Here is a 72089-nt window from a genome sequence, read left to right as displayed (position 1 = left end):
AGAGAAAAACAAATACTACATGATTCCACTTATATGTGAAATCTAATAACCAAAAACAAATGAACAAACGAAACACAAACAGACTCATAGAGAGCAAACTAGACATTGCCAGAGGGAGAGATTGATAGGGGGATGGGTGAAATAGGTGAAGGGGATTAAGAGGTATGAACTTCTGGCTATAAAATACATAAGTCATGGGGATGTAATGGACACATAGGGAATAAAGTTAATAATATTTTATGCTGATAGATGGTAACTGATCTACTTATTTATTTGGCTGCATCAGGTCTTATGGAGAAGGCAATGGCAACCCACTCCCGTATTCTTGGCTGGGAAATCCCATGGACAGAGGAGCCTGGCAGGCTACAATCCATGGGGTTGCCAAGAGTCAGACACACCTGAGCGACTGAACAACAATAATTGAGTCTTAGCTGCGGTACGTGGGATCTTCCTTGCATTAGGCGGAATCGTTCATTGCCGCACACAGTCTGAGTTGCTCCATTGCATGCAGGATCTTGGTTTTACAACCAGGGATTGAACCCAAGTCCCCTGCATTGCAAGGCAGATTCTTAACCACTGGACCACCAGGGAAGTCTCATATAAAGTCATTTCTGAGAACATGAAACAAAATCTGCATGAATAGAAAGCCATGCTTTTGGATAAGGAGCTGCACAATTTTTAATGATATAATTTCTCCTAGAACTTAAAAGTTTAACGTGGTGCTAGTTAAAATCCCCAAAGGACTTTTTTCCCCCCAAAGGAATTTTTGAGTAAAATACTCATATAGCTTGCATGGAAGAATAATGTCTCATAAAAAGCAAGAAAATTATGAACATAGAGAAAATTGAGAAGAGGTTAATCTTATCAGATGTTTGAACTCACCATAAAGCCGTTGAGATAAAAATCGTGTAGGGCTGCCATATGACTAGGCAGATATATCGGGAATGTTAGAAATAGAGCCTGGAAAAAATATATAATTTTATCACATGTACAGGTGGTATTTGAATTTGGTAGGAGAATGGCTTATTTTTTAAAATGGTGCTGCCACTGCTATATTTAAAATAGATAACCAACAAGGACCTACTGTATAGCTCATGGGACTCTGCTCAATGCTGGTGGCAGCCTGAATGGCAGAGAGGTTCTGGGGAGAATGGACACAGGTGTATGTATGGCTGAGTCCCTCCACTGTTCACCTGAAACTATCACAACATTGTATGTTAGTCAGCTAAATCCCAATACAAAATAAAAAAAAACTTAAAAAAAAAAAAAAAGACAGGAACAGACTCACAGACATAGAGAACAGACTTGTGGTCTGAAGGAAGGACCAGGAGTGTGGCATTAGCGGATGCCACACAAGCTGTACAAACTATGTATACAAACTATATATATAGGGCGGATACACAGCAAGGCCCTGCTGTGCAGCACAGAGAACTATAGTCAATGTCCTGTGATAAACTATAATGGACAAGAATATTTTTTATAGAAGAATGTCTATATATGTATAACTGAGTCACTTTTCTGCACAGCAGAGATTGGCACAACATTGTAAATCAACTATACTTCAATAAGAAATAAAATTAAAAAAATAAAAATGGTGCTGGTGTAACTGGAAAAAAATAAAGTATGATTCCTGCATCATGCCATGTGTGCGTGTGCTAAGTCGCTTCAGTTGTGTCCTACTCTTTGGGACCCTATGGACTGTAGCCCACCAGGCTTCTCTGTCCATGAGGTTTTCCAGGTAAGAATGCTGGAGGGATCGAACCAGTATCTCTTACGTCTCTTGCATTTGCAGGCGGGTTCTTTACCACTAGTACCGCCTGGGAAGCCCATATCATGCCATTCAGGAGACAAATTCCAATGAACAAAATACTTATAGATTAAAAAAATCAGTAAAGATATTGGAAGAAAACTGAAGAAATTTTGTGTACAGTTTTGTGATGGACAGGTACCTTTATGATAAGGACTCTCAAGTCCGTATAATAAAATATCAATAAAAATCCTAGGCAGATGATGACTGTAAACAAAGCAATGGGCAGGATTGTAGCATGCAAGGCAAATGAAAGACAGCTGTATGAATAAAAGAATAATAACCAAGAAGATTGGGCAAAAAATATAAATAGACAAATTATAGAATGAAAAAATCCAAGAGGCCAATAAAACTTATGAAAAGATGCTCTGCCTTTATTATCCAGGGAAATGGCGGTTAAAGCAAAAATAAGACATCATTTTCTAGCCATTAATTGGCAAAACAGAAGATGACTTACGAAGTCAGCGCTGCTTGGAACGCTAAGAAAAGGGTCCTCTCACATATTGCTGGTGGCAGTGTGCTGCTGCTGCTGCTAAGTCGCTTCAGTCGTGTCCGACTCTGTGCGACCCCATAGATGGCAGCCCACCAGGCTCCCCCGTCCATGGGATTCTCCAGGCAAGAGTACTGGAGTGGGTTGCCATATTTGTTACAAAAACAAATCAGTAATTTATTTGGCTGCACCAGGTCTTATTTGCTTCGCTCAGGATCTCCGGTCTTCATTACTGCATCGAACTCTTAGTTAGGGCATGTGGATCTAGTTCCCTGACCAAGGATCGAACCTGAGCCCCCTACATTGGGAGTTCAGAGTCTTAGAACTTCCTCTTATTTACACTTGTGAAGGTTATGACAGATCTTTGAGTTGGAGGAGTTAGATTTGATATAAGAAACTATAGTGTAGTTTTCATATTTAGTTACTTATAAATAAGCTTAGTAAATTCTTTAGTCTTCTCATAAACATAAAATCTCATGGCCAACATATCAAAAAATGTTTCAAGATGAAAATATAGTGAAATAAAAAGAATTGAAAATTTAACACTTTTTCTTGATTTAAAAAATTTTAATTGGAGGATAATTGCTTTACAATATTGTATTGATTTCTGCCGTATATCAACATGAGTCAGCCATAAGTATACATATGGGTTGTTTGTTTTAAAGTCACTGTTGAATTTGTTCCAATATTGTTTCTGTTTTCTGTTTTGGTTTTTTGGCCAGTGAGGCATGTGGGATCTTAGCTCCTGCCTCTGCATTTAGGAGTGAAGTCTTAACCAGTGGACTGCTAGAGAAGTCCCTTTGAGAAAAAATTTAATATAAGCATAACAAACAGGAGAATGCATGATTGGTAAATGAATTTTAATTTTAATGAATTTTCTAAAGTGAATATACCATCACCCAATCAAGGAACAGAACATTAACAGGATCCCAGAAATTTCCCCTCATGCCTCTTCTAGTACTACCTCTGACCTCTTCCTGAGAGGTAAACACTATCTTATCTTCTAATAACCCAGATGAATTTTTCTGGGGTTTTGACCTTCATTTAAGTGAAATCATTCAGTATGTACTCTTTTGTGGCTGGCATCTTTCGCTCAATGTTATATGTGGGATATTCATCCAAGTTGCTGAATATAGCAGCAGTTCATCCATTTTATTATTGTACAGTATATCACATGGGCTTCCCTTGTGGCTTAGCTGGTAAAGAATCTGCCTGCAATGCGGGACACCTGGGTTTGATCCCTGGGTTGGGAAGATCCCCTGGAGAAGGAAAAGCTACCCACTCCAGTATTCTGGCCTGGAGAATTCCATGGACTGTATAGTCCATGGGATCGCAAAGAGTTGGACACGACTGAGCAACTTTCACTTCACTTTCATATTACACAACTCTTTGGTGGAGGAATTATGTACCATTTGTGTAACTCTATTGGAGGAAGACTATCATAAGCTTCTCTGTAGTTTCCTTCAGACTTGGCTCATGTACCTTTTCCCCTTGCTGATTTTGCTTTATCTCTTCTGCATCCTTTCATAAGGATAACCAACAGCCACGAATATGACTAGAGGTTAATCCTATGAGTCCTCATAGTGAGTCATTGACTCTGGGGCTGGTTGTCTTGGAGACCTCTGATACAAATGGTGTCAGAAGTGGGATTCACTAGACCCACCTCTAACTCACTGAGCTTCAGCAATAGCATTGCTTCAGAAGAGGAAATGAAGATGAAGGGATGTGTTATGATGAAATTTTGTTCCTGGGTGATTGTGGAGTCATCCATGGTATGAAATAGCACTGAGTTGCCATCTGTTGTGAGAGGTAGAAGTTGTTGTTGTTTAGTTGATAAGTCGTATCCGACTCTTTGCGACTCAGTGGATTATAGCTTGCAGGCTCCTCTGTCCATGGTATTCTCCAGGCAAGAATACTGGAGTGGGTTGCCATTTCCTTCACCGAGGGATCTTCCTGACCCAGGGATCAAACCTGTGTCTCCTGTATTGGCAGCTGAATTCTTTTCCACTGAGCCATCAGGGAAGCCCTAGGTAAAAGTTACTTATGGAATATGAGTAATAGATCATTCCTAGGACAGCTGGCTCACTGGGTGCCCTGGCTGCTTTTGGCCATGCTGGCTAACGTGAGGAGGAAACATGCAGGCTGAGTGATGCTTCTAGTTTTTGTTTTCTCCTCCAGGAAGAGGAGAAAGGGCTCCTAAATTCCGTCTTCCCACTTGCATACCAGCCATGATTTTTCCTGAAAGCTATATTAATCTTGTAAGTGCTAAATTGACTTCTAGAAGTTTGAGTGAAATTTCAATGAGGAAAAAAAGAGTGGTATTTTAGTTGCTTTGTATCTTGTTACTCTTGCATATGGCTGTATGGTAAAATTGATATAAAATGTTAAGTGCTTTTAATTTCATAAATTCTAGAGGGATCATCCTTATAGGAAGAGCTGCAAAGTAGGGAGACTCAAATTCCTTGCTTTTTTTGCCACTGATGGATGGATTAAGATGAACTCTTTTGAGTATTGTAAACAGAACAAGTTTCCATGGGTGGTGATCTTTTCTTTTTTTTAGATTTTATTTTTTGACCTCTCATTTTGGCATTCAGGATCTTAGTTCCCTGACCAGGGATTGAACTCATGACCCTTGCAGTGGGAGTGCAGTGTCTTAACCACTGGACCACCAGGGAAGTCCCAATAAGAGATGATCTTTAACAATGATCATTGCCTATTGAAGTCCAAGGGAAAAAATGAGACAACATAAAAAGAGAGCCAATCTCCACATAAAGATGCACTTTTGGAGTTTTAAACAATTTTCAGTGAGTGTGTATATACTTGCTAGATGGGATGCTGCTGCTGCCGGATTCATGAATTGCTTAATAAAGCCACTCAAAGATTAAAAAAATTTTTTTCAGTTTTCTAAAGAAAGTAAAAATAAAAGTCACTCAGTCATGTCCAACTCTTTGGGACTCCATGGACTGTCCATGGAATTCTCCAGGCCAGAATACTGGAGTGGGTAGCCTTTGCCTTCTCCAGGGGATCTTCCCAACCCAGGGATTGAACCCAGGTCTCCCACACTGCAGGTGGATTCTTTACCAACTGAGCTATCAGGGAAGCCCATTTTTTAAGGAGCTCTTGTGAAATTGTATATCTGACAACTCTTATTTTTTTAAGTTTTATTTTATATTGGAGTATAGTTGATTAATGGGCTTCCCAGGTGGCACAGTGGTAAAGAACCCCCCTGCTGGTGCAGGAGATAAGAGTCGGGTTCGATCCTTGGCTTGGGAAGATCTCCTGGAGAAGGAAATACCTGCTCCAGTGTTTTTACCTGGGAAATTTCATGGACAGAGAAGCCTGGCAGGCTATAGTCCATAGGGTCATAAAGAGTCAGACACGACCGAACAAGCATACATATAACTGATTAATGATACTGTATTATTTTTAGGTATACAGCAAAGTGACTCAGTTATACATATACGTGTATCCATTCTTCAAGTTCTTTTCCCATTTAGATTCTTACAGAATATTGAGCAGAGTTGTCTGTGCTATACAGTCGGTCCTTGTCCTATGTCTGACAGCTCTCAGAGGCTGATGATTTTCTGGCCTGAGGTGCACATTTTGAGTGGATCAATTTGGACTCAAAGTTTGACAAGATAAAAAGAGCTTCGGAAAACCTTGCCTGTCACTTGGGCTTGGAACATGACTATCTGGCCCTGTAGTGTCTTTGCTGCTGCTGAAAAAAACATCTGCTGGTTTAAAAGAAATCCTGAATCAACAGATCCTAATTGCCTGGTCGTGTCTGTAAGTGAAAACCTGCTATGCGCTGTGCTGAAATGAAAGCAGGTATAGCTCAATAAATAGAACTCACACTCGAGGCCTGTTACAGATTTAGGGCAGCCCTCTGTGGGGGCCAGAGCTGTGACAACGCTGTGCATACTGGCTGGACCATCTGGGTCACTCACAGGTGCCCACAGGAAAGGGTTGATCCTCTAATAGGACTATCTATGTTTGAGCTCCCCACCAACTCTGTTTCTTTTCTTTCTTTTTCTTTGTAGATTTATTTTATTTGTTTTATTTTTTGGCTGCGATGGGTCTTTGTTTCTGTGCTTGGGATTTCTCCAGTTCCGGCAAGTGGGGACTGCTCTTCGTTGCGGTGCATGGGCTTCTCATTGCAGTGGCTTCTCTTGTCATAGAGCACAGTTCTTAGAGCACACTGGCTCTGGTAGTTGCAGTACACAACTCAGTAGTTGCAGCACAGAAGCTTAGTTGATCTGGAGCTTGGGGAATCTTCCCGGACCAGGGATCGAACAGATGTCCCTTGCATTGCAAGGTGGATTCTTCACTACTGGACCACCAGGCAAGCCCCTCAGCTCTGTGTTTCTAATGCTGAGTAACTGAATTCCTAACTTGGGTTTCCTGCCCCCAAACTGTGGGTTGGAAGAGGACATCACAAGGACTGTGACCCCTCCACCCACTCCTGACAGATCTGGCTCTTGACCCCTCTCTTGGGGATGTCTCATTTCTGTTGATTTGTGTTCAGTTTTCTGAATTAGATGCAGTTTGCAACAGTGGACCTGGAGAAGAAAGTGGCAGCCCACTCCAGTATTCTTGCCTGGAATATCCCATGGGCAGAGGAGCCTGGCAGGCTACAGTCCACGGGGTCGCAAAGAGTCAGACATGACTTACCAACAGAACAACAACAACTATTTGGATTTTCTTTTCTTTCTTTTTAAAGATTTTTTTTTGCCATACATTGACATGAGTCAGCCACAGGTGTACATGTATGGCAAAACCAACACAGTATTGTAAAGCAAAATAAAGTCAAAATAAAAATAAAAAAAAGATTTTTTTTTTTAATGTGGACCATTTCTAAAGTTTTTTTTGAATTTTGTTACAATATTGCCTCTGTTCCATGTTTTGCCTTCTGGCTGCGAAGCTTGTGGGATCCCAGCTCCCCATCCAGGGATTGGACCTGCACCCCTACATTGGAAGGTGTAGTGCTAACCACTGGACCACTAGGGAAGTCCCACTTGGATTTTGTTTTGAACTGTGGCAGCAGGCTTTTGTTCTGGGGCAAAAATCTGAGTTTGCAGTCCATTTCTGAGTCAGACTGGCAAATAACCCAAGGGAGAAAGTCGCTGTGGTTCATCAGCGGCAATTTACCACACTTGCAAGAACTTCCAGATCTTACCTGTTGTTCTCAAGGCCTTTCCCCCAGTAGGATTTTGTCTCCTATGTATTAAATATCTGGATACCATGGGAGTTGTAACTCTGGTTTTCTGAGATTTTGGTTTAGCTATTTAGTCTCCTACCCAGCCGAGTTTTGCAATTTAGCAAATGTCTTAAGTAGGAGGTCCGTTTCTTTTCTATTTTTGTATTTATTTATTTATTTGGCTGCAATGGGTCTTAGCTGCATCCTTCAGGATCTTTTGTTGCAGTGTGGGTATAGTTGCTCCACAGCATGTGGAATTTTAGTTCCCTGACCAGGGATGGAACCCACATCCTCTGCATTGCAAGGTGGATTCTTAACCCACTGGACCACCTGGGAAGTCCTCAGAAGTCAGTTTCTTGAAGCCCCTCAAATCTCTGGTTGATCCTTCCACCCTCAACACAACTTCTGAAAGTTCTGCTGGCTTCACTATGTCTCAGAAGTGGCCCCATGCCTGGACCAAGCCCAGATTCTTTGGACCATACCCAGGATTTGCAGAGGACTCTGGAGAGACACAAGGATCCTCAGCATTTGTTTGAAAATTCTTCCCTCTCTGGAATTTTATTTCCTTCAACCTTTTTGCTTTCACAGCTCTCTGATATCTTTAAGATAAGATTGTAGTAATTGATCTGGCTTTTCTACTTGTTCTGAGCAGAAGCACTGGGTTGCTTCATACTCAGTTCAGTTCAGTTCAGTCACTCAGTCGTGTCTGACTCTTTGCAACCCCATGGACTGCAGTGCGCCAGACCTCCCTGTCCATCAGCAACTCCCAGAGTTTACTCAAACTCATGTCCATTGAGTCAGTGATGCCATCCAACCATCTCATCCTCTGTCGTCCCCTTCTCCTCCTGCCTTTAATCTTTCCCAGCATCAGGGTCTTTTCAAATGAGTCCTTCACATCAGGTGGCCAAAGTTTTGGAGTTTCAGCTTCAGCATCAGTTCTTCCAATGAATATTCAGGACTGATTTCCTTTAGGATGGACTGGTTGGATCTCCTTGCTGTCCAAGGGACTCTGAAGAGTCTTCTCCAACACCACAGATCAAAATCACCACTTCTTTGGCACTCAGCTTTCTTGATAGCTTCATACTACCCCATCCTATCCAAACATCAATGTCTTCTGTTTTTTCCTGTTTAAATCAAGTTTCTTGTGTGACTTCTCTGGTGGTCCAGTGGTTAAGACTCCCAACACAGGGGGCCCAGGTTCAGTTCCTGGTCAGGGAACTAGATCCCACATGCTGCAAAGAAGATTGAAAATCCCACGTGCCACAACCAAGACCCAGTGCAGCCAAATAAATAAATATTTTAAAAGCATCAACTTCACTGTGGTATAATTTACATACAATAAAATGTACCACTCTAAGTGTACAGGTCAATGTGTTTTGACCAGTGTATGTCTGACCTATGCAACCATCATTACAATCAAGATATACATCTCCACCACCCCCAATATATTCTGTCGGGCTTTCCCAGTGGCTCAGAGACAAAGAATCCACCTGCACTGCAGGAGATGCAAGAGACTGGGGTTTGATCCTCAGGTTGGGGAGATCCTCGGGAGGAGAAAATGGCAACCCACTCCAGTATTATTGGAAAATCCCATGGACAGAGGAGCCTGCCAGGCTACAGTCCACAGAGTCACAAAGGGTCAGACAGGACTGAGCTAATGAGCATAATATGTTTTGTCACGTTCCTTTGTAGTCAATTCCACCTCCTTCCCCAGTCACAGGCAATTAGGCAACCATCGACCTGCTTTCTGTCCCTACAGAGTGACTTTTCTAGAATTTCACATAAATGGAATCATACAGTATGTACCCTCTTGTGCCTGGCTTATTTACTCAGCAAAATGTTTTTTGAGATACATCTTTGGTATTGTATCAGTTGTCCATTCTTGAGCAGAATTCTGTTAAATGATATCACTGTTCATTGCTGAACAGTGTTCCATTCTGTGAATATACCATAATTGGCTTATCTATTCACTGGGTTGTTTCTGACTTTTATTATGAATAAATCTGCTACGAACATCATGTATAAGTCTTTGTGGGGATGTACATTTTCACTTCACTTGGATAAATACTTAGACGTGAAACTGTTGAGTTGTATGGTAAGTATAGGTTTAACATTATAAAAAATTGTTGAATTGTCTTCCAAAGGAGTTTTAACATTTGACATTCCTGCCAGCAATATATGAGAGGTTCAGTTGCTCTTCATCATCAGTCTCTTAAATTTTAACAATTTGAGTGAGTATGTAGTGATATCTCACTGTGGTTTTGTGTTTCCCTAGTGACTAATCTTGTTGAACATTTTTTCAAGTGTTCACAGACCATTATTTTCTTTAAATTATTTATTCATTTATTTTTGGCTGTGTTAGGCCTTTGTTGCCGCATAGACTTTTTCTCTAGTTGTGGTGAATGGGGGCTAGTCTCTAGTTGTGGTGGGTGGGCTTCTCATTGCAGTGGCTTCTTTTGTTATGGAGCTTCTGCTCTAGGCACGCAGGCTTCAGCATTTGTGGCATGTAGCTCAGTAGTTGTGGTGCTCAATAGGTGTGGGCTTAGTTGCTCCACGGTACGTGGGATCTTCCTGGACCAGAGATGGAACCCGTGTCCCCTGCATTGGCAGGTGGATTCTTTACCTTTGGACCAGCGCCATCTAATTTATCGCAACTTTTGTAATAAGTTCTTTGTCAATACACGCTACCTCAGTTAGATGTCCCCACACTTTCTCCTTGAGAAAGGCTTCTTTCTTTCTGACCAAATCTTGAATAGGTGGAATTCATCAAGGTCTTAGCAATCTAAGACTTCTCTCCTAGGAAATATATTTTTCAGAGATTTTCAGAATATAGACAGCATCACAGTTTATTCTCTAAGGTCTCACTTTTTAGGACTCACAGTTATCTGACCTCATCCCTGTAGGGAATGCAGAAAAAAATGTTTACATCCAGTCACTTCTGACAGCATCTTGGGATAGACTATTTAAACACTCATAATTAATTTGGATAATTAGTATGCCAAGAAAAAGATGTTTAGAGAGTTTCTTGGAGGCACTGTCATTGCTGCTAGAAATAACATAATAATTACAGCTCCAGAGAGATGAGGTCAGGAAAACCAAACCTATAATAAAGGGGTTCAGATTTTCCCTCCCATGACAAGTCTAGTGATCATTGGATTCAGCATCCCAGAACTGAAGTTACTTAAGTGAGTGGAGTTTTTATTTTGGACTTAGAAACTGCCTGGAAAAAAAAAGAAGTGAGTATTTGGAGATGAGAATCTACCCAAGATCTGGATAATAATACCTTTTCATGAGAACATGCAAGAGTCCCTGAGAGAGTCTGTGTGAAGGGCTGCTTTCTGATTATTGCAGAGAATATTCCTCTTATTCACTACCTCCAAAGTCATCTCTCTTCTTTCCCTGCGTTCTGTCCAAGTTTTTACCTCTGTCTGCGTTAGTTCTGTCCTTTGATTAAAGTGTCTTAGTCTGAGGAAAGTTCCTGAGCACAGGAACAAGGTGAATTAAATGTATAAAACATGAAAGTATTAAATTATTATAGTGCACAAACTATTTTATTTTGGTTTTGATATTTATTTATTTGGTTGCAGCATGTGAACTCTTAGCTGTGGCCTGCCGGCTTTATTTCCCTGACTACGGGTTGAACCTAGGCCCCCTACACTGGGATCAGGTGGAGTCTTAGCCACTGGACCCCAGGGAAGTCCCCACACTATCTTAAATCAATGTTTAGGCCTTGTTTCCACTGGACCTTGTCTGGATGAGACTGAATTGGGGAAACTCATTTATACTGAAAAGTTCTTTGAGTGCCCTGTATGAAGATTTTAAGACCTTGTCTAAATCTTTACTACAACTGGTGCACTAGGAAATTACATTGTTGTAGATTTTGATCTTCAAATTGAAATAATACAGCTTGGAATTAATGCTGGATCCAATTACAGAAGGCATCTACCAGTGAATATCCTCAGAGTTGGGTCTTCATTCCTAATAGCAAACTTGGATCCAAGACTTGATTTCTGAGATGTGATATTAGTCCTACCTGATGTGAACCCTGCCTTCAGCTCTGTGTTCCAGGGGAACATAAGAATATTGAAAGTAAATATGACAGATCAGGGCAGCGGCTAGCGCAGGGTCAGTGTTCACAAGAGCTTAATGATTTACTAAAGTCCCTCTGAACCTCAGGGTAAATAAAACTGTAGGGAGACATCTTCACGCTTTTTGCTCAAATACAGAGCCCATTCAGGAGTTATAAATAGGAAACTACAATACTCTACAGCTACAACACTAACCAGCTACAATACTCTCTTGGTCAGTGACACCTTTGGTGTGTGTGTGTGTCTGTTTCCTGGTCTTTCTGATTTTTTTTTTTTTTTTTGCCCTGAAATTTGTTTGCCTGTAAGATTGGGCTTCCCTGGTGGCTCAGTGGTAAAGAATCCACCTGCCAGTGCAGGAGACAGGAGTTCAATCTATGCGTTGGAGAGATCCCCTGGAGAAGGCAATGACAACCCACTCCAGTATTCTTGCCTGGAGAACCCATGGACAGAGGAGCCTGGCAGGCTAAAGTCCATGGGCTGGAAAAAGAGTAGGACATGATTAGTGAGCACACGCTGAACTTACCTTGCTTGTTGAATTTCCTATTTATAATTTTTTTCCTGAAACTTCTTTCTGAAGCATTGATATGTTTAACTATTTTTCATTCGTACCACACAAGTTTTTAAAAACCGCGGTATGAGATTTAAATTTTTTTAAATTTCCATCTCTTTTCTTTATTGTTTTATTTTATTTTTTTAAATATAAATTTATTTATATTAATTACTTAATTAATTTATGTTAATTACTTTACAATATTGTATTGGTTTTGCCATACATCAACCTGAATCCGCCACAGGTATACACGTGTTCCCCATTCTGAACCCCCCTCCCTCCTCCCTCCCAGTACCATCCCTCTGGGTCATCCCAGTACACCAGCCCCAAGCATCCAGTATCATGCATTGAACCTGGGCTGGTGACTCGTTTCATATATGATATTATACATGTTTCAATGCCATTCTCCCAAATCATCCCACCGTCTCCCTCTCCCACAGAGTCCAAAAGACTGTTCTATACATCTGTGTCTCTTTTGCTGTTTCGCATACAGGGTTATTGTTACCATCTTTCTAAATTCCATATATATGCATTAGTATACTGTATTGGTGTTTTTCTTTCTGACAAGCAACTCCTACAGCTCAATTCCAGAAAAATTTTTTTATTTTTAAACTATTTATTTATTTGACTACGCTGGGTCTTAGTTGAGGTGCATGGGATCTTTGGTCTTTTAGTTGTGGCAGGCAGGACCTAGTTCCCTGATCCCTGACCACTGATTGAACCTGGGCTCCCTGCATTAGGAGCATGGCATTTTAATCACTAGACTACCGGAAGTTCTCGTACCACACACTGTAATTCCTGTGTTAGATTTTAAGAAATTGGGTAGGTCAATCCACTTCATCATCGTTATTTTTCTTTTGTTATTTTTAAAGAATGACTTAGTTTTGTATGTTTGTTTGTTTGTATGTTTAGTTGATTGATGTTGAATTGAGTCTACACCTTTGAGGAAGTTTCAAATCTTGATGACATGTTATATCATCCCATCTAAGAACATCGAATTTAGTTCTGCTAATTCAAGATTTCTCTTATGCTATTTAATTTTCTTTACTTTTATATTTCCAGTACATTATTGACATAGTTTACTCCTAAATTTTTAAAGTGCTTATTCAATGTATATTTTAAAAAGTTTTGCACATTTGTATAATATTTGGATAAATTACTAGTGTATTGCTTCTAAAATATTTCAGTTTTATAGCAGCAGTTTCCTCTCTGTGATCTATTTAAAGTCAGCCTTTGACACAGGGGTTTGTAAAGAAAAGAGAAAGAGAGAGAAAAGATAAAATTTAAACAAAGAAGAAAGAAATTAAGAAATTTCAGTTGAATGTAACACATAAAATAATCTGTCTTCTGAAGAAGAATAATTTTTTCCTGCAATTTTATTGAAAAAATTGGAAAAATATTGAATAGCTGTGTGCCTGGGGCTTCCTAGGTGGTGCAGTGGTAAAGAACTCATCTGCCAATGCAAAAGACACAGGTTCAATCCCTGTGTCAAGAAGATCCTCTTGAGTAGGAAATGGCAACCCACTCCAATATTCTTGCCTGGAAAATTCCATGGACAGAGGAGCCTGATGGGCTAGTCTATGGGGTCACAAAGAGTCAGACACGACTGAGCACACACATGCTGTGTACCTGTGCTCATGTTATTCTTGTTTCCTAATGAAATGAGATTGCTTCCAGTGTTCATTATCATATGAATCATATGTACTCTTGGAATACACCTTTGTTATGTTGTCTTAATATTATTAAGATATACTGCTTGGGAATTCCCTGGTGGTCAAGAGGTTAGGGGTCCATGCTTCCATTGAAAGGGGTATGAGTTTGATCCCTAGTTGGCAAACTAAGATCCCACAAGTCACAGGTGGGGCCCAAAAAAGAAAAAGATATATTGCTCAATTCAGCTTAGGTCCTTGATTCAAAAGTTTTCAAAAATTGAATTGGTATATAGAAAGATAATATTGGACAGAGAGTATTTGATCCAGTCGAGTGCAACATAAGACACCCAAACACCTGTTTCTTGAAAATGCTATACTTTTGCATAAACAAAACAAACAAAACCCCCCAAAATCAAGCAAGGATATGCAGTTTTGAATAATACAACCAGTGAGTTTAATGTACTTTTTTAAACTCTTAAGTAGAGAATGTGCATTTCATGTTAAGAAATCTATTAAAGGCCATGTTAAAATAACTTTTGAGATGAAAATAATGACACTATTCATTTGTTTATTCATTTATTCATGTAATAGTTATTATGGACCGCCTACTAGTGACAGATTGTTCTAGAGCCTAGATATGGGTGGAAAACAAGGGAGACAAATCCCTACTTTCATAGCTCTCATGTTTCCATTGGAGGAAATTGTCTTCCTTCAATAGACATTAGATAATCCAATGAAATAATTTCAGGTGTTATAAGTATTATGAGGGTCATACTGGGTAATTAAGAGAAACAAAGTTTAGGGATGGATTTTCTTTTTTCTTTTTTGGCCTCACGTGCTGCGAAGTTTTGGGGAACTTAGTCCCCTGACCGGTTTGAACCTGACCAGGGATTGAACCTGATCCCAAGCACTGGACTGCCAGGGAATTCCTCATGGATGGATTTTTATGCATGACATTAGAATAGGATTTCCAGAAAGGACATTTTAAAGAAATTCTGGTGGGAAATGTACTTCACTTGACTTGAAGAAATTCATACGTGTCTTCTGTTTCTCCCCAGGTTCCATGTATCTGAGCATAACCATCATACCCCAGCCAAGGAAGGAATGATTTCTGTTGATGGGGCAATAGGGACGGTGATCCTCGCTCAGGCTGGAATAGGGACTGCGGGGAATGTCTCACTCCTTTGTCATTATATCTGCTCTCTTTTTAAGAGGCATGGATTGAGACCAATTGAGCAAATAATCAACCATCTTGCTTTAGCCAATACTTTGACCTTAATCTGTGGAGCAATCCCTCCAACATTGGCAGCCTTTGAGATGAAGTATTTCCTAAGTGACATCGGATGTAAACTTGTCTTTTATTTTCACAGAGTGGCCTGGGGAACCTCTCTCAGCGTCACCTGCCTTTTGGGTGGCTTTCAGGCCTTAAGTATTAACCCCCCGAACTCCAAGTGGGCAGAACTCAAGTTCAAATCCCAGAAGTATATTACTACTCCATGTATCCTGAGCTGGATGTTTCACTTGCTGGTCAATGTCATAGTTCCCATGAGAATGACTGGACAGAAGAATGGCAGAAATGTCAGTGTGAAATCAAATCTTGGCCATTGCTCTTGTCTGTCCATTAACGCAATTACAGAATCAATCTGTTCAGTGATTTTCTCCTCTGTTGATGTTGTTTGTTTGGGATTCATGATATGGGTCAGTGGATCCATGATACTTTTCCTTCACAGGCACAAACAGCAAGTCCAACACATTCACAGCACTAGGCAACCCTCCCCAACATCCCCTGAGACCAGAGCCACAAAATCTATCATGTTACTTGTGAGCGCTTTTGTCATATTTTATTTTCTCTCTTCTGCCTTTGAGATGTATGCTTATCTTTTTGACAATCCACAGTTGTGGCTTGTGAACACCAGTGTGGTCCTAGCATCTAGTTTTCCAACCCTCAGCCCCTTTTTGCTCTTAAAGAGTAACACCCATGTCTCTAGCCTCTGCTCTTCCTGCTGAGGAAGTTGTAGAACTTAACTCAGTTGCTGACAGCATTATACTGTTTTCATTCATCCATTCGTTGCCTCGTTCTATGAAGTACCTTCTCTGTATCATTCATGTTTTAGACACAGTAGTGGGCTGCTGCTGCTGCTGCTGCTGCTGCTGCTGCGTTGCTTCAGTCGTGTCCGAATCTGTGCGACCTCACAGACGGCAGCCCACCAGGCTCCTCTATCCCTGGGATTCTCCAGGCAAGAATACTGGAGTGGGTTGCCATTTCCTTCTCCACAGTAGTGGGCAGCAAGGGTATATGTGCCAATAAAGTCTGTAGGCGAATCTTGACATCAAACAAGCAATTATATGAATACTTATGTAATTTCAGATATACAGGTTTCTGCCATGAGGAGCTTGCGGTAGTATGTTTCAGGATTTTGGAAGGCTTCCCTTTGCATCGGCAGTTTAGGCTACTTCCTGAATATTCTGGAGGATGTTCTAGGCAAATGGAAAATTATGTTGGAACACCATTTGCAAGAAGGAACACAGGACAAAGAATAAAGAATTCCCTGATGGTCCAGTGGTTAAGAATCCACTTTCCAATGCAGGAGATGCAGGCTGGATCCTGGTTAGGGAACTAAGATCCCATATGTTGTTGTTTGGTTACTAAGTCATGTCCCACTCTTTGCAACCCCATGGGCAGCAGCACGCCAGGCTTCCCTGTCCTTCCCAGAGTTTGCTCAGATTCATGTCCTTTGAGTCAGTGATACTATCTAACCATCTCATCCTCTACCATCCCCTTCTCCTTTTGCCTTCAATTTTTCCCAGCATCAGGGTCTTTTCCAGTGAGTTGGCTCTTCGCATCAGGTGGTCAGAGTATCGGAGCTTCAGCTTTGGCATCAGTCCTTCTGATGAATATTCAGGGTTTATTTCCTTTAGTATTGACTGGTTTGATCTTACAGTCCAAGGGACTCTCAAGAGTCTTCTCCAGGACTACAATTTAAAAGCATCCATTCTTCAGTGCTCAGCTTTCTTTATGGTCCAACTTTCACATCCATACATGACTACTGGAAAAACCACAGCTTTGACTATACAGACATATGTCCCATATGCTTCAGGGCGACTAAGCCCATGAGCCACAACTATAGAGAAGCCCACAAGCCACAGTGAAGACCTTGCTCTCCACAACAAAAGATCCTGTGTCCTGCAACTAATAACTGATGCAGCCAAAAATAGATAAATAAATTTGCTGTTGTTTACTGGCTGAGTAGTTTCTGTCTCTGCAACCCCATGGACTGTGGCCCGCCAGGCTCCTCTGTCCATTGGATTCTCCAGGCAAGAATACTGGAGTGGGTTGCGTTTTTCTCCTCCAGGGTATCTTTCTGATCCAGTGATCGAATCCGAGTCTCTTGTGTCTCCTGCATTGGCAGGCATTGGCAGGGGGTTCCTTTACTGCTGAGCCACCAGGGAAGCCCAAATAAATACATAAATATTTATTTATTTATTTTAAATTTTTATTTTTACTTTATTTTGCTTTACAATACTGTATTGGTTTTGCCATACTTTGACATGAATCAGCCACGGGTGTTTAAAAGAAGAACACGCAAAGAACTGAAAGAAATTCCAAGTGCCTCATGTGCAAAGAACAAGAGAATTTGACATGAGCTGAAGTTATTGAGTCGGGGTCAGATAATAATTTGCCAGGCTTATAGATTATGTTAAGAACACGTACCATGGATCCCAATAGTAGTTCTAGGCTTTAATCAAGAAGATAAAAAGATTAATTTTTTTTTCTCATCAAGGAGAAAGAAGGCATTTAAGGACTTCTCCAGTTTGCCTCACATAAGCATAACTTACTGAATGGAGCAGGAGTAAATTTGGGAAAAAGAATGAGGAGACTTTTGAGATAAACCGGATGAGAGAGGATGATGATTCCGATAAAGCTGATGAAAATCAACATGCAGAAGAACAGAGACTTGAGAACGTTACCTTAAAAGGAATGGAATTTGGTGACTGTGTCATAAGGGGTGGTTTAAGGCTGATGTGGGCATTGAAGCTCAATTCTCTTAAGACTCGAGCAACCAGATTGGCTGTGGTGGTGTTTCTTGATATTGAGAAACCGGGGAATTTGTACTCTGGGTGTAAAGATAGTGTGCATTCTTTTTTGTACATAGAATGTGTTATGTCTCTAAGGTGTCTGTATTATCACATGTCTAGTCATAGATCACATACATGTGCATATGAATAGGGCTGCCAACAACATATGTTGGTGATAGAAGTTTTTGTTATTGTTATTTAGTCACTAGTAGTGTCTGACTCTTTGCAACCTCATGGACTGTAGCCCACCAGGCTCGTCTGTCCATGGGATTTCCCAGGCAAGAATACTGGAGTGGGTTGCCATTTCCTCCTCCAGGGGATTTTCCCAGATCGGGGTTGAACTCACATCTCCTGCATTAGCAGGTGGATTCTTACCACTGAGCCACCTAGGAAGCCCAATAGGAGCTTCAGTAGTGTTGAAATAAGAGAAAAGAAAAATTGAGGGTGGAGAGAACAGGCCTGAGACCTAGTAACAAGTGGGGCTTCCCTGGCAGCTCAGAATCTGCCTACAAAGTGGGAAATCTGGGTTTGATGCCTGGGTCAGGAGAAGGGAATGACTACCCAACTCCAGTATTCTTGCCTGAGAATTCCTTGGACAGAGGAGCCTGGCAGGCTACAGTCCATGGGGTCGTGAAGTGGACAGGGCTGAGCAACTGACACACACACACACATGCTAGTAACAAGTAAGCGTCATCTGAAGATCAGGCACTTTCCGGTAGCCCAGGAGTTAAGACTCTGCCCACCAATGCAGGGAGCACAGATCCCATCCCTAGTCAGAGAACTGAGGTCCCAGAACTGAGGTCCCATGTGCTGCAGGGTGTAGCCAAAAATAAAGAAAAAAAAAGATCAGATAGAGAAGGTGGAGCTCACTTTCAGTTCCTTCTTTCATTTATTCATTCATTTTATCCAGAATATTCAATGATTCCTTACTGTATGTCAGTCACTTTTATAGGTGATATTGGATATAGTAATGCATATGACAAGAAAAAACAACAGTCCTTATGGAATGTACATTCTACTGGAATTGACTGAAAATGTTATATAAACAGGTAACTGAAAGACTGTAGTATTTCAGTTCGTGCTTAAGTGCTCTGTTGAAAAGTATTGGATAGGAGAGGGAGAAGGAACGCCCCGAGTGATTCAGCTTTTAAACAATATTTATTTGTTTACTTGCTGGGTCTTATTTCAGCACGAGGGATCTTCAGTCTTCATTACAGCATTCAAACTCTTAGTTGTGGCATGTGATCATAGTTCACTATTGGTCATAGAACTGCTACTGCTGCTGCTAAGTCGCTTCAGTCGCGTCCATCTCTGTGCGACCCCATAGACAGCAGCCCACCAGGCTCCTCTGTCCCTGGGATTCTCCAGGCAAGAACACTGGAGTGGGTTGCCATTTCCTTCTCCAGTGCAGGAAAGTGAAAAGTGAAAGTGAAGTCGCTCAGTCGTGTCTGACTCTTCGCGACCCCATGGACTGCAGCCTACCAGGCTCCTCTGCCTATGGAGTTTTCCAGGCAAGAGTACTGGAGTGAGTTTTGCCATTTCCTTCTCCATGATCATAGAACAATAGTTCTCTATTGTTGAGTTGCTCAGTTGTGTCCGACTCTTTTCACCAGGCTTTCCTGTCCTTCACTGTCTCCCAGAGTTTGCTCAAATTCACATCCATTGAGTCAGTGATGCCATCCAACCATCTCATCCTCTGTCCCTTCCTTCTTCTCTTGCCCTCAATCATTCCAAACATCAGAGTCTTTTCCAATGAGTCGGCTCTTCACATCAGGTGGTCAAAGTATTGGAGTCTCAGCTGCAGCATCAGTCCTTCCAATGAATATTCAAGGATCAAACCCAGGCTCCCTGCACTGGGAGTGCAGAGTCTTAGTCAGTGGACTACCAGGGAAGTCCTGGGGATTCAGTTCTAAATACTCTGGTCAGGAGGTCCCTCCCTGAAACTGTGGTTTTGAAGAGTGCGGAATGACTTGAGGAAGGAAGTAATGTGTATAATCCATGGCAAGGATGTAAAGGGTGGAGGGAAGAGGTAGAGGGGAGAGTGAAGAAGGACCATTATTGGTGTGTTGAAGGGCTAGCAAGGTGACCAGGGTGGCTGCAGGGAGACAAGAATGAGCAAGTGGCAGGAGTTAAAGGGCCAGCTAATGTGTAATGCTGTAGGTAGTGTAACTGTTTTGACTTTTATCCTAAAAGAGAAAGGAAACCATCAGAGGGTTTTGAGTAGAGGAATGTGATGATCTGATTTTTAAACAAATGATGATGGTGTTTTTTTCCCCGTATTCTTACAACTGCAGTTTTATTATAGTGAATGTAACTCTGGAACTGCCAAATGGAAGATACATGTGGTGTAAAGTATGTGCCTGTGAGGCATACCCAGAGCTCCCATGCTTCCATTATTTTATTTATTTTATTTTTGGCTGCTTGCTTCTCGTTGCAACGACTTCTCTTGTTGCAGAGCATGGGCTCAGTAGCTGCAGCTCCTGGGCTCTAGAGCATAGGCTCAATAGTTGTGGTGCCTGGGCATGTGGTGCACATGCTCCTGAGCATGTGTAATCTTCCCGGATCAGGGATTGAGTCCATGTCTCCTGCATTGGCAGGCGAATTCTTTACCATTGAGCCACCAGGGAAGCCACTATTTTTATTTTACTATTATTTAAAGTATATATATAGTTAATGGCTGCACCAGTCTTAGCTGCAGCACACAGGATCGTTGATAGTTGCGTTGCACAGGTGGGATCAATTTAGTTGCATTCAGACTCCTAGCTGTGGCATGTGGGATCTAATTCCTTGACCAGGGGTGGAACCCGGGGCCCCTGAATTGGGGGCTTGCAGTCTTAGCCACAGGACCACCAAGGGGAGTCCCAGTTGTGCTTGGTTTTATACCGTATCAATTTAGCTAAGTTAGACCATGGTTCCAAGAGCTCCCTTCCTGAATGGTTAGGCTTGGTCAGGGGCATGTTGTGGCATATTTACAAGCTGGAAGAGAAGCAGTGCCATATGTCCGGAAGGGCAGTGCTCCACGTTGCTGATCATCTGCTGGCTCGCCCTGCTGGCTCATGCCAGGTGCCCTCCTTCAGCTCCTGCTAATGCTAGGCCAGCTGTATGCTGTCCACGGCAGGGTGCCGACCTCCTCAGGTCACTCACGTTGTAGAACTTGGAGGTTGTGAGACCCGAGCCAGGTTCCACTTTGTCTTCACCCCTTCCTACTTGACATCCAGCGTTCACAACCTGATGGCCGTCCACCCGCCCTCCACTCCCTCCCCACAGTAACCTCAGCCCACCGCTAGAGGCAGCAGCATCCTGTTCTCACCAGCACCAGCTCTTGCAACTTCAAAAGGTGTGATTCTTTAAAAAAATTTTTTTTGTTACCATCTTTCTAAATTCCATATATATGCGTTAGTATACTGTATTGATGTTTTTCTTTCTGGCTTACTTCACTCTGTATAATCGGCTCTAGTTTCATCCACCTCATTAGAACTGATTCAAATGTATTCTTTTTAACGGCTGAGTAATACTCCATTGTGTATATGTACCACAGCTTTCTTATCCATTCATCTGCTGATGGACATCTAGGTTGCTTCCATGTCCTGGCTATTATAAACAGTGCTGTGATGAACATTGGTGGATTCATGTTGATGTGTGGCAAAACCAATACAGTATTGTAAAGTAAAAAAAAAGAATAAAAAAATTTTTTTTTTGCAGGAGGGCACCCTGAGGGGCATGTGGAATCTCACTTCCCTGGCCAGGGATCAAACCTGCACCTGCTTGCTATGGAGGCACAGAGTCCTAATTACCAGACCTCCTTCTTTTAAAAATTAATTAAATTGGAGGATAGTTGCTTTACAATGTTGTGTTAGTTTCTGCTGTAAAACAAAATCAATCAGCTCTAAGTATACATATATCCCCTCCCTTTTGAGTCTCCCTCCCACGTCTCCTGTGCTTCACAGCCCTCTCAGTCATCACAGAGCAACAAGCTGAGCTTTGTGCTATACAGCAGCTAACTGCTGGCTATCTGTTTTACACATGATCGTGTGTATGTGTCAAAGCTATTCTCTCAGTTCATCACACCTTCCCCTTTGCCCGCCGTGCCCACAAATCTGTTCTCTACATTCGTGTCTCTATTCCTGCCCTGCAAATAGGTTCATCTGTACCATTTCTTCTGGATTCTGCATATATGCGTTAATATATGATATTTGTTTTTCTCTTTCTGACTTCTCTCTGTATGACAGACTTGAGGTTCATCCACATTTTTACAAACAACCCAGTTTCGTTCCCTTTTATGGCTGAGTAATATTCCATAGTGTATACAGCTGCACCACATCTTCCTTGTCCATTCATCTGTCATTGGACATTTAACGTTGTTTCCATGCCTTGGCCACTGTAAACAGTTCTGAAATGAATATTGAGGTACACGTGCCCTTTTGGGTTTCCCAGGGTATGTGCCCAGCAGTGTAATTGCTGGGTCATATGGTAGTTCTATTTTTAGTTTTTTAAGGAACATCTACACTGTTCTCCACAGTAGCTGTATCAGTTTACATTCCCACCAACAGTGCAAGAGGGTTCCCTTTTCTCCATACCCTCTCCAGCATTTATTGTTTGTAGCTTTTTTTGATGATGGCCATTCCAATTGGTATGAGGTGATACCTCATTGTAGTTTTGATTTGCATTTATCTAATAATTTGTGATGCTGAGCATCTTTTCATGTGCCTTTTGGACATCTGTATGCCTTCTTTGGAGAGATGTCTATTTAGGTCTCCCACCCATTTTTTGATTGGGTTGTTTGTTTTTTTGATATTGAATTCCATGATCTGCCTGTACATTTTGGAGATTAATCCTTTGTCCGTTGCTTTGTTTGAAAATATTTTCTATCATTTTGAGGGTTGTCTTTTCATCTTGTTTATGGTTGCTTTTGCTGTGCAGAAGCTTTTAATTAGGTCCTGTTTGTGTTTTCATTTTCATTGTCCTAGGAGGTGGATCAGAAAAGATCTTGCTCTTGTTTATGTCAAAGAGTGTTTTCCCCTAAGAGTTTTATAGTGTCCAGTCTTACATTTAGGTTTTTGACCCTTTCTGAGTTTATTTTTGTATATGATGTTAAATGGTATTCTAATTTCATTCTTTTACATATAGCCATCCAGTTTTCCCAATACCACTTATTGAAGAGGCTTTTCTCCATTTATTAATATATTCCAATATATTCTTACCTCCTTTGTCATTTAGGTGACCATAGATGCATGGGTTTATCTCTGGGCTTTCTCTCCCATTCCACTGATTGATATGTCTATTTTTGTGCCAGTATCATACTCTTAATTACTGTAGCTTTGTAGTATAGTCTGAAGTCAGATAACCTGATTCCCCCAGCTCTGTTTTTTTGTTTCAAGATTGCTTTGACTAATCAAGGTTTTTTGTGTTTCCATACAAATTAAAAAAATTTTTTGTTCCAGTTCTGTGAAAAAAGCCATTGGTAATTTGATTGGGATTACATTGAATGTGTAGAGTATCTTGGGTAGTATAGTCAATTTTAACAATATTGATTCTTTCAATCCAAGAACATGGGATATCTTTCTATCTATTTTTGTCATCTTCCTAACCTGTGCAATAAGGCAAGTGAAGGATATAAAGGGAAATGAAAATGAAAAATGAACTTCATATATGTCTCAACTATGTTTATAGAAAACTCTAAGTAACTTATCCATCAGAGGGCAGACAGAATGAAAACCACAATCATGAAAACTAACCAAACTGATCACATGGACCACAACTTTGTCTAGCTCAATGAAACTATGAGCCATGCCGTGTAGGGCCACCTGAGATGGACAGGTCATGGCAGAGTTCTGACAAAATGTGGTCCACTGGAGAAGGGAATGGCAAACCACTTCAGTATTCTTGCCTTGAGAGCCCCATGAACAGTATGAAAAGGCAGAAAGGTATGATACTGAAAGATGAACTCCCCAGCTCAGTAGGTGCCCTATTGGGAAAAGAGTAGAGAAATAACTCCAGAAAGAATGAAGGAAGAGATGGAGCCAAAGCAAAAACAGCACCTAGTTGTGGATGTGATGGGTGATGGAAGTAAAGTCCAATGCTGTAAAGAGCAGTATTACATAGGAACCTGGAATGTTAGGTCCATGGATCAAGGCAGATTGGAAGTGGTCAAACAGGAGATGGTAAGAGTGAACATCGACATTTTAGAAATCAGTGAACTAAAATGGACTGGAATGGGTGAATTTAACTCAGATGACCATTATATATACTACTGTGGGCAAGAATCCCTTAGAATAAATGGTGTAGCCATCATAGTCAACAAAAGAATCCAAAATGCAGTACTTGGATACAATCTCAAAAATGACAGAATGATCTCTGTTTGTTTCCAAGGAAAACCATTCAATATCACAGTAATCCATGTCTATGCCCCAAACAGTAATGCTGAAGAAGCTGAAGTTGAACAGTTCTATGAAGACCTACAAGACCTTTAAGATTAATGCCCAAAAAAGATGTCCTCTTCATTATAGGGGACTGGAATGCAAAAGTAGGAAGTCAAGAGATACTTGGAGTTACAGGTAAATTTGGCCTTGAAGCACAAAATGAAGCAGGTCAAAGGCTAACAGAGTTTTGCCAAGAGAACACGCTGGTCATAGCAAATACCCTCTTTCAACTTCACAAGAGAAGACTCTACACATGGACATCACCAGATGGTCAATACTGAAATTAGACTGATTATATTCTTTGCAGCCAAAGATGGAGAAGCTCTATACAGTCAGCAAAAACAAGACTGGGAGCTGACTGTGGCTCAGATCATGAACTCCTTATTGCCAAATTCAGACTTAAATTGAAGGCAAGAGGGAAAACCACTAGACCATTCAGGTATGACCTAAATCAAATCCCTTATGATTATTCAGTGGAAGTGACAAATAGATTCAAGGGATTAGATCTGATAGACAGAGTGCCTGAAGAACTACAGATGGAGGTTCGTGACATTGTACAGGAGGCAGTGATCAAGATCATCCCCAAGAAAAAGAAATGCAAAAAGGCAAAATGGTTGTCTGATAAAGCCTTACAGATAGGTGAGAAAAGAAGAGAAGCAAAAGGCAAAGGAGAAAAGGAAAGATATACCCATTTGAACGCAGAGTTCCAAAGAATAGCAAGGAGAGATAAGAAAGCCTTCTTCAGTGATCAGTGCAAAGAAACAGAGGAAAATAATGGAATGGGAAAGACTAGAGATCTCTTCAAGAAAATTAGAGATACCAAAGGAACATTTCATGCAAAGATGAGCACAATAAAGGACAGAAATGGTATGGACCTAACAAAAGCAGAAGATATTAAGAAGAGGTGGCAAGAATACACAGAAGAACTATATGAAATATATCTTCATGATCCAGATAACCACAATGGTGTGATCACTCACCTAGAGCCAGACTTCCTGGAATGTGAAGCCAAGTGGGCCTTAGGAAGCATACTATGAACAAAGCTAGTGGAGGTGATGGAATTCCAGTTGAACTATTTCAAATCCTAAAAGATGATGCTGTGAAAGTGCTGCACTCAAAATGCCAGTAGAAAACTCAGCAGTGGCCACAGGACTGGAAAAGGTCCATTTTCATTCCAATCCCAAAGAAAGGCAATGCCAAAAAATGTTCAAACTACCACACAATTGCACTCATCTCACACACTAGCAAAGTAATGCTCAAAATTCTCCAAGCCAAGCTTCAACAGTATGTGAACTGTGAAATTCCAGATGTTCAAGCTGGATTTAGGAAAGGCAGAGGAACCAGAGATCAAATTGCTAACATACAGTGGATCATCAAAAAAGCCAGAGAGTTCCAGAAAAACATCTGCTTTTGCTTTATTGACTATGCCAAAGCCTTTGACTGTGTGGATCACAAGAAACTGTGGAAAATTCTTCAAGAGATGGGAATACCAGACCACCTGACCTGCCTCCTGAGAAATCTGTATGCAGGTCAAGAAGCAACAGTTAGAACTGGACATGGAACAACAGACTGGTTCCAAATCAGGAAAGGAGTACATCAAGGCTATATATTGTCACCCTGCTTATTTAACTTATATGCAGAGGACATCATGAGAAATGCCGGGCTGGATGAAGCACAAGCTGGAATCAAGATTGCCGGGAGAAATATCAATAATCTCAGATATGCAGATGACAACACCCTTATGGCAGAAATCAAAGAACTAAAGAGCCTCTTGATGAAAGTGAAAGAGGAGAGTGAAAAAGTTGGCTTAAAGCTCAACATTCAGAAAACTAAGATCATGGCATCCAGTCCCATCACTTCATGGCAAATAGATGGGGAAACAATGGAAACAGTGACAGACTTTATTTTTTGGGCTCCAAAATCACTGCAGATGGTGACTGCAGCAATGAAATTAAAAGACTCTTGCTCCTTGGAAGAAGAGCTATGACCAACCTAGAAAGCATATTAAAAAGCAGAGACATTACTTTACCAATAAAAGTCCATCTAGTCAAGGCTATGGTTTTTCCAGTAGTCATGTATGGATGTGAGAGTTGGACTATAAAGAAAGCTGAGGGCCAAAGAATTGATGCTTTAGAACTGTGGTGGTGAAGAAGACTCTTGAGAGTCCCTTGGACTGCAAGGAGATCCAACTGATTTCCTAAAGGAAATCAGTTCTGAATGTTCATTGGAAGGACTGATGCTGAAGCTGAAACTCCAATAGTTTGGTCACCTGAAGAAAGAAAGAAATCAGGAAAAGACCCTGAGTCACTGGAAAAGACTCTGATGCCCGGAAAGATTGAAGGTGGGAGGAGAGGGGGACGACAGGGGATGAGATGGTTGGATGGCATCACTGACACGACGGACATGAGTTTGAGTAGGCTCTGGGAGTTCGTGATGGACAGGGAGGCCTGGTGTGCTGCAGTCCATGGGGTCATGAAGAGTTAGACATGACTGAGCGACTGAACTGAACTGAACTGAATTTATTAAAACAAACAAACAAACAAACTTCTAGATCTAACTGAATTTATGGCAAGGATATCAAAGATGTAGTCAATATATAAAAGTTCATTATATTTTATAGGCAGATTGTTTACAGTTTTTAGAGAAGAGTTAATTACAAATCTAAAATCTTATCAAAGAAAAAGAAAACTATAATACTGCCTCATATATGATTATAGATGGAAAAATTCTAAATCATATATTACCAAATGAACTTCAGCAGTACGAAAAAAATCACAGTATATTACAAGAATTGTTTAAAATTTACTTTTAAATTAAAACAAATCAAGGCACCAATAAACTTACATCAAGAAACAAACAGAAACAAATCAATACATCAATAAATTTAAGGTGAAAAATATAAGATTTCATCAATAGATAATAAAATGGTCTTGGACAAAATTCAGCAACCACTAGCAATTGAAGGAAATTATTTAGAAACAACAAGGAGAATTTATCTCCAAATAGAGTGAACATTATAGTAAATGATTAAGTACTGGGACATTTCTAAATTCAGAGAAATTGATGGCTGCAGTCCATCCTAAAGGAGATCAGTCCTGGGTGTTCATTGGAAGGACTGATGCTAAAGCTGAAACTCCAATACTTTGGCCCCATCATGTGAAGAGTTGACTCATTGGAAAAGACTCTGATGCTGGGAGGGTTTGGGGGCAGGAGGAGAAGGGGACGACAGAGGATGAGATGGCTGGATGGCATCACTGACTCAATGGACGGGAGTCTGAGTGAACTCTGGGAGTTGGTGATGGACAGGGAGGCCTGGCGTGCTGCGATTCATGGGGTTGCAAAGAGTTGGACATGACTGAGCAACCGAACTGAACTGAACATAACTGAAAGAATATATAATGTATGAACAGTTCTACTTTTCCATGTGTACAATTAAAGAAATTCCAGTTCACACAAACCAGTGGTCACAGACAAGCATATATCTGAAACTGAAAAACTGTTAAACCTGAACACTAAAAATTAAGAGGTTTAAATACATCATGGTATGTTCTTAGAAAAAAACTAGATCAAATAAGTGTTTAATTTTGTAGAAAGTATCATTTAAAGCACAAGCAGTTGACTGCAGAGGAAGGTATGAGCAACAGAGAAATACACCATGCATTTCCTTTCTCAACATAGGTCAGCACTTGCCACGGTTATCTGGACTGTCCATCTTGAGGGTCACTCTTCTTCAGTTATGGCAGCATTTTCAGTGGGTTCACATCCTGAAGATATTAGGTGTTGTGAATGAGGCTTCCTTAGTAAAGGTTAAGCAACAATAGGATAAACAAAGCTAAGCAAATTTTCTTTATTGTAGGCCTCTCAAGTCCTTGTATGATACTGAGCATTTTTTTCTTAGAAGGGATTTATTATTTAGACGTTCATAAGTGACCACAGAACATTTTCCTAGTACCATTAAATCTACTCTTCCCAGAGACATTCTTTTAGATAAGTTGGGTTAAGGCACTGGTTATCTATCTGTAATATTACAGACATGGTACTATTGTTAATCTCCTTCAGTGTGAACTTACACAGTGATTGAGTAGGAGGCAGTCTTTTTTCTCAGGAGTTGCATGATACACAGAGAGGTGAAATGTTACGATGGCTATGCATGCATGCTTATTCACTCAGTCACGTTCAACTCTTTATGACCACATGGACTGTGACCCCCCAGGCTCCTCTGTCCATGGAATTCTCCTGGCAAGAATACTGGAGTGAATTGCAGTTCCCTTCTCCAGGGATCTTCCCAACCCAGAGAATGAATCTGGACCTCTTGCATTGCAGGAAGGTTCTTTACTGTCTGAGCCACCAGGGAAGCCCCATGATGTCTAATGTCTATATTTATACTCAGATACTACAGTAAAAAATGTCAAAAATTATACAAAGCAAATAAGAGAACATATTAACAATCATTGATTCTAGAGAGGCCATTATATTATTCATTGCATTTTTATTTTATTTTTCCAAATAGATAGTGGTCTTTTCATTGTTAGTTTCTAATTTATCATGAATTTGGAGCAAAAAAAGCAGACAGTAACATGTCTGCTTTATGGATTATAAAAGAAAAAGCATTACAGTGCTCCCAGATTCTTTAAAAGCTTTCTCTCATAATCTCCACACTTATCAACTCTAGAGATTTCTTTCTCACATCAGTTTCTGGAAATGACTGCTTAATTTTAGAAGTGAAAGTTTATTTTACTAGACTTTATCCATAATTAAGTAAACAAAATGAAAGATAGTGGACAGTTTTTAAAAATTCCTTATATTCACAGGGTCTTCCTCTCACATGAATTTACTAATATCACTGAAAGTAATATTATTGAACACATTCTCTTCTAAAGGTCTTTTAAAATTAAAATTTCATCCTTAGAAAAGTATTATTAGGTAGGTACTATAATCACCCTAGATAGCATATTCAAAAGCAGAGACATTACTTTGCTGACTAAGGTCCGTCTAGTCAAGGCTATGGTTTTTTCCTGTGGTCATGTATGGATGTGAGAGTTGGTCTGTGAAGAAGGCTGAGCGCCGAAGAATTGATGCTTTTGAACTGTGGTGTTGGAGAAGACTCTTGAGAGTCCCTTGGACTGGAAGGAGATCCAACCAGTCCATTCTGAAGGAGATCAAACCTGGGATTTCTTTGGAGGGAATGATGCTGAAGCTGAAACTCCAGTACTTTGGCCACCTCATGCGAAGAGTTGACTCACTGGAAAAGACTCTGATGCTGGGAGGGATTGGGGGCAGGAGGAGAAGGGGACGACCGAGGATGGGATGGCTGGATGGCATCACGGACTCGATGGACGTGAGTCTGAGTGAACTCCAGGAGATGGTGATGGACAGGGAGGCCTGGCGTGCTGTGATTCATGGGGTCGCAAAGAGTCAGACATGACTGAGCGACTGAACTGAACTGAACTGAACTGAACTATAACCACCACTTTAAAACTGAGGCACAGAGGGGAAGAGTGTCTTGCCAATATCACATAGGCAGTGGTGGAATTATGAGAACTCTAGTAAAAATTTTGCCATGGCTAAAGTCTTCTCCCACATCTGTCACATTAACAGAATTGTTTTCTGTTGAAATGCTGTATAAAGTGTGGTCCATGTACTGATGCTGGTCCACAGATTGTTTGCTTCTGGTCTGCAATGAGTTAAGGTACAGACACTGAGAGCAAATATTTGTAGAGTTATTCACAGAAAGATGACAGGGCCAATTTTTGTCTGTTAAATCCAATAACAAAAAATTGGGGGAACTTCCCTGGTGGTCTAGCAGTTAAGAATCCATAAGGCAATGCAGGGTACATGGGTTCAATCCTGGTCCAGGAAGATTCCACATGCTGTGGGATAACTAAGCCTATGCGCCCCAACTACTGAGCCTGTGCTTTAGAACCCATGCTCTGTAAGAAGAGAAGTCACTGCAATGAGAAGCCCAGGCACCAAAACTAGAAAGAGTAGCCCCCTCTTGCTGCAACTAGAGAAAGCCCTCATGCAACAATGAAGACCCAGCACAACCCAAAATAAATATTTTTTTTAAATAGTAAAATAAATTGGGGGCTTTTGTTTTGTATGTTTGTTTGTCTTTCAGTTTTATTTATCTGGTAATCCAATTTCATTGTGCCTTTTAAAAGTACTGGTCAACAACAATTTTTGTGGGGAGGTGGTATCTTTCATCTTGGTTTGAAATGCACTGCAGCAGTATCATCCTCTAAAGTTAACCAAGACTGGGTGATGCTTTAATTTTTTCAGCTCTTTAAATCAATATATGTAGTATAAAACTATCTCTGTTAACTTTTAAGCATGAAGCAAAGGGGATTACCACATGTTCCCTAACAAGTAAAATTTTTCTTAATTATGAATTCTCTGTTATAAAAAGCATTTTCTAAAGGCCACTTTATCCTCTGTAGGGGCTTCCCCGGTAGCTCAGATGGTAAAGAATCCACTTGCAATGCAGGAGTTGTGGGTCAGGAAGATCCCCTGGAAAGCAAATGGTAACCCACTCCAGTATTTTTCCCTGGGAAATCCCATGGACAGAGGAGCCTGGCAGGCTAGTCCATGGGGTCACAGAAGAGTCAGACACAAGTTAGCAACCAATCAATATCCTCTTTACATTATGCATAGCGATTCCTCACTAATGTGATTTCTCTGATGTAAAGTGAGTTGATCACTACAAATAAAAGCCTTCCCACATTCTTTACATTTATAGGGTTTCTCACCAGTATGAATTCTGTGATGTCGTGTAAGTTCTGATTTAACACTAAAGGCTTTCCCACATTCTTTACATTTATAGGGTTTTTCACCGGTATGAATTGTGTGATGTCGAGTAAGTTCTGCTTGAAGACGGAAGGCACCCCCACATTCTTTACACCCATAAGGTTTCTCACCAGTATGAAGTCTAAAATGTTGAGTAAGATGATACCAGCGACTAAAGGTCTTTCCACATTCCTTACATTCATATGGAATCTCACCAGTGCGAATTCTTTGATGTAAGGTAAGTTGATAACTACAAATAAAAGCATTCCCACATTTGTCACATATGTAGGGTTTCTCCCCAGTGTGGATTCTGTGATGTTGAGTAAGATGATAGTGCCGACTAAAGGTCTTCCCACATTCGTTACATTCATAAGGTTTCTCACCAGTATGAATTCTCTGATGTTGAATAAGATGATTGCTACAGATAAAGGCTTTCCCACATTCCTGACATTTATAGGGCTTTTCACCGGTATGAATTCTGTGATGCTGAGTGAGTTCTGTTTGAAAGCGAAAGGCCTTTCCACATTCTTTACATACATAGGGTTTTTCACCGGTATGAATTTTATAATGTTGAGTAAGATTGTAGCGACGACTGAAAATCTTTCCACATTCTTTGCACTCATAGGTGTTGTCATTGGTGTGAATTCGCTGGTGTGAAATAAGTTGACTGCTACGAACAAAGGCCTTCCCACATTCCTTGCATTCATAGGGTTTTTCACAAGTATGAATTCTGTGATGTCTGGTAAGTTCTGCTTGAAGGCGAAAGGCCTTCCCACATTCTTTACATCCATAGGGCTTCTCACCAGTATGAATTCTGTAATGTTGAGTAAGATGATAGCGACTACCGAAGGTTTTCCCACATTCCTTACATTCATAGGGAATCTCACCAGTATGAACCCTCAGATGTAAAGTTAGCTGATAGCCACAAATAAAGGCCTTCCCACAGTCCTTACATTCATAGGGCTTCTCTCCAGTATGAATTCTACAATGCCGAGTCAGTTCTGTTTGGAGACGAAAGGTTTTTCCACATTCTTTACATTCGTAGGGTTTCTCACCAGCATGAATTCTATGATGTCGAGTAAGTTCTGCGTGGAAACTAAAGGACTTATCACAATCTTTACATTCATAGGGTTTGTCACCAGTATGAATTTTCTGATGTTGAACAAGGTATGAGCCATGACTGGAGGCCTTCCCACAGTCATTACATTTATAAGGTTTTACACCAGTATGAATTTTCTGATGTTGACTAATATGTCGTTGTACCCTAAAGGTCTTTCCACAAATTTTACATTCATAAGGCCTCTCACCAGTATGAATTCTTTGATGTTCAGTAAGCTGATAATGAAGTCTAAAGGCCTTCCCACATTCCTTACATTCATAAGGTCTCTTCCCAGCATGAATTGTCTGATGTACTCTAAGGTCTCGAACACGACTAAAGGTCTTCCCACATTCTTTGCACTCATAGGGTTTCACACCAGAATGTATTCTCTGATGTTCAGTAAGGTGATAATGAAGCCTAAAGGTCTTCCCACAATTGTTACATTCATGGGGTCTCTCCCCAGCATGAATTGTCTGATGTACTCTAAGGTCCCCCACACGACAAAAGGCTTTCCCACATTCCTTGCATTTATAGGGTCTCTCACCAGTATGAATTCTTATATGCTGAATAAGGTATGACTGTTGTCTAAAAGCCTTCCTACATTCCTTACATTCATATGACTTCTCTATAGCATGAATTTTCTCATGTAGAGGAAGAACTACATGTTTTTGGATTATCATTTGACTAGCACATCTCATTTGATGTCCTTCTTGTCTCTCAAACTCATGTTTACGCTGCAAATCATTTCTGAAAATGGTGTCTTCATGGATAGAAGCTTGACTTCCGTCCACTGTCTGCAACTGAAACAAATATATTCCACAAATATCCTTTTCTGGAAATAACTTCTTGGTGAAATACTTAGATTCCAAATCTGGAGGAAAAAAAGGAAACAAATGCTGTGATGTGATTTCTCTATGTTGGGGGTAGAATAAGGGATTGCATCTTATAGTCAAAATAAAAGACAAACTAAGAATAACACAGATTAGAAGTTGAGTTTTAGAGCAGAGGTCGGCAAACTTTTTCTGTAAAGAGCCAGATAGTAAAAATTTTGCCTTTATAGGACATATGGTCTTTGTGACAATTACCCAGCTCGGCTGTTATAAGCTCGAAGGGAGCCTTAGACAGTATATAACTGAATAAGTGTAGCTATGTTGTAATACCATATATGGTATATGGACAAAGAAATTTGAATTTCGTAAAATTTTTGTTTCACAAAATATTCTTACTTTGATTTTTTTTCAACCACTAAAAATGTAAAAACCAGTTTTAGCCTGTGAGCCATTCAAAAGTAGATGATAAGCTGTTTGTCTTCTGGATCCTGATTTAGAGAACTCTAAATTTTCACACAATCTGAAAGAAGGCAAAAGGCTTCAGAAAATGATGTGATGCTAAAAGAGGGTAAAATAAGTGATTGGATGAACAAGTTGAGTCAGTGGTCCCCCTACTTAGGATGAATGCAGGGGAGTTCCTTACGTATACTGCTTTTTGGGCAACAACCCAAACAAAGGAATGAAAATCTATAGGAACAACTTCTGAATGTCTTTATTTTTAATCTTTTTCATCAGATGATTCTGACGCAGATCACTTTGAGAATGTGTACATAATTTTTTCCCCAAAGGTTTCTCTTTAATCTCTTAGAATAAAATTCAGACAAATTACCACAGATAAAAACGTACCACCATATTGCCTTGCTTCTCTGTACAGGTCATCTTCTTTACTACAACATGTAGGAATCTATATCAATAGTACTTAAACTTGGGCACAGTCTTGCTTTCAAGTAAGTTGGAAATGTGTATAAAATGATTTTATGGAATGGAGAAAAGAACAGAAGTGTAAATATAGACGAGGACTTGGAAACATAGATAAAATTGTTGTCAATGGGGAAAAGAGAACGCAGTTCACTCTTTGAAATGGGAGGGAAATAGAAGAGAAGTGAAATAAGCAGCATGACAAACTAGGGTAAAAATGAAGTGCTTTTGGGGGCTCATGTTGGGGGATTTTAATGTTTTCCCAGAAATCAGGCCTTTTCCCCTGGGTCTTGGGCCTTTGAAAGGAGCCTTCATCTCAGGGCCATGTGTCTACCTGACCCAGAGGGTGTGATGGGATTCCCCTTGGCTGATCTGCCTTCACTCACCTGTGAACCAACTTCCTGTTCCTTCTCTCATTATCATCCAGGGCTCTTTCTCTTGCTCCAATAAAGTAATCATGTCTGGCTTAGGAGTGGAACATCCTGCTCACAAGAAAGAAATGCCACATGACTTACAACAAACAAAAACCTTAAGTTCAAAATGACTTAATTTAGACTTGGTTACATTTATATTAAACTCTAGGTCAAAGTGTGTGTGTGTGTGTGTGTGTGTGTGTGTGTGTGTGTGTGTGTGTGTGTGTGTGTGTGTATGCACTCAGTCCTGTCTGACTCTTTGTGACTCTATGGACTGTAGCCCCCAGGCTCCTCTGTCCGTGGAATTTTCCAGGCAAGAATGCCAGAGTGGGTTGCCATTTCCTACTCAAAGGGATCTTCCCGACCCATGGATCAAATCTACATCTCTTATGCCTCCTGCACCAGCAGGTGGATTCTTTAGCACTGTGCCACCTGGAAAGTCCTATATAGATAAAATTGAAAAAGCCATTGAAGAATATTCACATTTAGATGGATTGATGGTCATAGGACTAAAGAGGCCAAATAGGGGAGGGAAAAGGTCTGTTCTGCTTTTAAAGGCAGTATAGAAAGGCATTGAGGACACAGACTCTGGAGCCCTATGGTCTGGGTTCAAATACTCTGTCACTCACCAGCTGTTATTCTTTCCATGTGTTATGCTTTTATCAGTGTAAATGGGGCTTTTATTACCTTAGAGGACTCTTGTGAGAATTAAATGAATTAATATATATAAGAGCTTGCAAGGATGCCTAGCATGCAGTATTATTTTTGTTGCTGTTCTTATTTTAGTAAAAGAAAAATTTCTTGTTATTGTTTAGTCATTAAGTCATGTCTGACTCTTTTTCGACACCATGGACTGTAGCCCGCCAGGCTCCTCTGTCCATAGGATTTTCCAGTCAAGAATATTAGAGTGGGTTGCCATTTCTTTCTCCAGGGGATCTGCCCCATTAGGGATCAAACCCATGTCCCCTGAAACAGCAGAAGGATTCTCTACCACTGAGTCACCTGGGAAGCCCAAAAGAAAAATATTGTCTTCAAAAATACTTCCACTACCTCAGAATTCTTTCAATAGAAAATGTAAGATTCACAGACTAGAATTTTCAACCACAAAGTAGGTTAGAGAGAATATGTCTCTTCTAGGATGGGATGTGTTTACTTCAATTTTGAATGAATACTATTGGGGACTTCCCTGATGATCCAGTGGTTAGGACTCTGTGCTTTCACTGCAGGGTGGGGGGTGTGTTTGATCCCTGGATGGGGAACTAAGATCCTGCATGCCAAGTGGCACAACTGAAAAAAAAAAAAAGGAAATGAATATTGTTAATCCATCCAACACTATATAAACTGTAGAAGCTCCTCTGATGATCACGAAAACACAAAACTCTGAGACTACCTAATCTCTCTGCAGGTAGGCCAGACCTGAACACAGAAGAGCTCCAGGAATTCTGAGCATGCACATTATATGACACCTGGCTTCTCTGAATACATTACAGGACTCAAACCTAGAAATAATGTAGAATAACGGGCAACTGTAGGAAGGGCCAGAGGAAAGAGTGAAGGTCACTGAAGGATGGAGAAGATGGCACTCAACCAAGTGCCCATTTCCAACCCAATAATACTCAAACCATTCTTTCAAAATAGGGGAAAGCCATTCAGCTGGTGTCTTAAAACAGCTCTGAAATTCAACAGTGGAGAAAACTGGTATTCCAGAAGGCAGATTGTCAATTATTTGTGCAGATATCCTTACCCAAGGAGACCAGGTTGCTGTAGTTCTCCAACATCACATCCCTGTACAAGGCCCTCTGAAAAGGGTCCAGGCACTCCCACTCTTCCTGGGAGAGGTCTATGGCCACATCCCTGAATGACAAGGACATCTGAAATGACAGACCCATGTATTATAAACAATGTTTTAACTGTCTTTTCAAAAGGGGGAGCCTGCTTTGTAGGAAAGAGGCAATATAACAAGCAGTTAACCTGGCATCAAGCCCGTAACATGTATGGAAGAAAAAGAAAATCAATAATTTGTAAAATGGAGTGCCTACATACTTTTGAAGAATACAGTTGTTACAAATAGAATGTCCTGTATATCATGTAATGAATCAATAAAGTTTTCCAGTGAAATAAAATCATATAAACAAGCACATTGCCTATCATGCGAATAGTTTAAGCTATGAATAAATGTGAGTTATGTTCTGTTTTCCTTTCAAAAAATTAAAAGAAAAAATAAGTATGAATTGTTTTTCCCCCAAATACTCCCAAATCTCTAAGAAAATAGGACTTTACCGACATTTGATTTGGCGCAGTTGGTAATGAATCCACATGTCAGTTCAGGAGACACAAGAGACACGAGTTTGATCCCTGGGTCAAGAAGAGCCTCTGGAGGAGGAAATGGCAACCTACTTGCAATATTCTTCCCTGGAAAATCCCATGGACAGAGGAACCTGGCACGCTACAGTCCATGGGGTTGCAAAGAGTCAGTCATGACTGAGCACAGCACAGCGGCAGACATTTGATTTAATCAATATTCAGGTTCATTATTATGCAAGATAATGTCATAAGCATTTTCCCTTGTCATAAAAGATGACAAATTCTTTTATTTACTGGCTGGCTATTCATCCATCTTGTGGATATATCGGACTAATCCTTCTGTCACTTTTAGGCATTTAGGTTGGACAAAATGTCTAAGGTCTCCCCCAGTCCCTTTAAAAGTGAAAAGTGAAAGTTGCTCAGTCGTGTCTGACTCTTTGTGACCCCATGGACTATACAGTCTATGGAATTCTCCAGGCCAAAATACTGGAATGGGTAGCCTTTCCCTTTTCCAGGGGACCTTTCCAACCCAGGAATCGAACCTAGGTCTCCCACATTACAGGCGGATTCTTTACCAGCTGAGCCACAAGGGAAGCCCTAGTGTTTCTTTCTAAAGCTCAGTCCCTTTAGCCTTTCTTCATTCCCTATTAGGGATCTGGGAGGGTCTTCCCACCTGCTACCACCACCATCCATCAGGAACACTTATTTGGATCCTAAGCTGAAGGATGGTGATGTAGGATGATCCACAATGACACTGATGTCACTAGAGACCCGCACACCCTCCTCAAGCACAAAACTGACTTCTGTCCTGTTATCTATCCTTCTGGGGGGATAGACCCTTGGAAAGACCCTTGAGATTCTGACATGCAGGCCTCAATCACACTCCAACCTAGTCTTATAAACCTCTTACAATATGAGATCTCATCATGTGCAAAAAAATCAACACTAAATTCCATCTTATCAACCGGAAACACTCAGGTCTGTGGAGTCTTAACGGACCATCATCTCTGTGTCATGGAATCATGACTCTAACGAGAGAAGTTCAAGGATTTCCCTCAAGCAACTTCACCCAATGGTCCTGAGAGAGACTCAGTCCTTGGAGAGGTGATGAAATAGGTGAACACCAGAGAGAGAAACGAGGGGCAAAGAAGAAGGCCACTAGGTTGTGTGGCTCCATCCTTCACTGAGATCAGAGTGATTGAGGGCAACCTGAGCAATAGTGCTGTCTCAGGAAGGAAGTTTCAGGATAATAAACATGATCACATGAATTCAAAAACCACAGCATCTCAAGGAGGAGAAACGTGAACTTACATGGGCCATGGTTGTAGAACTGCAAGAACGTGGTAGTCCTCTTTGGGCTTCCTCCACTCGAAAAGCACAGAATCCAGAGAAGCCAGGACTGGGGGAGGAATAAGAGACTCTGAGACCAGCCATGTCTCAAAGGAATCCCAAAATGACTTAGTTAATACGATCCTGTTTTGCCTTCTTTGTATTTCTATCCCCATAATATCCCACATACAAATCAGAAGAGAAAAGAGGGAGCCTAAATGAAGCCAAACCTTCACTATACCACAGGGAACAAGCTGCACAAGTCAGGATACAAAGCAGGGGCTTCCTGCATGAAGCCAGACCAGGCCCTCCAGCAGAAGGGTCTCCAGGGACTTCCCTGGTGGTCCAGTGGCTAAGACGCCGAGCTCCCAATGCAGGGGGCCAGGGTTCAATCTCTGGTCATTGAACTAGATTCCACATACTGCAAAGATCCCACAAGCCACAACAAAGATGGAAGATCCCACATGTAGCAACTAAGACCCAGCGCAGCTAAGGAAAGAAAGAAAAAAAGGGTCTTCAGTCCACCCAAATTTCTGATGATACTGATCTATATCTGTTCCATTAGTCTCACTTTGAATCTAACATCATTAGAAGCAAAACTGTAAGATATGAAGTTGTGCTATCCAATACAAGAGCCACATATGGCTATTTAAATCAAATCAAATTTAAGTAAAATTGAAAGTTCACTGCCTCAGCTGCACCAGCCACATTTCGAGTCCTTGAGAGCCTCATGTGGCTAGTAGCTACCATACTGGAGAATGTAAATATAGAACATATCGATCTTTGCAGAAAGTTCTACTGGACAGAGCTGGTATGAATCATACAGCCTAAATTTCATTTTTCACCACAGAGTTCCCCTAAACTCAGAATAAACTGGTCAAAAGCTGACAGAGGTTGCTAGAGAAATACTATCTCCTCTCTATGAACTCCCAAGAAATGTGACCTCTAGTGGCTTTATGACCTCCTGTTGTTGTCTAGTTGCTCAGTCGTGTCCAGCTCTTTTTCAACCCCATGGACTGTAGCCCACCAGGCTCCTCTGTTCATGGGATTTCCCAGGCAAGAATACTGGAATGAGTTGCCATTTCCTTCTCCTGGGGATCTTCTGCATTGCAGGCAGATTCCTTACCACTGAGTCACCAGGGAAGCCCTTATTACCCCTTATTACCTCCTATCTCATGCTTATTCTGTCTATTTTGACTTTATATTATTTGCTATATTATAAGAAACTTAAGGATAGTGACTATGTTTCAATACTGTATTCCTCTAACTACTATCATAAGATTCAGCATACTGTGAGCCCTAATGTCTGTTATTCAACCACAATTCCATTTTTAGGCAGTTTTTCTTAGCACACTAAGATATATGTGCAAGATGTTTATCATATAACAACTTAGAATAATCAACTGTTAGAAAAATAAATAGCTACAGGAGGCAACAGGTCGAATAAATTATGGTCAGTTTTTTACCCCCCTTTGAACTTTTTATTTTGTTTTGGGGTATAGCTGATTAACAATGTTATAATAGTTTCAGGTGAACAGTGAAGGGACTCAGCCATATATATACATATATCCCTTCTATCCCAAACCCCCTCCCATCCAGGCTGCCATGTAACATTGAGTAGAGCTCTATGTGCTATACAGTGGGTCCTTGTTTGTTATCCATTTTAAATACAAAATTATGGTCAGTTTTGATGGCACACTAAGGCCCCTATTAATACCGATTATACTGGTCCATATTTAATGTTGGAGAAGGATATTCCTGATGAATTACTGACTGATACAGGCAAATTAAACAAGTATGGGGAATTCTCTGAGTGTCCAGTGGTTAGGGCTCTGTGCTTTCACTGCTTAGGGCCTAGGTTCGATACCTGGTGGGGGAACTAAGATCTTGCAAACCGAGTGGTGCAGTCGGAAAAAAAAAAAAAAAGTATGTAAAATTAAGGGAAAGATTATAATGTCATTCATAACACAGACTCTGTTGTTGACTTTCAGAATGTAAGTCCTAATCTGACAGCTGCCAACTTCTCAGTTAGTTTATTGATAAACTAGGGATAAGAACAGTACCAATCTCCTACAGTTGTCACGAAGACTGGGATATTACATAGCATTTAGTGACAGGTAATTGCTAAATAAAAGTTAGATGGCATTGTTATGAACTTATTTTGTACTTGCTATTTTTATAGTAAAATTTGCGTCTCAAGCCCACTTTTTTTTATAATGGTATTTTACATATTTTAGAGGCAAGGCTTGAAAGTGCTAAGTAGATCTCTCCTCATCCTTGCTGCTACAAAAGAAGAGACACCATTGTTCAACATAAAGCTGATAAAGAGAACCTAATAAGGCATTAAATGGAGAATGTTAATAAGAGGTTCAATCTTACTCTCCTGCCCTATGTAAAGATTTACATTAATATTTATAGTTATTACCATTTTATTCTGCTTTCTACTATTATAAACCTGCCTTCCAAAATGTTGTTTGCATTTAAAGATACTTGGACTAGACAGGTTATCACTGTGTTCTGTTAAAGCAACTTAATTTTTTAAATATTTATTTATTTAGGCTGTGCTGGGTCTTAGTTGCGGCATGTGGGATCTAGTTCCCTGACCAGAGATCGAACCTGGGCTCCCTGCATTGAGAGCATGGAGTCTTGGCCACTGGACCACCAGCAAAGTCCCAAGAGCAACCTAAAAAAGTTTAATCCTGAAGGGCTATCTTATTTGATAAATTGTGCCAATAATTATTCATAGTTGATTTATATAATACAAATTTGGAGGTATAAATACTTGGCAGGTTTATGAAGCATCACTGACATGTTCCCCTTCTTTCTATATTCATGGAGATATAAGAAACCTCTGCTTTGGTAGAATTACTTTTTCCAAATAAGAGTTGTGGAATCTGTGTCCTTTGAATATTCAATTAGAACAGTTTCCATTCTGCACACACATGCATACACACACACATATACAGGTTCACAGAAAAAACTTTTGCTAAAATAAACCTCCCCCAAATATTAATCATAATGCCAGGGCTATTTTACTTTCTTTTTTACAAGTCCTTCATGTAATATAACTGAATAACTTCTTTAAAAAAATTAGCATCAATTCCATAATATTAAGTATACAACAAATCTATATCCAATTAAAAATATTTGAAAATCTTGGAAGCAAATCTGTTTGACATGTGTGGGAATAGTAAGGGAATCAGTATGACCATTATAAATAAAGACTAACAACTCGTGAACATTCTTCTTCAATATAATAAGACCTTTCCACAGATAAAATTCTCCTCTGAATGAACATATCAGGTGAGGGGCATTGCAGACTAAATAAGAAAATGTGGGCAAAGCAGACAGACAGTGTTTGATTCATTTCCCCTCTCTCCACTGAATAATCAATTGAAACATCACTTTGGATATAACCCTTGTAAAATATCTCTGAATCCCAATAATAGTAAATGAAATTCATATAACATTTAAAATTGGAGTATTATTGTTCATCACAATGAATCTTACTTCACTCATATGCACATTTTTTTCTTTTGACAAACTCTTCATAAGCAAATCTCAACCCATCAATTCCCTAGAAAAAACCTTACACATGATGACAGATTTCCGTGATTTCCAATCACATTCCTGCTCTAAACACCTTAAAAAGCAGATGCCCATGTTACTGACACCAATCAGACCACCTCTGCTCTTGCCTCACTTTTAAACTGAGGTTCTGCAGGACAGCAATGATGTGATTCCACTTAAATATTCATCTCATTTGCTTTATTAAGCAGAGTTGTAACTTTAGACTTCAGGATATATATTTACTATTACAAAAAGTGAATGAGAGGGTGACCCATCTGTATGGCCGCTCATTTATTGGGAAAGAAGAATAGGGCTAGAATAGGCCACTGATATTTCAGAAAAAGAAAAGCAAATGTTTCTAGGTACTAAAAATAAAAATGCATTTACAAACAAAGAGAAAGTAGAAGCTCACCTGATCTGCACTTTTAGATGGGGAAAATTTTTTCCTTTCTCTTCAGGATCCTTCTTGTGAAGACTGGCAGGACTGGGGAAGAAGGAAATCATGAGACACCAAGCCTTTCTTAGAGCACAGCCAGATAGGTAATGTCCCCTCCAGGGCCACATCAGCTCTGCCTCATGCCTGTGACCAGATGGGAGCCTGTCTTTGACATGATAGCCGACTCCTATCCTAACCACCTCAGAGTTAAGGGGATGCTGTGGTTCTGAAAAATGCAGCAGCACCCACATTGCCTCCAAGTAAGGACCCCTCTCACCATTTCCTCCCAGGAGTCTGTTTCGGAGACACTTTTAGCTCTAAAAGCCCCATCCCAAGGCCAGGATTGTGCTTTCTTGCTGGGAACTTTCATCCTGGGGTTCAGTCTTGGACTTTTCTCTTGGGGACATAGCTCTGTGCAGACACAGGGCTGAGGGGAGGGAGGGGAAGGCAGCAAGAGCGTGGGTCAGTCACACTCATCACTGAACCAAGTACCAGTATCAGACTGACAACCGCGCGCGCACACACACACACACACACACACACACACACACACACACACACACAGAGTTACACAATCCATTTCCTCCTCTCCTCCTGCCCGCACACGCCTGAGGCTGCAGGCAGAAAAGGCTCCCTGGGGTCCTCACTTTGGGCGGCATCTCCATCCCCACTCCGGACAAATCCTGCTCCTCCTCACCTAGGACCAACTTCTCCCCCGGCTTCTACAAGCTCACCTGCAGTGGCTGGGCAACCCAAAAAGCCCGGCGGGGAGCCCTCGGGGTGGAAGTTTACACCCTCCCCCTGGGGCTTCTGGGAAATGTAGTCCACGGCCGGTCCTGGTGGGCTTGGGCTCTGAGTGCGCAGGCGCAGGCGCAGGCACGCTCGGACCGGGGCGGCTCTGGTCCCGGACTCTGGTACCCGCGTACTCGCGCGGTGAGCTGACAGAGCTCAGCCGGGAGCAGTCCCGGCTATGCGATCCTCGACGCACCTCCAGACAATGGAGTCCAGAGTCTTGACAGCCGAGTGCGTCCGTAGTGCCGCCCTGAGGCCGAGCGCATGTGAGGCGGATTCTGTCAGATTCTTCCCTCGAGGTAGTCCCGGCGCGTGGTTCACAGGCGTGTGTCCCTATGTACCCGGCCTCGTGAGCGTGTGTACGTGTGTGTGTGTGTTTGCCGCTGTGAGGGTTGCGGGACCGACTGCGCCTTCGGCTGAGAATGAGTTGTGTTTCTGCGTGTGTGTAATTCTTTGGGTGCCAGACGGCGTGTGCTGAAGCAGCACCTAACTGGAAGGAGTCCACGGCCTGGAGTGTGATTCGTGACTGAGCTGTGAGGTGAGAGGCGCGGTGGAGACCGTGGCTGTGCTGGAGTGTGACTGGGGTGATGTGTGTGTGATGGGGTGGGTATGCGGGTTGCTCTGTGACGGGGGTGGTTGAGCGGCGGGTGCAAGTCAGGCTGTGTGGAGATAGGTCTGTGAATCTGAGTGTCTGCGTGTGGTACTTCACGGGTGCCAGTGGCCTTGTGACTGGTACACGTGTGTGATCATATGAGCCGCAGATCTGTTACAAAAAGAATACGTTGCATCTTCTTGCAGCATCAGCTGTTTCACGACTTGAGCTGAAGATTTGTCATTTATCTGTCAAAACAATTTTGCCTGTTTGTATAGAATGAATGGACTTCCCTAGTAGCTCAGAAGGTAAAGCATCCGCCTGCAATGCAGGAGACCCGGGTAGGATCCCTGGGTCAGGAAGATCCCCTGGAGAAGGGCATGGCAACCCACTCCAATATTCTTGCCAGGAGAACTCCATGGACAGAGGAGCCTGGCTGGCTACAGTCCATGGGGTCGCAGAGTCGGACCCAACTGAGTGACTAACACACACATAGAATTGAATGAATTTTTTCATAGAGAAAAATGGAAATCATAGTATTTTTTTTTTAATATGAAGGAATTCTTTCCACTCTTCTGTGATGTATGGGTCTGTGGCGGATACTTTTGAGAATCTTGGACTGAAAAAATATTTCACTTTATGCTCGAGAAGGCAGTGTGCCATAGAATAGTGAGCCCACAATTAGTCAGATGATAACACATTTTGTACTTCCCTGCCCTTTCTGAGCAATTCAGTCCTAAGGCTGTAAGATGGGCTTAGAGCCTGAGCAGGATGAGGAGGGTGATCCTGCAGGGAGTGGCTTGAGGCACTGGGACTGGGATTCTGATCAAATATAAGTAAATATATCAAGTGCAATGGGAGCAGCCAGGCTTCTCCCTATCAGTGGGAAACCTCAGACATGGAAAAGGAGATGACTAGAATGAACCCTGGGATGGTAGGTTGAAACTGGATGTAATGGTTTGAACTCACAATTATCTATATGGTTCTTGGCCTTCCCCAATCAATAGAAACTGCCTAAAGGCCAGACAAGAAATTTACACAAGGCTTTACCGGGGCTCCTGTGGGCTGCAGTAGGGAGCATAACAGGTTCCCTCTTTCGCTCCCCAAGGGGTGGGTGTGAGCTCGTTCCTTATATGGGGTGAGGGTCGGGGTGTGTCCAGGGGTCAGGCTGGAGGGGTAGCTTAGGTGGTTTGCCCACCCTCTGGTAGTGTTGAGTGCAGGGGGTGGGGGCATGTGCAGTAACCCTGCTTTTGCTTCCAGCTCTTCAGAAATGGCATTTGGGGTTTTGGGGGCGTTTTTGTGTGTGTGTGTCTTTTTGTATCTTTGGGTCCAGAATTTGCCTGTGTATGCACACAGTTATTTGTAGTCCCATGTAGTTTCTTGTATTTTGTAGCTCAAGGAGAGGTGTGTCCAAGTGCAAGCATCGCAGTACTGAAGCAGAGGGTCCCAGGTCTGTCTCAGATTGATATAAAAATTAATAGGTGCTGGACCACTGAGGGCACCAGGCTTACTTCTGGAGAGAACCCTGCTGTCCCTTGCAGGACTCTGGGGTCAGCATCTGCCTGACCTGATATATCCCCGCTTCAGCAGGAGTCACTGTGCTGAGCGTTCTGCTGGAGCCTTCTATCCTATGACATGACAGTACATATACCTTAAGAGGCAAGATGTCCAAGTCATGTTTTGGGATACTTTGTGAGGATAAGTAAAGGAAAAAAAGATGCAGTCTTTAGGATGTTGAGCACCATCTATTTCAGGCTCTTTCTTCTTATATATCCTCCTCTTCCTCTTCTCCCCATGAGGCTGACATGGAAGACTGTTTAAGTCACCTAGGATGGCTGTGGTGTGATCTGTGGCATCATGACATGGCTTCTGGTCTGTGCAGGCAGTGGTGATGTTTGTCATGTTGCTGCATTGGTACAGAGTCATTTTTGATCAATCAAGTCCTTTTTAACAACTTAGCAGTATATACACTGTAGTCTCACCTGAGGTATGCTTACTGATCCTGGCTGTACTCAAAGGAAATGTTACTAAAGAATACATGAGGGACTTCCCTGGTGGCCCAGTGATTAAGAATCCATCTTGCAATGCGGGATGTGGGTTCAATCCCCGGTCGGGGAACTTGGAGCCTTAGTCCTTGGAGCCTTTGTCCTGTGGAGCAACTAAGCCTGTGTGCCGCAACTAGAGTCCATGTACCAAAACGAAAGATCCCACGTGAGGCAGCAAAGATCTCGAGTGCTGCAGCGAAGACCTGATGCAGCCAAATAATTTAAAAAAAAAAGAATAGGTATATATGAAACCTGGGGAAATGATCAACATTTGTCTGAGCTGTTGTTCTTTCAAGCCAGGGTACGCTGTCCATTGTAGGAATTGCAGAGGTAGTCACAAAATGGATAATTACTGCTCCTGGGCAGAGTTTTATAGGAATTTTTCAGTGGGAACCTACCACCTGGTCCTTGGATGATGGTTACACCAGTGTTCTATTTATGATGTTGTTACATTATACATTTATATTTTGGGCTCCTTTATGTGTATTATTATAATTAAAACAATTAAAAACAAAACGGTTTACATATATTTGTTTTTTTCTTTCTCTTGTCTTTGCAGAGCAGAGAGAGAAAAGGGATCTGTTTCCCTTAGTAGGAAAACATTTGCTTTCAAGACTCCACTTCCAATGTGTTCACGTGTTGGACTGTTCAGCAAACTGGCCTTACTTTTTCCTTCTTAATGCAGTAGCATGTAGCTGAGAACAGAAAAAAGCAGTCCCCGACATCCAGGAACTGGCCTGACACTTAAACAGGTAGGCCTCAGTGGTATTGAAAGATAGCCTAGTGCTCACAGCTGAGCCATATTATCCTATTGGACATAAGCAGTCTCATGGAACATCAGCATTAGGGTCACTCAGACCATAATGAAGGGAGGCCACTTTATAATTTTGTCTAAGCATAGACAACAAGGTTGCTGGGCAACCCTCAAAATATACCAAATATCCCCTCTTCCAGCTAATGTGAGTGGCTACTACTTTTTTACCAATTAGAGCGTCACACTAGTCTGCTGTCATTTCTGGGGTACATGGCTTTGTTTTTTTCCCAGTCTCTCTGCCCTTTATCACTGATGTTTACAATGTGTTTTGTCCCTTTGTGGCAGGACCCAGGGGTCACTCCTGCATTTAAATTAGGACTTAAAAATAACAAAGCCATGCAAAAAAAAGAGGATTTTACAAGTCCTCTTGCAGGAGGGAGAGTAAAGGAGGGAAACTGCTGAAGTAGGGTTGGATCCCTGGGTAGGGAAGATCCCTTGGAGGAGGAAATGGCAACCCACTCCAGTATTCTTGCCTGGGAAATCCTCTGGACAGAGGAGCCTGGCGGGCTGCACTCCATGGGGTCCCAAGAGTTGGACACGACTTAGCAACTAAACAACAACAAACCTAATTCAAGTATAGCACTTCCCTGGTGGTCCAGTGGTTAACATACCACATTTCCAATGCAGGGGCAGAGGTTCAATCCCTGATTGGGGAACTAAGATCCTACATACTGTATGGCACAGCTGAAAAGAAAAGGTCAAGTATATATTGAATACAAAGTGTATTAGAAAAAAAAGCATTCTCATGGCACACTTGCCCTGTATTTCCCTGTCTACTTCCAAGAGGCAAAGACCTCTCATCCTTTTGTTTCTTTTGAAATTTACTTCCATTATTTCTAAACTATATGCTTTTGTAAACTCATCAGTTTTGATATTAGCTGCTACTGAATATGAACGGTGAAGACTTCAGGTGTCTTAACCATCCACTTTCCTCTTGATCATGCTGCTTGGTTTCCTCAGAAGGAATCCTTCAGTTGCCTGCCCAGGGCACTTAGTTAATCTCATCTTCAGCATGGCCCCTGTCTCATTCTTGCCCCAGGTACACCAGCCCAGAAACTGCTGGCCCAGCCTTTGCAGAGTAAATCTGAGGTCTTCAGCCAGGCTGGGGAAGGGTCACAGGGCCTGGAGTAACAACAGCTCATTTGTTTCCAGCACACTCTTGTGTATCAGTTCTGGTTTTTATGTAGCCTTTTAGGCAATCCTCCTGTTTCCTGCCCTCACCTTCAGAACCTGGCTCCTCTGGTTTCTGCAAATGGGAGTCTGTTTCTGGACTTCCCTTTACGTTCAGGTTCACGTTTCCTCAGATCTGCTACATCAACAAGCAGATCTCTGCCTCTTTTCAAAATTGTTTCATTGCCATCTCCTCCCTCCTTCTGTGTCCATGAGAATTTATAACCTACTTTTGTTTTCCTGAGGTGCCAGGAGGGAGGAAGAGTTAATCAACTTCTCTGCTCAACCTGCCATGCTTATCTACAGAGGAATCACCTATCTCTTCAAGGACCTGATTCGACTGTTTTTCCTTATACCTTCTTACCATCTCACTCCCAGCTCTACGGTGACATTCACACATTTGTCCAAGGAACATGAACTGAATGTCTGCCATGTGTGGGTGCTGAGACTTGAATTGTGATCAAGCTACAATCCCTGACTACAAGGGAGTCCAGTCTGGAGGAAGCAAATGTAAGAAGTCCCAAGCAGAGCACGTGCACGGTGCAAGGGCAGCATAGGGAAAGGGTTACTTCCCTTTGGGGTATCGGGGAAGGCTCCCCAGAGGGAGAGGGGTCTAAACAGAGACGTCAAGATAAAGTGGAAACTGATCCTACCAAACACATCTGTGCCCCAGTGAGATGGTAGGAAGAGCCAGAGACACTGACAGAACTCAGGCATCCAACTTCCCCCTTGCCCCCTCATCCCTGCTCCAGGGGACTCCACTGGTTGGTTCCTCTGCCCTTGATACATACTCTGAGTGTAAAGAAGGAAGGAATTGCCCAAAACTTGAATGGTCTTCTACCTGTAGGAAATGTGGATAGGGAGATTATAGAGGCTTTATTTTGTGGTCATGGGCTGTTCATTTTCCATCCTTTTCCCCAAATTTCTGAAGCCATTTAGTGTGAATTCTTTACTTCTCCCTCAAGCTGTAACCCAGGCCATGTACCTCAACTGTGTATCTGTCAGGAGAGCAGGAGGGGCACAGAGGATCCTATTCAAGGACCAGCTTCTCCAAAGGAGTTAAACTTATAATGAGAAATTAAACAGATTCAGTCATATTTGTTTAATGAATAAATCAATCCTGGGTAAAGAGGAAAGAGAACTGGGTTTGGGGAAAGAGGCTGGGGAGGTGAGAGAAGCCCCCAGCCCCTCTGGTTTGGGTAGAGGGGTCATTTGTAAAATTCATGCTCCTGTTCGTCCTTCTTGATGACTGTCTTATATGCTTTCTCGAAGTCCTTGGCCAAAACAATGTAGCGATTCTCTCGGACAGCCAACATCCCGCTCTGTAAAGGGATAAGAGTTAAAACCTACTCCTTGCACTCCCCACCTCCAGTGATGGTGCAGGAAGACACAGACGCAGCCCAAGACCCAGGGTGGCAATGAGGGACAGAAGGACCGTGGCAGAGTGGTTTCAAGAGGAAGGGTCTCCACACATACCCCTGACCAATCTAGACAGAAACCATCACTCACCTCCTGACAGATGGAGTTGATATCAGCGCCTGAAATCTTATCTGGTCTAGCCACATCTGTGGCAGATGTGTTAAGGAAACTATTCCCTGCATGACAGGGTTAACACCCAGAGCCAGAAGTTGTTCGTGGGCTGTCTCTGTTATCAGCCCCCTCCCCAAACCTTGGTCTCCCACCTGCTCAGTCTGGGTGGCGGTGAGGGCAGAGGTGGAGATACAACCCCCATTCCCAACAGTGACCTCCCCTTGCTTCTAGAGGAGGATACAATCTTCCAAGTCAACCTCCTCAGAGAGATTCATCTTGCTGGTGATAGTAGAGAAAATCAGTCTCTTCTGGCGGCGGTCAGGGAGTGGAAATTCAATTTTACGGTCAAGGCGTCCCGGCCGCAGCAGGGCAGGATCCAGGGTGTCTGCTCTGTTTGTGGCCATGATCACCTGGCATTGGGGACAGGCCAGCTCAGACCTCTGTCCCTTCTATACTCTCCCTCCCATTGCAATAGCTGTCCCCTCACAGGCCAGCCTCCATCTTTCCCTGCTTCCCACACCACAGGTGTCCCCTGCCCATCCTGAATCCCAAACCTTCACGTTGACGTTCTGGTCGAATCCATCCATTTGATTCAGTAGCTCCAGCAGGATTCTCTGAACCTCCCTGTCAGCTGGAGAGTATGTAACACGGTCAGCCCAGGGCATCCTGTAGGCAAGGCTGCCCAAGACCGCAGGCCCTGTGTGGGCATCACTCACCCCCTGTCTGGGCATCAAATCTCTTGGTGGCGATGGCATCAATCTCATCTATGAAGATGATGGCAGGTGCGTTCTCCTTGGCCAGGCGGAACACGTCCCGGACCATGCGAGGGCCCTCGCCCAGGTACTTCTGTACGAACTCTGAGCCCACGACGCGGATGAATGCAGCTGATGGCAGGATGACAGGGGTCAGATGGGAATGGGACTCCTGCCTGTAGGGCCCCATTCTACTTTAACTGAAACTGAGCAATCCTTGAGGACATCCGTTTCTTTGGATGCCCACTCCAAGCGGTCAGGTCATTCACTCATGACCTGGGCAGGGTCCTAGATCCAGTCAGGAGGACCAGCTACTCCCTCGTACCCCTCAGAGACCCAGCAGCCTAAATCGTGAATCCTGCCTATGGATGTGCCATTTTTTTGCCCAACATTTAAAAATCAGGATATTTTAAAAAATGTGTCTGTACTCCAACATGCCTATAAAATAGAGCTAGAGACATTCATGGAATCCAATGTATATTAAAAAAAAAAAAAGTGGATTTTCAGAGTGCTTAAAAAACCAGCAAGAAAACAGGCTTTTCATACACTAAGGCATCATGTTACCTCACCAAGAGCTCAGTTCCATTTGCTCAAAGGACCCACCTTTGAATATCATGCGAGAGTCAGGAACCAGGAGCATATATTCTGACATAACAAGTGGCAATGGGGTTGACAACAGGTTTGTTCTGGGCCTGCCTCTCCTTTCTATCTTTTCTTAGAGCTTAACTTGTTTCTTAGTGTCTAGATGTGGCGTTGTGTTGCATGGAGCAACCTTCAGGACATTCCTTCCAGGTACCACAGAGAAAGGAGACACAGAATCCACTATGTAGACCTGGTCATAAACTAGGAGTTGTGCAGCTTGTAGCCCAGGCCTTCTCTAATACGGTGGCTACTGGCCACAGTGGCTACTGAGCAAATGAGATGTGGTTGGTCCAAACAAAATGAGATATACTCTAAGTGTGAAATACATACCAGACTTCAAAAGACAGCACCGAAAAAAGTAAAACATCTCAATAAATGGCCACCAACAAATGAACGAACAGATAAAATATGCTTTATACATACAGTGGAATATGATTTGGACTTTAAAAGGAATTAAGTTCTGACACATTCCAACACGGGCAAGCCCTGAAGACATGATGCTAAGTGAAAGCAGGCAGTCATAAAAAGATAAATACCGTGTGACTCATCCACATATGAGGTGCCCAGAACAGGCAAATTCAGAGACTGAAAGTAGAATAGAGGGTTCTCAGGGATGGTGGGAAGGGAGAAATAGGGAATTATTGCTTAATGAGTACAGAGTTACAGTTTGGGATGATGAACAAGTTCTGGAAATGGATAGTGGTGGTCACTGCACAGGACTGTGAATGCACTTGATGTCACTTGTAAACTGTACACTCACAAAGTGGCTAAAGTAATAAATTTTACATTACATATATTTTACTACCATGAAAAAATGATAGAAAAAACTCAAACTTCATATCTGTTACATGTTAAAATAACATTTTGAATATACCAGCTAAATAAGAAATAGATATATTTTAGACTAAGTTCACCTGTTTAATGTGTTTAAAATAATGAGTACTTAAAATTTTAAATTATATATATAGCTTGCATTCTATAGCTAACCCTTGAACAACACAGGGTTTAGGGGCGCCGATCCTCTGTGTAGTAGAAAATCTGTGTATAACTTTATAGTTGGCCCTCCGTATCTACAGTTTTGCATCTGTGGATTCATCCAACCATGCATTGTGTGAAAAAATCTGGGTACAAGTGAACCCTCAGAGTTCAAGCTCTGTTGTTCCAGGGCCGTATTTCTACTGAACTCGGCCTGTCTACAACCACCGTGCTCTCAGGACAACAGCCAAACTCTCTTATATTAGCACTAAGATGATTTACATTCATGCCCTTTCTGACTTCTTCTGGTCCCACAGCCCCTCCTTCAGTCAGCCTTCATCAGTTATTTTCTGAGCACCTACCACAATTCAGCTACTGGGCGGGCACTGGAAACACAAAAGGACAAAATCACCAGTTCCCTGCCCCCACAGAGTTCAGTCACGGTCTATTCACCACTACTCATGACTCCCTAGATAAGTTCTTTCCCACCCCCTCGTCTTTGCAAATGCTATTCCCTCTCCTTACTGAGTGCCTGGCAGACTGCTCACAGCTCTCTTTTGGGACCCCTCTCTGAGAGGCCTTTGCAGAATGGATTGACAACCCCCCTGGAGGGCCATCCCACTACCTTCTTTGCTTTCCTGAGGCATTTGCTACTCTGTAGACTGTCCCCACCCAGGCTCACTTCCTACCATGACCCCTTGCTCACACGGCTTCAACTATAGGGGCCTCCTCACTGTTCTGGGACATTAAGCACATACCTGCCTCAAGGCCTTTGCACCAGCGAAGTCCCTCAGTCTGACACACTCCGTCCCTCCAGACGTTCACGTGATTCACTCTCTCAAAAGCATATTCTAGGTCTTTACATAAATGTCACCTCAGAAAAGTCTTCTCTGACCACCTCCAGTCCTGGCACATACAGCTATAGCCCCTGATTTTCCCTATCTCCCTGCCTCTTAATTATTTTCTTCAGGCATTTAGCACCATATGACATATGACCTATTCATTCATCTGTTCAAGTACTTCCTCAACTAAGACATCACATCTATGAGGTATGGAGACTTGTCTTCCGCACCTAGGACACAGCTTGTTATGTATCAGGTGCTCAATAAATTTTGAATGACTAAGTGTTTATTTTCCTTTTTCCCTCAGTCAAACTGGGAAACTCTCCAATGCAGGGACATGTCTGGCTCATCACTCTATCCCAGCACTGGGGACTGCAGAAGTTCAATGAGCTGCTAAACCAATGAATGATCACGACAATGGCTAATATTTACTATACTTACTATGTGCCAAGGTACAGTTTTAGAAGCTTTATATTGGTTTAATCCTCTGAATAATCCAGAAAATTAGGAAATGGAGTCACATAGAGGCTAACTTGCCAAAAAGTTACATAAACTAACTTACATAAGTAGTACAGCCTTACATAAGAAGTTGTAAGAGGTCCATATTTCAAAAACCCAGGCGGCCTGACCCAGTGCTTACTCACTACTCTCTACTGCTCCCTGGCTTAGTATATTAAGATTTTAGGAGTCCTGTTTTTAGGCTTTACAAACAGTAATACAGTGACTTTCAGACATCTTTGAAACTTACAAGAAGTACATTTGTACAACCATAGCAGATATGTGTATGCATATTTGTGTGCATTAATTTGCACAAACAATATGAGCGTTTAGTATGTGGGGTGAACTCTGATGTTTTCTGTTCTATTTTACTTTTTAAAATGCTGGTTAGAACCCATGAATTTGAATTCATAATTACTAACAGGTCATGACCCACCAAAGGAAAACTATGTCATTATTTCATTAATTCTCTCCACAATCATGCTATGAAATGAATGTTTTATTAGATGAGGAAGTTGAGGCACGAGAGTAAAGTCACCTCCCCAGGATGGCATGGCCACCCAGTAAGACATACACTGGGGCTTTGACCCCAGAGCCTACCTTCTTAATCGCCATGCCACACTACTTCCTGAGGAGGATGAGAGAGCTGAGGGCAAGGTCAGAAAAGCCCAGAAGACCAGAGCTTGGGGGAGGGGCCAAGCGGCTCACCTGTCGTGTGATGAGCCACAGCCTTTGCCAGCATGGTCTTCCCGCAGCCAGGTGGGCCGTACATGAGGACACCTCGGGGTGGGTCGATGCCGATCTGAAGCCCAGAGGTGGAGAGAAGGATGAGCCAGGGAGTGCATCACCAGCTGGAGACCCAGCGGACCTGGCCTCTCCCTCCCCTGCCAGATCTGGCTCCTTACCTGCTTGTAGAGCTCGAAGTGTGTGAGTGGGAGCTCCACGGCCTCCCGCACCTCCTGCTTCTGGATGTCCATGCCCCCAATGTCCGCATACATCACGTCTGGCTTCTGATCTGGTGGGAGAGCAGAGCTGGGGCTCCCAGCCTGGCCCGCAGGGTCCCTTCAGGCCTCCCTGGCCCAGGGCTCCCCCTCACCTGAGGTGAGCATCATGATGCTGCTGTCGGCCTCGGGAGGCAGCACGTCCACCAGGGCGTTGCTGTGCTTGTGGAGCGCCACCGAGGCGTTGGGCTTGAGCAGCTCCCGGTCAATGGTGCTCAGGATGCGCACGTAGTAGTTGGAGCCTTTGTGAAGGACAAGAAGGGAAAGGGGAAAATGAGAAGCCCCAGATTCTACCCCTAACTCTTGAGCTCCGGACCAGGTGACCAGCAGCCCCCTGGAATGCCTGCCCCTGGATGTCCCCCAGCAGGGCTCACTCACTGTGTCTCAGTGTGCTCTCAGTATCTTCCCCCCAATCTGTGCTTCTCCTCCTGGGTCTCTGTCTCTGGGAGGCCTGTGGTCCCGAGTCACTAAAGAGAGACCTAAGCCTCATCCTGGGCTTTTCTCTGTTTCCCTCCACAGCTTGTCAGTCACCATGGCCTTCCACTGGCTTCCTAAAATGTCTTTCCAACCAATCCCTCCCCTCCTCCCCAGGGACCCTGCCCTGACTCAGCACCAACCTCTCCCATCTAATTTATTTTTGTATTTGTTTAGGGCTGCACTGACTCTTTGCTGCTTTCTCTGCGAGAGGGCTTTCTCTAGTTGCGGTGAGCAGGGGCTGTTCTCTAATGCAGAGCATGGACTCTAGGGCACACGGGCTTCAGTAGTTGTGGTGCACAGGCTAGTTGCCCTGCAGCATGTGGAATATTCCTGGACCAGGGCTTGAACTTGTGTCCCCTGCATTGGCGGGTGGACTCTTTACCACTAGACCAGCAGGGAATTCCTCTTTCCCCATCGAGGTCTCTGCCACAGACTCTTGCTTGCCCAGACTCCTCTATCTCACCTCCTCAGTTCACCTTCTACATTTATGGTAGTGACACACACATCTCCTTCCAGCCTCAGTCTTTTTCCTGACCTCCAGACTTGGCTGTCCTGTAGCCTCCCAGACACTTCCCTGTGATGTCCCAGGCTGCCCTCACTCTCTCAACAAGGCTGCTTTTCTGCCCATGTCACCATCTCAGGGACAGCCACTGTCCCTGAGTCCAACAGATCAAAGACACACTCACTTTGGATCTCTCCCTCCCTTCACTACCAACTCCAGGGTCCAGTCACACACCTTTCCCCACAAGCTTTATAATCATATGGCTTGATCTAGAGGAGCAGAGGCCAGAAGCAAGAAAAGACAAGTAAGACGCAGAAACAATGATCATCATGAAGGCAGCACCTAGACCCATGTTAATAACAGCAGCTCTTACATAATAACTGAGTCCTAACCAGAGCCCAATCTCACTTCTGTTTTCAAACTGCACGTCCCAACTCAGTCCCAAAGAAAGGCAATGCCAAAGAATACTCAACTACCACACAATTGCACTCATCTCACACGCTAGTAGAGAAGGCAATGGCACCCCACTCCAGTACTCTTGCCTGGAAAATCCCATGGGCGGAGGAGCCTGGTAGGTGCAGTCCATGGGGTCGCACAGAGTCAGACACTACTGAGAGACTTCACTTTCACTTTTCACTTTCAAGTATTGGAGAAGGCAATGGCAACCCACTCCAGTGTTCTTGCCTGAAGAATCCCAGGGACAGGGGAGTTGCCTGTCTATGGGGTTGCACAGAGTCGGACATGACTGAAGCGACTTAGCAGCAGGAGCAGCAGCAGCAGCAGCACACAATAGTAAAATAATGTAAAAAAATTCTCCAAGCCAGGCTTCAGCAATACGTGGACTGTGAACTTCCTGATGTTCAAGCTGGTTTTAGAAAAGGCAGAGGAACCAGAGATCAAATTGCCAACATCCGCTGGATCATCGAAAAAGCAAGAGAGTTCCAGAAAAACATCTATTTCTGCTTTATTGACTATGCCAAAGCCTTTGACTGTGTGGATCACAATAAACTGTGGACAATTCTTCAAGAGATGGGAATACCAGACCACCTGACCTGCCTCTTGAGAAACCTATATGCAGGCCAGGAAGCAACAGTTAGAACTGGACATAGAACAACAGACTGGTTCCAAATAGGAAAAGGAGTACGTCAAGGCTATATATTGTCACCCTGCTTATTTAACTTCTATGCAGAGTACATCACGAGAAACGCTGGGCTGGAAGAAGCACAAGCTGGAATCAAGATTGCTGGGAGAAATATCAATAACCTCAGATATGCAGATGACACTACCCTTATGGCAGAAAGTGAAGAGGAACTAAAAAGCCTCTTGATGAAAGTGAAGGAGGGGAGTGAAAAAGTTGGCTTAAAGCTCAACATTCAGAAAACGAAGATCATGACATCTGGTCCCATCACTTCATGGGAAATAGATGGGGAAACAGTGAGAGACTTTATTTTTGGGGTTCCAAAATCACTGCAGATGGTGATTGCAGCCATGAAATTAAAAGACGCTTACTCCTTGGAAGGAAAGTTAGGACCAACCTAGACAGCATATTAAAAAGCAGAGACATTACATTGCAACAAAGGTCCGTCTATTCAAGGCTATGGTTTTTCCAGTAGTCATGTATGGATGTGAAAGTTGGACTGTAAAGAAAGCTGAGCGCCGAAGAATTGAAGCTTTAGATCTGTGGTGTTGGAGAAGACTCTTGAGAGTCCCTTGGACTGCAAAGATATCCAACCAGTCCATCCTAAAGGAGATCAGTCCTGGGTGTTCATTCGAAGGACTGATGTTGAAGCTGCAACTCCAATACTTTGGCCACCTGATGTGAAGAGCTGACTCATTTGAAAAGACCCTGATGCTGGGAAAGATTGAGGGCAGGAGAAGGGGATGACAGAGGATGAGATGGTTGGACGGCATCACTGACTCAATGGACATGAGTTTGGGTAGACTCCAGGAGTTGGTGATGGACAGGGAGGCCTGGCGTGCTGCGGTTCATGGGGTCCTAAAGAGTCGGACACGACTGAGTGACTGACCTGAACTCAACTCAACTCAGTAGTAGTTGTGAAATCATTTTAGATAGTCATGACCAGAATGCTGTTTAAAACAAAACAGACTGGAACAGAATGGAAAACCAATTAGAGTATCACACCACAGTGAAGCTAAGTATCCTTTGATCAAACTTTTACTGTATAAGTTATATATACATATAGAGGAGAAAGGGAGAGAATGTAAAATATGTAAAATATATTTCTACTTTTTCATCAGACTGAAAATGCTCTGAAAAACACTATTACACCATCTTCCCTTGTTTGCCCTTGTAAGTTCCTGTCACATGGCAGGAAATAGTTACTAGCTGTTGAATGGACAGATGGGTAAACAACACCCCCTCTCACCCCCACCCCCGCCACGCACCTGTGGTAGAGCCCACGATGGCTGTATTCTGATCCACAGCCTCCAGAAACTGCCCGATAACCAATGGGATGCTCTGGATTCGTTTCACCTCCTCCTGGGCATGGAGGAACTCCTTCTTCAGGTTCTTTTGCTCATCCTTGATATACTCCTCCTGCACCTCCAGGAACTCCAGCTCTTGCTGCAGCTTCTGTGAGCAGACAGTGGAGAAGCAGGGATGGTTCCAGGCCTTGCTGAGCCAAGGAATGAAGGTAGGGGAAGTATGGGATGCTGGGCCCTGTGCAGGGTCCAGACTGGTTTTGTTAATTTTTTTTTATTGGCATATAGTTGATTTACAATGTTGTGTTAGTTTCAGGTATACACCAAAGTGAATCAGTTATACATATACTCACTCTTTTTTCTTAGTTTCTTTTCCCATTTAGGCCATTACAGAGTATAGAGTAGAGTTCCCTGCACTATACAACAGGTTCTTATTCCCTGGTAAAGATCCCCTGGAAAAGGAAATGGTAACCTTCTCCAGTATTCTTTTTTATTTTTTAATTGAAGGATAATTGCTTTACATAATTTTGTTGTTTTCTGCCAAATATCAACATGAATCGGCCATAAGTACACATATGTCCCCTCCCTCTTGAACCTCCCTCCCATCTCCCTCCCCATATCACTCCTTTAGGTTATTACTGAGCCCTTGTTTTGTACTCCAGTATTCTTGCCTGGGAAATCCCATGGACACAGGAATCTGGTGGGCTCCAGTCCATGGGGTCACAGTCAGACAGGACTTAGTGATTAAACAACAACAACGTTGATATTTTGCAGACTGGCTTTGAATGTACCTTGTAGCGGCTGTAGAGGTCCTCCAGGTCCTCTGGCTCAGGCCCCAGGAAGGACAGGCCAGTCTGGGGCCGTGACACAGACAGGGCCGGGATCTCATCCTAGGCCATGGAAGGAAACTCAGGTTGGAAGGTCCCCTTATGAAATAATCTAAAGCCCCCCTCCCCACTTCACCATGAAGTCACTTGGCCCCTAATAGGTTCCTGACATCGTTCAGCACCCTAAATAGATCCTGGGAACTTCTCAGCCCCCTAAAGAGGTTCCTGAAGTCACCCAGCTCCTAACAAACTCCTCGGTCACACAGCCTTCCAAACAGATCTGGTATCAGATGCCACTTGTAACATGTCCTCAATGTCCTAACTCCCGTCTAGGGCCTAAATGTCTGATCAACTCCTTACCAGACCTCAATGCCCTCCAGCCCCCCTCAACAGGTTTGAAATACTACAGGGATGCCTCAATTGATGGTGAAAGTCACCATGCCTTCATACAGTCCTGGTATTACTCAGTTACCCCCCAAATATCCCTCATGAACTCCAACTCACATTAGGCCCTTATGTCACCCAGCTCCCAGGCAGGCCCCAAAAATCACTCGGCCAGATTACAGATATTACTTGGCACTCCAACACCAAATATCAGTCAGCTCTCCAGCTTAACCTCATATATCATTCGGCCCCATGGCCGAATCCCATACATCACTCACCACCCGACCCACCCCTAATGCCACTGGGCCTAGCTATGTCACAGCATTCCACCTAAACCTCGAAATCATTCAGCCCCAAAGAACCTCTAGCGTCACCGTTTCCCCAGCCCCGCTTCCCAAGCCCTACTACCATCACTCAGCCACCCAGACACCCAGCCCAGGCCTCGGATCGGCACGAAGCTCTCCACTGAGGCCTCCGAAATCACTCAGACCTACGCCTGGATCCCCAAAGTCACTCAGAATCCCAACCAGGTCGGCTTCGCCCTCTCCCCGAGACCCAGGCCCCACCGGACCTGAGCTTTCTCCACCAGGATACCTATCTCCTCCATAGTGACCAAGCCGGCCTCTGTGTGGCCCGGCCTAATCCAGTCACCGCTTCCGCTGACGCCACCGGAAAGCAAGGCCTGGATGGGTTCTGGGAAGCGTAGTTTAAGACATCGCTGAGAAGGTTGAATGGGCGCGGTAGGTAAAGTGCAGGGCGGCTTCGTCCTGAGCTCCGCCCCCAAGACTTGCTCCTGCGCACTTTGTACCTCGCGGGCGCGCGGGCGCGCGGGCGGGCCCGGGGAGGTGCGCGTCGGCAATAGCGCGCGGGGCCGCAGTCTCGCGCGGCTTTTTCTGGCGCTGGTTTTCGTGACAGCAGGTGGCGCTGCCCGCATTGGTTTTCAAACTGAGTAATTTCTCAAGATATCTGTCAGATCTGGCCAAGTGCTCTTCTTTCTTGTTTAGAGGCTTGGGCAGGGTTCCGCAGAGGCGGGGGGTGGGGGGTGGTGGGGTGGGTGGGGGGGGTGGGGTGGGGGGGGGTGGGGGGGGGGGGGGTGGGGGGGGGGGGGTGGTGGGAGTGGGTGGGGGTGGTGGGAGTGGGTGGGGGTGTTTAACGGGGTTTCCACGTGGGCTGCAGCCGAGGATTGCCCTCCGCGCGGAGCCAGGAAGACCAAGGCTACTCGTAAAGGGTGACACCCTTTACCCGGCTCCAGACCCGGGGTGAGGAGCTCCAAGCCCGCCATTACCGGTAGCCGCGAATCGAGTAGAACCCGCGCATTACGGATGGAGAAAGTGAGGCAGCGGTGCCAGGAGTTGGGTCATGCAGGCCCTGTTGCTTAAGTTTTACGTGCTCAACCCATTGAATCTTAACAGACATTATGTTCCCTCTTTCATTCTAACTGAAACTAGAGCGCGGGGGCCCAAAGTCTGTGCTTCCGGCCGCGGGAAAACACTGCCGCTTATCACACCAGCTACAGTTTTGTTAAGTAAACTTTGTATTCAAGTACAGAGACGTATACATATCATTAAAAGTGAGGTCGCTCAGTCGCGTCCAACTCTTAGCGACCCTATGGACTGTAGCCTACCAGGCTCCTCTGTCCATGGGATTTTTCCAGGCAAGAGTACTCGAGTGGGTTGCCATTTCCTTCTCCAGATACATATCATTAGTGTACCGTTCAACAGATTTGCACAAAGCGAACACACTCATGGCTTTCAGGTGGCACTAGCGGTAAAGAATCTGCCTGCAAGTGCTGGATATGCAAGAGACACGGGTTCGAACCCTGGGGTTGGGGAAGATGCCCTTGAGAAGGAAATGACAACCTACTCCAGTAGTCTTGGGCTTCCCCGGTATCTCAGCTGGTAAAGAATCCGCCTGCAATGCAGGAGACCGGATTCGATCCCTGGGTCAGGGAGATCCCCTGGAGAAGGAAATGACAACCCACTCCAATATTCTTACCTGGAGAATCCCATGGACAGAGGAGCCTGGTGAGCTCTGGTCCATAAGGTCACACAGAGTTGGACATGACTGAAGTGATTTAGCAGCAGCAGCAGTAGCATACATGGGAGAACCCAGAAAAACTGAGTAATCCCTGAAATATCTTAATTATCTCGCCTCTTCTACCTGTATCATTTCTAGATTTCTGTCTTCGAACTGTCCTCCAATGTGTTCTAATGGTTCTTCATCTCATCTATTGAGTCCTTCAGTTCCAGTTCTGTTTGGTTATTATTATTTTGAGTTTCAATTTCCTTGGTAAAGTATTCTTTTTGTTCATTATTTTTATTCCTAAGTTTACCAAACTGCTTTTCTGAGTTTTCTTGCAGCTCACTGAGTTTCTTCATGACAAGTATTTTGAATTCTCTATTAATTAGATAACAATATTCTGTGAATTCCAGTTGAGCTATTTCAAATCCTGAAAATGATGCTGTGAAAGTGCTGCACTCAATATGCCAGCAAATTTGGAAAACTCAGCAGTGGCCACAGGACTGGAAAAGGTCAGTTTTCATTCCAATCCCAAAGAAAGGCAATGCCAAAGAATGCTCAAACTGCCACACAATTCCACTCATCTCACACGCCAGTGAAGTAATGCTCAAAATTCTCCAAGCCAGGCTTCAGCAATACATGAACTGTGAACTTCCCGATGTTCAAGCTGGTTTTAGAAAAGGCAGAGGAACCAGAGATCAAATTGCCAACATCCGCTGGATCATGGAAAAAGCCAAGAGAGTTCCAGAAAAACACCTATTTTTGCTTTATTGACTATGCCAAAGCCTTTGACTGTGTGGATCACAATAAACTGTGGAAAATTCTTCAAGAGATGGGAATACCAGACCACCCAACCTGCCTCTTGAGAAACCTATATGCAGGTCAGGAAGCAACAGTTAGAACTGGACATGGAACAACAGACTGGTTCTAAATAGGAAAAGGAGTACATCAAGGCTGTATATTGTCACCCTGCTTATTTAACTTCTATGCAGAGTACATCATGAGAAACGCTGGGCTGGAGGAAGCACAAGCTGGAATCAACATTGCCGGGAGAAATATCAATAACCTCAGATATGCAGATGACACCACCCTTATGGCAGAAAGTGAAGAGGAACTAAAAAGCCTCTTGATGAAAGTGAAGGAGGGGAGTGAAAAAGTTGGCTTAAAGCTCAGCATTCAGAAAACGAAGATCATGACATCTGGTCCCATCACTTCATGGGAAATAGATGAGGAAACAGTGGAAACAGTGTCAGACTTTGTTTTTTGGGGCTCCAAAATCACTGCAGGTGGTGACTGCAGCCATGAAATTAAAAGACGCTTACTCCTTGGAAGGAAAGTTATGACCAACCTAGATAGCATATCAAAAGCAGAGACATTACTTTGCCAACAAAGGTCCACTTAGTCAAGGCTATGGTTTTTCCAGTGGTCATGTATGGATGTGAGAGTTGGACTGTGAAGAAAGCTGAGCACCGAAGAATTGATGCTTTTGAACTGTGGTGTTGGAGAAGACTCTTGAGAGTCCCTTGGACTGCAAGGAGATCCAACCAGTCCTTTCTAAAGGAGATCAGCCCTGGGTGTTCGTTGGAGGGAATGATGCTGAAGCTGAAACTCCAGTACTTTGGCCACCTCATGCGAAGAGTTGACTCATTGGAAAAGACGCTGATGCTGGGAGGGATTGAGGGCAGGAGGAGAAGAGGGCATCAGAGGATAAGATGGCTGGTTGTCATCACTGAATCAGTGGACATGAACTTGGGCAATTTTTGGGAAATGGTGATTAACAGGGAGGCCTGGCCTGCAGTCCATGGGGTCACAAAGAGTCAGATGCAACTGTGCAACTGAACAACAACTTGTGTCTACCATTAGGTGGTGCAATAGCACAAGCTTTGGAGTTCTCTTACGCGCGCTACCTCTGGTTATGAAAGTGAAAGTATTAGTCACTTAGTCCTTTCTCTTTGCGACCCCATGGACCCCATGGACTGTAGCCCACCAGGCTCCTCTGTCCATGAAATTCTCCAGGCAGGAATACTGGAGTGGGTAGCTGTTCCCTTGATTGAACCCGAGTCTCCTGCACTGCAGGCAGATTCTTTACATCAGAGCCACCAGGGACCCCCAATTCTGGGTGCTCATTCTCAAATATTCAATTATACATATTGCATAATTGAGCACTTCCACTCTTAGAGGCAGGTTTGATCCCTAGCTCAGGAAGATCCCTTGGAGGCAGGATGGCAACCCACTCCAGTATTGTTGCCTGAAGAATCCCCTGGATAGAGGAGGAGCCTGGGGGGTGAAGCCGGGCGGGCTACATTCCATGGGGTGGCAGAAGAGTCAGACATGACTTACCGATGAAACAACAACTTTCAATTCTCCACTACCTCTGTTCGTGGTGTCCCTTGTGCCCTCATTGTTGCTGTTTTTGGGTGCCTTGCTGCTGCCAACGTTGCTGGCATTACCACCTGGGGTACTGGGAGGGTACATGCCTCCACCATGTCTGGGGTCTCCTGGCTCTGCCACAGGGGGGATCCAGGGTGGCAGGCATCTCTGCCATGACCAGAGTGGTCAGGTTGGTGGGCTCTGCTGCTGCAGACAGGGCAGGCACTGGCGTTGTGGGTCCCTTTGTAGCTGAATGGACAGGGTCAGAAGCCCTGCTGCTGCTGCTGTGTGATTCCCTGTGGCTGCGAGCATTGCTGCAGCTGGGAGGCTGGTGTCACGGGCACTGTCTCCCCTGAAGCCACTGGTTTCTCAGCGAGATCAGCCACCATGGCCAGGTTCCAGGGATCAGGTCAGGAACCACCTCGGCTGTCCCCCTTCTTTTGCCTCCTCTGTGTGTTCCAATCTACCCACCTTCAGATGCATACTTCTGAGGAATTCTCTGGCATCCTGCTGTGTTGGGAAGAGGCACCTTTGCTGAGTTATGGATGTTTTACTGGTTGTGGATTGAAGGGGAGAGACAAAGGGAGTGTCTCAAGCTGCCATGATGCTGAAGTCACTCCTAAAATCAGAGAGCATAGTTTTTTGTTTTGATTTTTAAATTGTATTTATTTACCTTTGACTGCACTGGGTCTTCTTTGCTGTGCAAGGGCATTTTCTAATTGCAGGGAGTGGGGGCTGCCCTCTAGATCCAGTGCACAGGCTGCTCACTGTGGTGGCTTCTTTTGTTGTGGAGCATGGGCTCTGGGGCGCGGTTTCAGTAGTTGTGTTGCGTCAGTTTAGTTGCCCCTTGGCATGCAGGATCTTCTGGGACCAGGGATCAAACCCATGTCCTGTGCATTGGCAGGCAGATTCCTAACCACTGGACCACCAAGAAAGTCTAGACAGCATACAATTTTAATCTAACCTGACAACCTCTGCCTTTATTTGGTATGTTTCATTCATTTATGTGCAATGCAATTATTCATAAATTGGACTTAGATCTATCATTTTATTATTCGTTTTCTGTTTGCTCCCCAGTGTTTTGTTCTTATCTTTTCCCCTTTCTGCCTTCTTTTGAGTTGGAGTTTTTTCATTTAATTACTCTATTGGTTTCCCCAACACCTCCTCCCCTCTCTCCCATACACTGGCTGCTAATAGATGATCCTTCCCTGTCCTCTGACTGAAAAGAGAGTTTCTTAAAATTTTTACGCCTTCGTTTGCTGCCCCGATCTGGGATTTGGATCACCATCTGGTTAAAGGTGGGCTTCCTTGGTGGTCAGACGGTAAAGAATCTGCCTGCAATTCAAAACACGTGGGTTCGATCCCAGGGTTGGAAAGATTCCCTGGAGAAGTGAACGGCTACCCACTCCAGTATTCTTGCCTGGATAATTCCATGGACTGAGGAGCTGGTTGGGCTACATTCCACTGGGTCGCAGAGAGTCAGATACAACTGAGCAACTAACACTTTCACTTTTTCATTGGTTAAAGTAGAAAGATACAGGAAGGTAAAAAAAACCCACAAAACTTTACCACCATATCAGTAATTTTTTGGATTTTGACTTCCCTTCCCAACCTGCCATCTCTCAATTACTTTCCAGGGTTCTTGGGAAGTTGCTTTCTGTTTTCTGGCTAGAACTTTTAGTTGTAATCAGTGAGAGCTTACTTACAGTAGGCTTGACCAATCTTAATGAGAACCATAAGGAAACACACACACAAAATCGGCCGAGAAGAGTGACATTATTTTGAGTTTTTCAAGTATCTTTTATGTCCTGCTTAACTGAAAACAGTTGAATTCTGGTATCTGTTTCTGCATTCAGTGTATTGTGAAGCATTGTTTTTGGTGAAGTATATTAGGAAAATCTGGCTTCACATGTATAAGCAGTTACAGAGGTATATTTAAAAGATTTACTAAAAATATATATAAATGATACAAATATTATAAATATAATTATATCAATATTTAAAATATTATAAAAATATGATGTGGCACAGGGCTTAGTTGGGCTTCCCAGGTGGTGCTAGTGGTAAAGAACCCACCTGCCAAAGCAGGAGACATAAGAGATGAGGGTTCGATCCCTGGGTGGGGAAGATCCCCCGGAGAAGGGAACAGCAACCCACTCCTGTATTCTTGCCTGGAGAATCCCATGGACAGAGGAGCCTGATGGGCTACATACCGTCCATGGGGTCACAGAGTTGGACACCACTGAAGCCACTTAGCAGCAGCAGCAGGGGCTCAGTTGCTCTGCAGCAAGTGGGATCTTCCCCGATCAGAGATCAAACATACACCTCTTGCATTGGCAGGCAGATTTTTTACCACTGAGCCACCAGGGAAGCCCTTGAGTACATCTTTTACCTGTTCACTGTTTTATACCATTATGCATCAGATAACTGGAAAATATTGCTTTAGTAAGTTATTCAAATTTTCAAAAATGTTGAAACATTTCATTATATAATATCGAAAAAATCATAGTCATGAGTATCCACATTGATCTTATCAGAAAATCTGTAAATATTTAGAAAGTTGCTAGACACAAGGTGGCAGATATGTGTTTCTCCTCGAAGGTTCAGATTTTATCATCTGTCACAAATCCAGTCCGTTATTCTCCTTAAAGGGGAGTCTCACTTTGTTCTTTTTCAGAAAATATCTGCCAGATAATCAAGTCTATGGTTTTAAAATTGTTCTTTCAATGTAAAAAAAAAGTTACGCTATGACAAAAGCTGGCAGTACAGTTCATAACTCAAGTAATCAAACAAATGCTTTTTCTTGAGAGTCATCATATATCATTATGTAGCTTTATATTGACCTTGCATTTTGTCATGCAGTATATTAAAATGACATGTACTCAAGGGTAGAGATTTAGTGGAATTAATAATTTAAAAACTGGATATTATTGTTTGTTTTTTGCTGTGAGTCCTTTGTAGAATACAATAATTTCTGGGATGTTGGGTGCTGCTGCCTTGATTTGCAACAAGAGCCAGGAGTTTTTCTTAGCTGCAGTACATGGGATCTTCATTAAGTCACATGTATCTTTTGTCATGGCACATAGACTCTGTAGTTTTGGCACCCAGGCTTCAGTAACTGTGGCACACGGACTCTCTAGTTGTGATGTGCAAGCTCTGGAGCCCACAGGCTCAGTAGATGCAGCGTGAGAGTTTAGTTGCTCCTCAGCATATGAGATCTTAGTTCCCTGACCAGGGATCAAACCCACGTCCCCTGCATGCAAGGTGGATTCTTAAGCACTGGACCATCAAGGAACTCCCAAGAGACAGGATTTTCACCTGCTGTTGTTTTTGCAGATTTTAACATAATGTAAAATCTGAATAACGTCTTAGTTTTGCTATGAAAATAAGCTTGACCCAGGGGACCCCCTGAAAGGGTTGAGGAGATGCAGGGGTCGCCAGATCCACTTTGAAAAGCACTCTACTAAGAGAAAAGAGAAGGGAAGCATTTGTGGGTTTCCTACAGGACTAACAAGAGTAAAAATGGACGGCACTTAACCCAGCCAGGAGGTTAGAGCCAAAGAGACCTGAAGAATAAGTAGGAATGAGATCAGTGAGGGAGGCATTCCAGACTAACAGAAGAAGCAGGGCAAGTGAGAGTATGTGTAGGAGACATAAGGGGACCAGGGGTGATGAGTTGAAATAGGAAAGAAGAGCTGGAGGCATAATTTGCAGTCTTGAATATTATCTAAGGAGTTTAAAACCTATCCTAAATGTAAAGGACAAGCACTGAAGGGTTTTAAGCTGGAAGATGACTTGACAAGATTTTACTTGTTTAGGATGATCACTCTTATTGCAGTGTAGATATGGATGCAAAGGGGAAAAGACTTTGAGCAATGGCTATGTGAATCCATTAGTAAAATGGCAGTTGAGAAGAAGAAAGAAATGAGTGTTAGTAGCTCAATCTTGTCCAACTCTTTGTGACCGCATGGACTGTAGCCCACCAGATCTCTGTCCATGGAATTCTCCAGGCAAGAAGACTGGAGTGGGTAAATGTTCCCTTCTCCAGGGAATCTTCCCAACCGCGGGATCAAACATAGGTCTCCTGCATTGCAGGTAGTTTCTTTACTGTCTGAGCCACCAGGGACTTGGAAGTAAATAGATGAATTTGAGGCAACCTACTCCAGTATTCTTGCTTGGAGGAGCTGGGCAAGCTACAGTCCACGGGGTCACAAAGACAGACACAACTGAGTTACTAACACTAACACACACTGTATATTAACTTAAAAAAATTAAACAGGCATTTTACTCTTGCTTTTCTGGAGAACTGATGCCAATGGTGGCATCATTCACTGAGATTAAGAATAAGAAAACAACCTAGGTAGGTGGAGCGAGACTAAGGTTTGGGATATACTAAGTTTGAAGTGACTTTGAGATATCCAGTAGATATCCAGTAGACAGACACACCATCTGGAACTCAAAGGAGAGCTATTCTTAAAATTTTCAAAATCCTCTCTTGGTGTAGAATCATTGATTTTTCTCCGGAACTTGTACCCCTGTTATCAAGAATTACTGTGTCATGTTCCTTATCTCTGTACTTCTATTGGCCTAGCACCAGTGACTTAGTTTTTACATCTCAGCCATTATATGGTGGTGAATAGTGAATATTGATAACTTCTGGATGGGATCTTATTTACAATAATAAATATAACAAAAGCAGGAGGTCATTTAGTATCATTACAAGGTATGAGTCACCTTATGGTGGTATCTGAAACCAGGAAAAGGTTTGAGAAGGCGTAGAAAGAGTGTAGGATATAAGAAGAGGCAACAGTGATAGAGGCTTGAAGATGAGTGGTGGCAGAGGGTAAGGAGCTTGAAAGTTGCAGCCCGAGGGGTTAGATGGAAACTTAGGTGCGTGCACACACACATGCACGTAAGTATGTGCTGTCAGAGAAACAAGTAGAGGGAGAAAATTTAAAAAACAGGTTGTGAGAGATCACACCAGAGCAGGAAGATATCCTCTGGATTTAGTTACAGTGGTTATTGGCGACCTTGGCTGGTGTAAACTCAGCAAAGTGGTGGGGTGAAAACTAGACTGTAAGGGCTGAAGAATGTAGAAAGAATACATGTAGAAGAATATAGAAAGTTGAGTTAGTGAGTGTACACTGCTCTTTCAAGAAACTTGACTCTGTGGAAAGGAAAGTTAGAGGGTTTCATTTAGGGCAGAATGCATTGTTAGAAAAGTATGTGTGTGTGTGTGTGCATGTACATATGTATTTTAAAGAAACTGAACAAGATTATACAATGATGTGTAGGAGCAGAGATTTAGAGAAGTGGGTTAATTGGTGAAGCCTGTCTCCTGACACAAGGAGAGGGGGATAGTATTTTGATCAGGTTGCCCTCTATCTTCAGTTCCTTCAACTTTATGCCTCTAATTAAGGGGCATGAGAACTGGAAACTACCTCTATTTGATGATAATATGATTATAAGAGGATCAGTGAAGGCACTTTCCTGGAGGTCAAGTGTTTAAGACTCTGCATTCCCCATGCAGAGGGCATGGGTTTGATCCCTGGTCAGGAAACTAAGATCCCGCATGCTGCATGGTGTGGCCAAAGTAAAAAATAAATAAAAAGAATTGGTGCACAGCAACCATGGACAGGAGAATTTAGTGAAGCAGCATGACACACGATTAATATACAGAAGTCAACAGCCTTCAGCAGTATCCAGTCAGAAGAGGTCACAAAAGAGCACAGCCTATACGCGAGAGCAAACAGTAATGATAATAAAATACACAGGCAGAAACTTAGCAAGAAACCTGTAAAACTTATATGAGGAAAATTATAAATACTCATAAAAGAGGGAAAAGTAAACATGAATGAATGGAAGGCCAATTTCTTTGAATAGAAGTCTCACATAATATAGTAATTCTTTCCAAGTTGATTTATAAATGCAATGGAACTCCCTCAAAACTATCATCAGGTTTTTATCTAGAATTAGAAAAGTTGATTATAAAAATATATTTGAAAGAGTAAACAAGCACAGCTAAGAAAGCTCTTAGAAAAAGGACCATGACAGGTAGGTAATGACCAGAGAGTTAAACATAGTATAACACTTCTGTAATTACAACAATGAGGAATTAGCACATGAATGGATAGACCAAAAAAATAGTAGAAAATTCAGAAAGAAGACCCAAGTGCATATAGAAATTTAGTATATAATAAAGGTTGCATTTCAAACCACTGGAGGAAAGAAGGATTTTTTAAATAAGTACTGGGGTAAGTGGATAATCATATGGAAAAAGATCAAATTGAATCTACTCCTTACACCATACATCAGAATAAATTTTAAAAGACTCAGAGATCTGAATTTTAAAAGATGAAACTATGAAAATCCTAAAAGAAAACAATGACTTGATTTATAATCTTCAAGTGGGCGAAAGTTGCTAACTGTGATTCAGAATGTAGAAGCAGTAAAAGAAAAGATACAGTTGACTACATAATGATCAATTTTTGCATAGCAAAAAATACAATGAGAAAAAAAGACAAAAGAACAGAATTCACAGAAAACACAAGTCCTTAAACAAATGAGCAGATGCTTGACCTCTTATAATACTTACAATGCAAATAAAACTACACTGAGATATAATTTATTTATCTGATTGACAACATACTTTGTTGTTCTAATGTTGTGGGGAAATTGGCACGCTCATATTGCTGTTGGGAATGAAAAATAGTACAAACCTTAAAGAGTCCCCCTACATGCAGGAGACCTGGGTTGGATCCCTGGGTCAGCAAGATCCCTTGGAGGAGGGCATGGCAACCCACTCCAGTATTCTTGCCTGGAGGATCCCATGGACAGAGGAGCCTGATGGGCTACAGTTCATGGGGTCACAAAGAGCCAGAAAGAACTTAATGACTTTCACTCATATAGAGGAGGATCTGGTAATCTCCAGCAAAGTCACATACATGTAGCTTTTTACATATCACTCTCACTTCTAAAGAACTTATATATTCCCTTTGATCCAGAAATTCTCATTCTGCTCTCATTTCTAGGGTTCTATCACAAGGATACAGTGACAAAAATACAAAATAATGAAAGTACAAGGGTGTTAATGGTAGTATTTTTTGTAACAGAAAAATACTTGAAACCAAAATATCCATCAATAGTGGAATGATTGAATAAACTTAAGGTATATTTACACAGTAGAGTACTATGCAACTCTAAAAAAGAAATGAGATCTTTACATGTTGTTATGGTATGACCGCCATGATAAAGTGTTACACAAAATAGTAAAGTGTAGGATGGTGTATGCAACATGCTACCTTTCGTGTAAGAAAGAAGGGAAATGCAAATACACACATACATACGTTTGTGTATTTTCAAAGAGAAACACTGGAAATGAATAAAAATCCCATAAATATAGTTATTTACAGGTGAAAATAAGAACTCTTTTTTTCCAGCAGTTCTTTTTCTTTTAATTTTTGGCTGTCCTGGGCCTTCGTTGCTGTGCAGGCGTTTCTCTAGTTGTGGCTAGCGGGGGCTGTTCTCAAGTTGCGGAGGGCAGGTTTCTCATTGGGGTGGCTTCTCTTGTTGCAGAGCACACGCTCTAGGGTGCGCAGACTTGAGTAGCTGCAGTGTGGGCTCAGTAGCTGTGGTTCTCCAAGCTCAACAGTTGCTGGCTCAGGGGCTTAGCTGTCCTGTGGCGTGTGGGATCTTCCCGAATCAGGGATGGAACCCGTGTCTCTTGCATTGGCAGCCGGATTCTTGACCACCCGGGAGGCCTGGAGAAGAAATGCGATAGCGGGCACAGAGACTGCAGCTAGACCTCTGGGAATATACCTCATTATAAAACCTGGGCTTTGGAATCGTGCAAATGTTTTATACATTTCTCTCTCTCTTTTTTTTTTTCCCAACGAGATCAAAGGGCCGCGACCGATCCCTGTGCCCCCGCGCCAGGGGTGGCAGAGGACCCGCGGCGCGGGTGCTTATAGCCTCACGTTTCGTCGGCCCTCGGCTCTGCCCGCAGCTTCTCCCCTTTCCGCGTCCCAGCGCCTGGGCGTGGCCCCGGCCGGGAGGGGAGGGGGCGAGGCGCTGAGGCCCAGAGGTCCCGCGAGGGCCGCCCCCTTCCCCTCGCCCCTCCTCCGGCGGGGTCGCGCCGCTGGACCCGAGGCCCCGGCTTAGGCTGGACGGACGCCTCCTTAGACCCACGGGCGCGGGCGAGTCCGGGGACGTGCGCGCGAGCCCTGCCATCGCTCCTGTCGCGCGGACCAGGGCAGCCGCCGAGGGTGGGCTGAGGACGCCGCTGGGTAGGGGTAGGGGGGCGCCCGTCGGGAGAGGTAGAAACGAACAGCCTCCAGAGTCCCGCCGCCTAGCGCAGCTACAAACCCTTGTGGGGAGGGCTGGCTTTCGGTAGATAGGTAAACTAGTAGGAATCAAAGCTCTTTGAGAAATGACTGATTTCTGGGTTTGGTGAGGAAGTGTACAGCGATGAGCCTGACTGTACTGTCAGCCATACTGTACTGGCATACTGTACAGTATGGCAAGAGGATGACATCTCGTCATACTATAAATCAAGGAGGCTCCTACTAGTCAAAGGTGGAAATTGAAAGAGCAAATATGTTTAAAACCTATATATTCGTAATAGTATTAAACACAGACACACACACCCAATGTTTGTTTGCCTTCAGAAAGAGCTAAGTCTGAAAACTGAAGCATTTGAGTTGTTTTTTCTGTATTACCTGCAACTCAGGGCAACCAAGGAATTAATGAGGGATGTTTCTCTGCATAGTAGTGTATGTGTATATTAGTGTACAGATGTTTCTGTATATAGTATCTAGTAAATGAAGAAAGAATGATAAATTAGCAACCCCCATTTTGCAAAGTCCCTAATGAAATAATAAATCTAGGAAGGTTGCCAGATTCGGCCTATAAATTTCATGGGAACTACTTATAAAATTATAAGTAGTAAAGTTATATTGAACATGTATGTGTGTTAGTTGCTCAGTCATGTCCAACTCTTTTTGATCCCATGGACTCTATCCCTCCAGGCTCCTCTGTCTATGGATTTCTCCAGGCAAGAATACTGGAGAGGGTAGCCATTCTCTTCTCGGAGGGATCTTCCCATCCCAGGGATCGAACCTGGGTCTCCTGCCACCAGGGAAGCCCTATATTGAACATATTTATCCTGAAAATTAATTTTGTTTATCTGAAGTTCAAGTTTAACTGAATGTCCTGTATTTTACCTGGCAGCCCTAGATCTAGATAATGGTCAACAGTGGATGTTAACATAACTGAGACAGATGCAGAAGTATCATTTAATAAAATTAAACATTCATTTATGTGTAAAAAAAACTAAAAAATAGAAGGAAATTGTTTAATAGAATAATGTGTACTCACAGAAATACTATGCAAGCATTATATTTAGTAGCCAAATGTTGAAAGCTTTTGCTTTCTGATCAGGAGGAAGACTAGAAT

General features: G+C 42.9%; 2 protein-coding genes and 1 long non-coding RNA gene across 4 annotated transcripts; 1 reads left to right on the top strand and 2 right to left on the bottom strand.

Annotated features, from left to right (window-relative positions):
• Positions 30801–42621, bottom strand: LOC102187255 (zinc finger protein 546). The gene is given in 6 exon segments (XM_005692408.3): positions 30801–33033; positions 34297–34392; positions 36068–36194; positions 37939–37995; positions 37997–38026; positions 42610–42621. Coding segments are annotated over 6 exon segments (2439 nt in total). The 3' UTR covers positions 30801–30916.
• Positions 42839–48366, top strand: LOC102187074. Of its 2 annotated transcripts, none has more exons than XR_310727.3 (3): positions 42839–43053; positions 45951–46143; positions 47628–48366. It is a non-coding gene; the product is annotated as an uncharacterized LOC102187074 (long non-coding RNA). The 2 variants fall into 2 exon arrangements; XR_001296781.2 differs by having other exon boundaries at positions 47621–48366.
• On the bottom strand, positions 48463–58947 carry PSMC4 (proteasome 26S subunit, ATPase 4). Its single transcript, XM_005692406.3, has 11 exons — positions 58819–58947; positions 57828–57926; positions 57001–57187; positions 53711–53857; positions 53520–53629; positions 53323–53416; positions 49622–49789; positions 49460–49536; positions 49147–49315; positions 48885–48940; positions 48463–48697 (listed from the first exon to the last, which is right to left on the bottom strand). The coding sequence occupies exons 1-11, from the start codon at positions 58852–58854 to the stop codon at positions 48584–48586; spliced, it is 1257 nt and encodes a 418-aa protein (XP_005692463.1). The 5' UTR covers positions 58855–58947; the 3' UTR covers positions 48463–48583.

The sequence above is a fragment of the Capra hircus genome, chromosome 18 (genome assembly GCF_001704415.2).
Source record: "Capra hircus breed San Clemente chromosome 18, ASM170441v1, whole genome shotgun sequence".
NCBI lineage: Eukaryota > Metazoa > Chordata > Mammalia > Artiodactyla > Bovidae > Capra > Capra hircus.
This window is presented reverse-complemented; position numbering and strand designations above follow the sequence as displayed.

Coding starts and splice junctions, on each gene's coding strand:
- PSMC4 (XM_005692406.3), bottom strand. CDS start 58,854: ATGGAGGAGATAGGTATCCTGGTGGAGAAAGCTCAG. Junction 53,417..53,519: donor ACTTCGAGCTCTACAAGCAG/GTAAGGAGCCAG, acceptor TCTGGGCTTCAG/ATCGGCATCGACCCACCCCG. Junction 48,698..48,884: donor TCAACTCCATCTGTCAGGAG/GTGAGTGATGGT, acceptor ATCCCTTTACAG/AGCGGGATGTTGGCTGTCCG.